The 57,079-nt window shown below is 38.1% G+C and overlaps 1 protein-coding gene across 1 annotated transcript; it reads right to left on the bottom strand.

The window, feature by feature from the left end:
- Nucleotides 1-24,993: 24,993 nt before the first annotated feature.
- On the bottom strand, nucleotides 24,994-41,347 carry fgf10a (fibroblast growth factor 10a). The gene is made up of 3 exons (XM_027139878.2): nucleotides 40,295-41,347; nucleotides 27,579-27,682; nucleotides 24,994-25,929 (listed from the first exon to the last, which is right to left on the bottom strand). The coding sequence occupies exons 1-3, from the start codon at nucleotides 40,608-40,610 to the stop codon at nucleotides 25,735-25,737; spliced, it is 615 nt and encodes a 204-aa protein (XP_026995679.1). The 5' UTR covers nucleotides 40,611-41,347; the 3' UTR covers nucleotides 24,994-25,734.
- Nucleotides 41,348-57,079: the final 15,732 nt, after the last annotated feature.

Below are 57,079 nucleotides of genomic sequence, written 5' to 3'. Positions count from 1 at the left end.
TTTAAAATTATGGATTAAATAAAATATGTTCATTTTCCGTTCATCTTCATAGCATGAAAAGGCTGTTTGTGTCTAAACCAAAAGGCTGTACACAGAATACAGATAGCTTGTAACATACGGTTCTCAAGGATGTTTCTGTTTTACAGTCAACAGCAGTGTGACGTAAGATATAAACAGTGTCTTAAATGGATCATTTTGGTTCTCTGAACCTTCACTGGGTTGTTTGCAGAACACATGCTTTTTCAATTAGGACTCAAATCAATAGTCTACCTCTGCTCTCATGCTTTATAGGTGTGTTTACTACTCATATTTCTTCTAAGGGAAAAAATATCACCTCATACTTTGAGTGATTTGTTGTTTATTATGACTGAAAGTGTAATGTAGAGTCATTCAACTGACAGACACAGGACTTCTGGGTAAATCGGATTAAACCCAGGAAGTTTTAGTGTGGACGGTAGAAACATTGTGGCAGTTCATTTGTCTGTCTCTCTGTCTGTCTGTCTGTCTGTCTGTATGTCTGTCTGTCTGTCTGTCTGTCTGTCTGTCAAATAAAACTCACAGCTGCTATCTCAAGGCTTGTCATGATTACATATCATTAAATATCTCCCTAAAGTTTGTCAACTGTTTGCTTATACCCGACCATCACACCCACGTGTGATTTTTTTAAACTTCTCATTCCAGCTTTAGTCCACTCTTTACTTTTTTAATAAGATTTTGAAGGGATTTCTGCTGATTCAGCCAACAGAGCATTAGTGAGGTCAGGTACAGTACTGACGTTGAATGAGGAGGTCTGAGATCCAGTCGGTGTTCCAGTTCATCTTAAAGATTTTCAGTGGGGCTGAGGTCAGAACTCTGTGTGGGACACTTGGGTTATTCTACTCCAAATCATGTCTTCACGGACCTTGCAGTGCACAGGGTTATTGTTATGCTGGTAAAGGTTTGTGACTCTTATTTCCAGTGAAGAAAAATCTTACAGTTACAGTAAACAGAGATTTTCTGTACATTTGTGTGCAATGTAGAGCATATGGATGAATGTGTAGTGTTCTGCGATGCCTTTATAGCATCCTTATTAACTGCCTGGTCTGGGCCTTGGTTAGATTAAGCTAGTTTTTTCTATATATTTTGGGAAATTGACTAAATCCAATGAAGGATGTAGGCAGGTACAAACAAAAGAGCCAGAATTTACACACCATGCTGATAGTGTTGGCATTTTTACATGTTTATTTTCAGTGCTTCTGGCAGCATAGACATAGAGTTCCTTTTTAAAATAAACAAAAAAGAAAGAAACAGAAACATTTAGAACATGGCCACTTTGGTTTAAAATACAGATTATGGATATTAAGAGCACTAAACAGATACAGATCCAGACAAAGATAGTGGAAGTGCATTTCAGCCATTTTATATATATAAATATATGTGTGTGTTTTGTGTGTGTTCTTGCACTGCCTGGACGATCTTGTCAAGGTATAGGCTAAGCGAGACATAAACTCGCAGCTGCCGACCAGATGATTGGGGCCACCTGTTTCCTTCATCATTTACATGCCGCACGAATGTACAAACAACAGCAAATTAAAGTCCAGCAGCCTTGATTCTCCCCGCCTGTGTGCTTCGGTCCGCTCCCCTTAGCGGGCATCAGGAATCAATGTCATGTGCTAACTTTGTTTGTGTCTCTGTGAGCGCTTGTAAAATGATGTGTGTATTGAAAGCCATATGCGCCATTTGCATATGCGTGTCAAATTGCGTCGACCGGTTCGGTGTGCGGTTAATCATTTTTGCATGTGTCATGTGGCAAAACTTAAAAGAGCGCACGTCAAATGCATGTGGTGTAGCAAGCGTAACTTTTTATAAAAACTAACATGGTAGCAAAATGATGTTTTGATTCTGTTATATGTAGCATTTAGAGTCCGTAGGTCTATGTAGCGGCAAATATGAGGCTGCTGTTAAAGCAGTGGTGACTAAATCATACATATTTGCTTCCAAATGAGCTGTTTTTAATATGCCAGAGTCGTTAGTGAGACTGGTTATGGCCCTGTTCTTGGTAGGAGGCACTGGCAAGAGAACGGCAGGGATAAATTAAGGCTAAGGGTTTTGGCTAATTTCTCCCTGCCTTATTGGAGACAGAAATCAAAGTAAATTAAGGGCATAATCTAAGGCCCCTGTTTTTTTTTTCTTTTGGTCCAGGTAATTGCCAAATAATCCACGGTGCTTCCATTACAAAGCGAGCAGCTCTCACTCCCTAGTCCCCGTCCCATTGCATTCCTGTTAAATTGCACCTCCCACGTGAGCAGGCAATCAACCGCCCTGAACCAGACGCTCAGGTTTGTAATAATATTCCAATTTACCAGTCACTCGCCAGTTTGGAGTGCGCCCTACTCCTACAAGGTCTCCGTAATTAAGTGTCCTGGATTAGAAGAAAATCCATCAAACCAAACCCCCCAAAAAGCACCTTTTACTTATTGCCTAAGCTTGTAAAACTCCAACTCTTGTTTTACTGGTGCCTGTACAGCTGCTGGATATCGTGTGTGAAACTACTCTGCAGCTCTGGCTGGTCCTGTCTAGTTTTGACTCCTCTGGTAGCCGCGCTTCTGAGGTTTCTGGACCCAAAGCAGCATTGTGAAAATTCCATTGTGGGTGGTTTACTTTGGACTAAACAGCACATCCAACAGGACAATGAGAGAGACCCCCACCTTATTCAAACAACTCGTATGAAATATGACATGAAGTGGGCTGGGAGAGAAAAGAAGCATCGCACCCATTTGTGTGTTTTATCATATACCCTGATTTGTTAGTGGAACCTTGTGGCTGATATTAGCGTTATGGTGGATTGCCGCCCTGTACGTTTTTAGTCATTTAGTTATTATTCATAATACCGTTTATAAGATAGATTTCATTATTTAATAGCTTCTTAAATGTTAAGAGCAGTGTTTGTGTGTCTGGACGGTTGTGGTCATTGTAGTGGAACTGTGCCGTTTACTTCTTGTACAATGTGTCTGATTTTTTTAAATAGTGGGAAAAAAATACCTTCTAGTCAAGCCAAGATTCTGCTGGATTGTTTTCGTTGCAGAATGTCAATTATTTTTCTCTGTGAGAACATTTTTGCTTATCGCCATCACAGAGGATATCTTGAACCTGCATGGCTGTCTTATTATTGCCGGTCATGCTGCTAATTTGTAGTGAAAAGAGCAAACTCATCCAAGTGGGAGACCATTTTTCTCATTCCATTCCCCATCAGCCAAATCCACCCTGACCATTCCCTGAAGTCTGTGCATGTGTTTATGAGCAATTCTAACTGCTATTATACAGTTTATCTTTAGTACACTCAATTCTCATGTGAAATGATTCATAGAAAATGATGTAATTTTCATTGTTGTGTAGAAAGTTGGAGTTGGGCAGGTTTTAAGGAGGGAATTTCAATATCTAAAGGTTTAGAAATGTCCCTCAGCATCTAAAGAGTAAGTGAACTAGTTTGCACCTTCTCCAGTGTTGCTGGTTGATTTGTTGTGTTATCTCTGAAAAGAATTGGTAACCAGCATAGGAAAACGGACCTGCCGGAGTGAACACTTTTATGGATTCCTTTATGTTGAAGGGAAACACTTCAGTGTGGTTTAGGCAGCTGGGGAGAGGTCTAAAGAGCTGAGGCCATTTTCACATTGTTAAAATAAAGAAACAAAGGAGTGATAAATGCTGACAGACATTATTCTGCACAATGCTTTAGCTTAAAGGATCATTTTAATGAAAACTAGCATTTAATATGTTAGTTAACATATTATGTGTTATGTCTCAGCCTCGAGTGTTGAAAATTATACATTTTATTATCCTACCTTCAACTAAACCTGTCTTATTATCTCCTTGATACAACTGAGCAGTTGAGGGATAAAGGGTATGCAGACTTGTGCTGGGATTCGAACTCATGACCTTCTGAGCTGTAATTGCTGATTTACAGCTGTCCACTGATACAACAACTGTAATTATACCTTACTTTTTTTTAATTGTCGTTTAATGCACCAGTGTCCGTGATCAATGATAGCGTTCCCAATAATTATAAAAACTAATGTCACTCATTAGATGGGAGGGGAAAAAACTCTTGCAAGCAAATGAAAGAAAGAAGAAATCAAAGATTTCGAAAACAAAAGAATGTGGACTAGAGACCTGTGAACTGTGACACAAAGGGAACTATACAAATGGGCAGGTAGAAAATAATGGGGAATAGGGAACCATGAAGCCAGGAAACTGGGACACAAAGGGGAATAGAAATTCATAAAAATATGAGGTAGGAAACAAGTGGAAACAAGAATCCTAAAATCAGAGAAGAGAGAAACAATAGTGATCAGAAAACAATACAATCAATAAAGTAGAAAAGAAGAAAAATCAGGGAATTGTGACCCAAATGGGACAAGAGAATAATTTAATCACAGCAGAAGGAAATAAGAGAGATTAGAGAAGAATAAAATTAGGGAAATAGGAAACAGGGCACTAGAGAACCATGAAATCAGGGAAGTGAGACTCGAACAGGACTAAAGACCCATAAAATCTAGGAAATAGGAAATTCAGTTTAATTCAATTTTTTATTTAATTTATTTGTACAGCGATTTTAACAATTCACATTGTCACAAAGCAGCTTTACAGACGTATAGAAACAGAAGAGAAAAAAATATATATACAATAATAAAAATAAAAAGATAAGAATAAAAATTAATGAATACATACAATTAATGTTTAAAATTTATTTAAAAATATTAACTTAATATTTAAAATACTATATCTCTCTAACATCTATCCTAATGAGCAAGCCGGAGGAGATGGTGGCAAGGAAAAACTCCCTGAGATGATATGAGGAAGAAACCTTGAGAGGAACCAGACTCAGTGAACCTCATCCTTAATTGGGTGACACCTGAAATAAGAGAATCCTCAAATTGGGGAAGTAGGAAACAAATGAGGCTTATTATCATAAGTAGATAAGAAAGGAGAGTAATCATACAATTAAGGAATGGCAGCACAAAAAAAAATTGAAAACCATAAAGTTAAGGATCTGGGACACATGAGACCCATAGAGAATGACCCAAAGTACGATAAGAAAGAAAGAAAATCAGAGAACAAAAAATTGCTGAAGTAGGAAACAAAAGGGACTAGATAACAATAAAATCAGGAATTGAAAAAGAAAGGGAACTAGAGACCAGTAAAATAAATAAAAAAGAAAGAAACAAAGGAGACTATGCAATGAAATCAATTCTTGTATATATCCGACATCAGTCAGATTATGAAATTAGGAAACTAAGGAAGCAAAAATCTAATCAGAATACAAGGACTCGGAGGAAGACGAGGACTAGAATACAACGAAGCAAACATCGGGGTAACAAAAATTCCCTGACATTTGTGTTGGTCTCACAATGGTGAGAACCTTGATCCATTGGATCATAAAATAATGCACACACTTCTGCTGCATTCACTTCACCTCATAAGTGGCATTTTGCAAATTGAATTGGTCATTTTCGACTTTGGTGTGTTAGACGAACGATGTGGAACAACATGGTTGCCTCCTGCAAGCTATCCAGCAAACTATTCTGAGTGATGTATATTTCCTTATCAAACAGCATCAAAGATATAGGTTTCCGAGTTTTGCCGTTTTGTGGGTGGAGGTTGGAAATTTTGAGTCATGACCTTGAATTGAACACAGCATTATTAAAATGTACATGCTTAGGATTTACAGGGTGCCACAGAAAATCCTTCATCCTATCATTAACAGATTGTTTGTCAAAACCTGAGGCTGCCAAAGCCATCCATGACCAGGTAACAAAGGAGCAAAAACTGGCCATGCTCTCTAGATGGGAAGTATGGCATTGTCCTTCCCCTGTCAATCACAGTGACTCTAGCCAATCACGGACATCTATGAGCTCCTGTATGAAGAAGAAAGAAGTAGGCTTCGCTTGGAACTCTCACTGATATTGACACAGACTGCTGTTAGATTCTATACAAAAGCTTTAAGAGTTGGAAATCTAGTTAAGATATAGTTATGAAATAGAGTTAGGAGGAGAAAATACCTAACATAGCGTCCTGGTATCTGGAAGTCCAGTGTCTATTATATTATGATCTTATTCCATAACTTTCAGGAAAAGAGTTCCTTATATCTTAGAAATATTATTTCACAATCAGTTCCTTTAACACGCCACAGTTTACAGGATCCATTTACTTATGAGACGTGTTGCAATGTTTCAGTCTAAGAAAATAACATTCATTCACCAGAAAATCAGAGGTGAGTATTTTCCATGGCTGTGTAGGAAAACTGTATGTTTTATGTGCAGAGCCAGTTGCAAAACATCTTACCATCTTTACTATCATCTGATTATTATTATTATTAATATTATTGTTGTTATTATTATTATTATTATTATTATTATTATTATTATTATTATTATTATTATTATTATTATTATTATTATTATTATTATTATTTTTGAAATAAAATAATAGCAGCACTGCCACAGTGCTGCTTGCTAATTTATTTTCCAATAAAGCACATGTGCCTCAATAATTGCTGCTTGCTGTTATGTTTAAGCCCCTTTTTTATTTGAAGATGTCTAGCATCTACAGGACTAAAGCATCTACAGGACTAACAGGTGTCTCACACGCTTTGGCATGATGATCCTACTATTAATCCTCACGTCCCTTTAGGCTCGTTGTAAAGCCAGCACGCTAACTGTCTGCCCATTGTTATATCAGCAACCTGTTACTAAGACAGCAAACAAGGCAATTATAACGACACCGCACACCCACATACTTTTCCTTGACTCAAATTGTGCCTGGTTGTGAAGAAATTATGTTTTTTTTAATTCACACATGCCGTCTGCCTTGTCAGAGTGGATGATTTCATTAACAATCGAAATCCACACATTCCACAGAAAAAAGCCTGTCTGTCATCACAATAATGGTGTTGTTTATGTGCCGCTGTGTGTGTGTCTCTGAGGCACCTGGCACAAGTGCGAATAACACACGTATAAAATCACTCATCATCACAGGCTGGCTCCTTAGCAGGATCTGGCCCTCATATCTCACGTCTTAAAAACTTGTCGACCCCCAGGTTTTGCTAAAAGTGATCCTGTTTAGTGCAGCGAAATCAGCGGTGTTTTGTTTCGCCTGTGTGATCCGAGTAAGGCTAAAGGGAGGGTCAGCGTGAACAGGACACGGACATTGTAGGAAGCCCCTGAGAGCCCATTTTCAAACAAAGATGTCCAGCTTCTACGGCTACCCCTCCCTCTGTAATGTGAAGCAGCTGCGACTTCACTTTGCGTGATACACCGAGACTCCAATTAATGGGGAGGAGGACATGTTGACCTACAAAACAGAGGAGCACAACAAACCCTGTAACTACAAACAGGTTTTGCTTTTACAAAAAAAAAAAAAAAAAAAAAGCTCTTCTCTAGGGATGGAGACATAGATGGAATGAAATAAGAGAAGAATTGCGACCTCTTCGCCTCTTGTCACTTCACACTGGCTCCTATAATCCACTTCCCTTTTTTAAGAGGTGTTGCTGTTGTCATCTCTTCATCCACAGAGACATGGCATACCAGCTCAAACAGTTGCTGTCTCCTTCCATATTTTTGCGTCTGTCCGATTGAACGTCTGAGCGTCGGATTACAACCTCACAGATTTTGTGTCAGGGAAGTATGCATGTATAAAAGATTTATTAAATAATATCTTTACACACAGAGCCAGAAAACAAACAAAACAAATTAAACAGACAGTTTGATTCTGTTTCCAAACCAGAGCCAACGGATTACGTATGAATATAACATCATGTTGAACGTACCGAAATATTTTATGTGCTCGCAAGACAACTTAACGAGCTTTAGCTGCTTTTAAAAAAATCCATGGCATTCCTAATCTTCACTTTAACAGATCAGTTAAATATCACATGACTGTAAAACCTGGATTTATTCAAGCGGTTCTTGTAAACGAATTATTATCTGATCAGCAAACATGTCAAGCATGGTTTTAGATTTATGCTCGTTACACTACGCAGGGTTTGGTCTGCATTAGGGTTGAACCATTAGTCATAACTGTGGTCATGATTTTCCGCCATTATTTAGTGGGTTTAGACAAGGTTATCCGTTTGGCTAACATCAAACTTTGCTGGTGCATTAAACGACACTTGAAAAAGTAGTAAGGTATGATTAGTTGTATCAGAGGACAGCTGTAACTCAGCAATTACTGCTCAGAAGGTCATGAGTTTGAATCCCTCACCACAAGTCTGCACTGCTGCGGTCTTGAGCACAGCCTTTAACCCTTAACTGCTCAGTTGTATCAATGAGATAAATGTAAGACACTGTAGAATGGCGTCTGCCGAAAGCCTTAAACGTAAATAACCATAATCCCTATTTGACAGGATTAGTTTCTCTGGGTGGTGTCTCCTTACATCTGGATGGAAATGAAATACATGCAGGCAGGATGAGTTTATGAACTTATCAGTGAACCCTGATGAAAAGTTGCAACATGGTTATAGTATGATGAGTACAGAAGTTACAGTGATGCTCACTCTTTTATTTTTAAAAAGCTTTACATTGCTTAATATTGTGGCTTTTCTTAATATATCTGTATATATCTTTTTTTTTTCATTTTAATCACCCTCTTTTGAATGTTTTTTTCCCTTTCTGTTGCTAATGGGCTCCCTGTGTAGACAATATATAGACCTGACATATGTTACTAACCAAGCTGTTGAAAGATTCCTACAAAGTTTTACAATTCAGGAAGTTCGTACTAGGAAAATAAATATGATGAGTAGCAGCAGTCAAAAAACATTTTTCCAACACATGACGCTGCTTGATCCGCCTGCAAAACCACCAACATGTCAATCTGAAAATGACTAAAATGTTCAAGTGACCAGTAAAAATAAGTACATAATTTGTTCTAATCTGGATGGAAATTAAATTTAAGATAACTCAAGGTAACTCATTATCCGAACTACCTCGGGTCACGGGGAGCCTGGGATCTCAGGCGTCATCGGGCATCAAGGCAGGATACACCCTGGACGGAGTGCCAACCTATCGCAGGGCACACACACTCTCTCATTCACTCACGCAATCACACACTATGGGCAATTTTCCAGAGATGCCAATCAACCTACCATGCATGTCTCTGGACCGGGGGAGGAAACCGGAGTACCCGGACGAAACCCTGGAGGCACGGGGAGAGCATGCAAACATCACACACACACACAAGGCGGAGGCGTGAATCGAACCCCCAACCCTGGAGGTGTGAGGCGAACGTGCTAACCACTAAGCCACCATGCTCCTACTCATCATTTACATCCAACTTCAAACATATATGTCTTTATTTTACATTTAAATGAATTCAGACTGGATAGAACAGAAAGATCTAATAAAGTCCACTAAAACTATTTTGTCCATAAATTCTACAAGTAATTTTGAGCAGTAATGATGGTTATACTTTCAGCTGTTTTCTATATAAAGCTTGATATGTAGCTGTCTGTAATTGACATGTTTGTCTGCTTATTAGCAAATAAACATCATTATTAGCAAACCCTCAGCAGAGGGCCTCCTTTGCTAACCCCTACACCCCATTCTTAAATGATTAACCCACACAAGCTTATTACTACATAGGTCAAAGTTAAACTCTTCCAGCCCTGAACACTGTTTCGGACACAACACTCGCCTCAGCTTGATCTCCTATCAGATTGCAGGACTGGAGGATGTATCAGGAGATAAAGCTGCAGGTGCTGATGAAACATCAGTTAAAGTTGTTTATGATAGGATTATGATCAGAGCAGATGTACAGCAGCAGTATGGAGGCTAGGGATTGTCTGTCTGTCTATCTATCTATCTATCTATCTATCTATCTATCTATCTATCTATCTATCTATCTATCTATCTATCTATCTATCTATCTATCTATCTATCTATCTATCTATCTTATCTTATCTTATCTTATCTTATCTTATCTTATCTTATCTATCTATTTATTTATTACAAGCTTGGAATTGTCTTGTTCTATCAGCAGTTTTGCTTATTCATTTAAAAAAAAAAAAAAAGATTTACATTTACAACATTTACATTTAGCCGACCCTCTTATCCGTAGAGACTCGAGGTCAGAATCACATCAACCTAAACCCCTGTTAGGAGAGGTTAGTACAGGATGAAAATTCAGAAGTCAAAGACTAAAACAATATTTATGGATTAACTAAGTGCTAATTGGTGTTTGCTTTTGCTTTTCACATGCAGGACAGAATTTTCTCTACGAAGCAGCCCTGTATATTATTGTTAACCAGCCTGGTTATTATCATCATCCTGCTTGTCCCAGTTGTAACTTTTTTAACACTCTCGAAGTGTGAGAGAAACGGCGCAGTGCTGATAGGTCTATGGGTGGACCGTGAGCATGTCTGTGGGGCATGCAGTAAATGGGGTTGACAGCCGGCTCAGTGGGCCGCAAACAGCCTCCCCCACCCCACAGGTTACAGCCAGGGCACATGGGAACACCAGTGGAAACTAACCCCATTAACCATATGCCACTCTTTATATAGCCTATAGGATCTAGGCTGCAGCATGATGCGTGCTTCTCAGCCATAGGTGTCATTGATGTTGGAGACCTTCATGATCCGTCACACCACAGATTATTAGCCGTTAATGTTTTACTGAGTCATGAGTTAGGAGGACTAGAATTATTTTTAGTTGCTCAAGGGCTCATAGGTCAAAGACTGCCTAAAACATGCAGAACTACCGATGCGTATATCTAGTCATTAGAAATGTATTTACTAAAACATTTTCACACACAGACGGCCAAATTGCAAATTGTTTCAATGACTCAACCTAACCACACTACAGAGCTGCAGACACTCTTGATAATTAGGCGGCATGGCGGCCGGCCTCTTTTCTTCCCCTCAATATTGAGAGCTTAAAGTCTGGTTAGATTTCTATGAAACCCCCCCCCCCCTCCCGGCCGGTTTCCTCTGTCTTTTGATGTCGGACCCTCCTCAGTTATTTAGCTCTCTCTCTCTCTTTTTTAAAAAAGGTTGAGGACATTGGCTTTTAAGCCTTGCTGGCCAAGGTAAACTTAATTTGTATTGTGTACATATGGTTAAAAGTGCCTTCCTTGTAAAAATGAAGGGGTGATGCCGTGGGCCAAGCAGAGTGTGTGGAAATGAGCAGGACGCGCTGAAGCATTGCGAGTTGAAGAGTCGCAGCCCCGCTGAGCCCCAGCTGGAGGGCTCTTATCAAGGCCTAAATGAGTGGAGGTGAGAAAAGACAGAGCCGCAGAGCAAGAGCAGGTCCACATTTCAGGAGTAGGGGGTGGGCAAAAGGCAAGTTAGGGCAATTCTACTGCTTTTAATAAGGTTGTAACGGAGAAGGAGCTCTTTGATGAGGGGGTTTGAGGTGGTGGGGAGAGGCTTCTTACTTTGTCCTTTAAGGGTGTCAACTAACCTGGGCCTTTGGCAGGCTGAATAGTTCATTGCTCTTTTAATGAATAAAGATTTAAAAATGGATTGACTAATCAGTCGTGAGCTTTTGTATATAAGGAATAAGAAATATGCAGTTAAATGCAATTAGAAGACTGAGGAGTGTAATTCTGGACTGCTTCTGTCCCCAATGGGTTTTCCAAGTTTATACTAGCTTTTAACTACACTTATGCTTGATGGCCGATATAACAGTTGTGTGCGGTCATAAAAATTCTTGCCCTTTTGTTTCCCACCATCTTTCTTGTTTACACAGTTTCAAGGAAACGGTCAAAAATCTTCTTTGTACCGAGAGCAATAACAAGAAGCAAAGGTCCACACTGCATAAATAAGATGTATAACACAATGCGCAATTTGTATTACAGCAATTTCTAATCTATATGTTATAGTTCTATTCTTCCATAAACTACTTTTTTTGCTGAATGCAGCATGTTATCTTTTGTTTTGCTGCTTCTTCTGTCTCTCATACTTCTGTAAAATGATTAACAATAGCCAATAGCATTAGCAGAAATGCCTCTGCCATGAACAAAATTCCATTAAAGAAAAATCTAATTTTAATACATTTGACTTTTCTGGGCTACTCTGTATGTTTGAATCGATTCTGTATCAGCTCCTAATCAATAAATCTGCATGTTAAAATAATAATTCCATATAAATCCAACAAACAAATAACCACTTGTTCTTGAGATATCATGCCAATAAAAGCTTCAGACAGATTCATGGGTGGATAGATAGAACGAAATGTACATGGGCCAAGAGTTCTGTTACTGATAGTCTGTGGGCAAACCTCAAGTATCCTCGTCATCTGCTGTGAGGCCAGTTGAGAATCACTCATCACTGCTGATTGGGTAGTATTGGAATGCAGGGTTTTTCCTCATAGTCCTCTACATTTTACAACGACATTATCCAGATGTTACAGGTTCCATTTCTAATTTTACAACCGATTCTACATGAAAAGTGTAAAAAATAATCTGAATCTACTCTGGACCTCAGTATCGTCATAGTTAAGGCCATGTTTGCACCCTCTGCTTTGTGTGTTCTCCTCCAGATTGTGTTTTTTCTCCTTCTTTGCAGTTGCATAAAATGTTGAGTCCCATATGGAATATTATGATTTTACAGGGAAATGAAGCCTTTTGTTTTGATTTTTTTTACTCACTGCTACACTTAGTTTTACTTATGAATTAATGTATATTGGAGTAGCTTGTGAAGAAAATAATGCAAAGAGTCTTTCAACATTTAGCAGATGCCCTTATACAACTGAGGGTTAAGGGCCTTGCTCAGGGGCCCAGCAGTGGGAACCTGGTGGACATAGGAATCAAACTCACAAGCTTCCGATTGGTAGCCCAACAACTTAAACACTAGGCTACCACATCCATATGTATAACATCTTAATTATGATTGGTCATTTAACTTTTCCAGCATGGTAGCCTAGTGGTTAATTTGTTACATCTTAATTATGATGGGTCATTTAACTTTTCCAGCATGATAGCCTAGTGGTTAAGGTGTTGGGCTACCAATCGGTTGGTTGTGAGTTCGATTCCTATGCCCACCAGGTTCCCACTGCTGAGCCCCTAAGCAAGTCCCTTAACCCTCAGTTGTGATAAAAATGTAAGTTAGGGTGTTTGCCAAATTCCCTAGATGTAAAAGGTGTCTGTACTGATTTTATGGCCACATCATATGATCATGTGAAACCTTCAATCATAATAATTGAATTGCAGTGTGGATCAGAGAGTTAAATTAAACAGGAGATAAAAAAAAGAGAAAATAAAACTGCCCAAAAGTAAGTGGACATCTGAAAATCAAACTTACATGTGGTTCTTCTCCAAACTGTTGCCACAAGGTTTGAAGCACAAAGTCTAGGATGTTTATGTATGCTGCAGAATTAAGAATTCCTCTCTACTGGAACTAAAGTGTCCCATGACAATGCTCCTTTGGACAACGTGAGGACCGTGAAGACACGGTTTGCCAAAATTGGAGTAGAAGAGCTCAAGTAATTGTGGTAAAACATGGTCACATGATCTGTCTGTGTAAGAATTGTAGAGTAACTGTGGTCTGTAAGTGCTGTAACCGACCGACACATCACTCTGCCCAATTTCATAGAAGAAAGACTGCACATTGTAGAAACATGTGGACTTTATTACTGGGGCAGATGCTGAAAATAAGTTTTCTACTTTCAACTGCAATGTTGCAATGAGTTGGAAAAAAACGAGAGAGAGAGAGAGAGAGAGAGAGAGAGAGAGAGAGAGAGAGAGAGAGAGAGAGAGAGAAATGGAATGAGGATATTGGGAAGAAAGCTGAGAAGATGAGAGATAAGGAAATTGAAGCCAATGAGAGAATCCCGAGTGAGCTTAGGAGTGCTTTCCTCTGTCTCATTCGCATCGTCTCTGGCCATGTTATGGCTCTGTCTTTATGAAATATGCCTCTTACTTATCCAAGACTTGACCCCCCTTTCTTTTCCACCTCCCGCTGACATACATGGTGCTTAGTTTACACCATATTTCATTTATGGCTACTATATTGGTTCCTTTTTTACAATGTCACTGCAATCCTATACCAAACCTGTCTCCACTGGTCTTGTCCTGCTGCCTCGTCTCAATCACGACACTAATCACTTACAGTTGGTCACAGAGTAAATGGATGCCACTTGAAACCCTCCATTTCTAGATGTGACCACACAAAAAGCATGCCACTGTTCAAGGAGAGGGAACAAAAAACAACTTGATCCAGCTTTTTTAACATTTAACTACAAAAGTAAAAAAAAGCAATTGGTACTTAATTTTAACTAATTGATAAAATCATGCACATGCACTGAGCTCTCTATTATTGTTAGTCTTTCTTTTTTTTGGGAAATGCAACCAGGCTAAATATTTCAATGCATTAAATGTGTTTTGTGTAGTGAGAATTATTACTATTATCTATGCTTGTGTCATGTTACAGCTAAAATTGGGGACATGAGGCCCAAACATGTTTATTGCTTACATATGTGCTAACCATGTGTTTTACATTTACATCTGAAAAGAGATTTTTTTTTAACCAGCAAAGTACTATGAACATATCTCCCTGGACATATGAGTAATGACAGTAAATAGCAATAATTATATAAATTCTTAGTTATATAACATCTAAAACTGCAGATCATTGTGCTAGTGATACAGAGAAAGAGAAAGGGAAAAAAACAAATAGAAGAGAATGTTTTTGAGGATGTATTTTAGTAGCTAGACTTAAAAATACATTACTTGGCAAAAACAGATAATGAATATAATGCAACATAGCCACATTCTGTGATTTGCAGGGTCCAAGCATGCCTCATAGCCCCCATGAAAGTGGCTGAAAGTGGCCTTGATTTTGAAGTAATTAAGTGCTGATTATCATTCCGGTTATAGATTAGCAGATAATTCTAACATAACTGCAACCTTAATGAATTTGATTGATTACTTGAATCCACTATGCCCCAATCTCATTGGCCAATGCTATACAGGTTTCTTGATAATAGCTAGATACAGGCTACCAAATTCCAGCTTGATAAGCTTTACAGTTCTGGAAAAGTAGCTATTTGACTATAAACCCAAGATTTATGGTAAATGAGACAGTTATTTGACCTCAGTTCCACCCCCATATTTATGGCCGGACTTTGCATACGATCTCGTATTGTTTACAAATGTTTTTAAATAATTATTGAGGTTGATACTCTGCTGAGTAGTTTCACACAAAATGGTTGAAGATTCTATAACTAAGTCGAAAAAAGTAAAAATTTCTAGGACAACTTCACAAAAGGACGTATTGCATATTATGCATATTAAAAATGGTGGTGCTGAATGGTTTCTGAAAGAAAGAAAGAAAGAAAGAAAGAAAGAAAGAAAGAAAGAAAGAAAGAAAGAAAGAAAGAAAGAAAGAAAGAAAGAAAGAAGCCAGGAAGGAAGAACGGAAGGAAGGAAGGAATTATGGAAGAAAGGAAGGAAAGAAGGAAGGAAAGAAGGAAGGAAAGAATGAAGGTCCTTACAATTACAGTATTGTTTTGGCACCTTCAGTGCTTGGACCCCTAAATGCCCTGCAGGTTCTGGCTAGTAAAGTTCACAGAGCACGAGGTTGAGCATGGACGTGTGTGTCAGTAATGGGATTATGTAGAATGCAATTAAAACAATAATGTGAGCAGGAGGTTGTTACATTCATGTGGGAATGAGGGAGTGGACAGCTATGATGGACAAAGAAGGAGCAAGTTCATTAATGTGATAAAGTGGTGCTGCATTTATAGCATCTTTATTTACTTAACTGGTCAGGGTCATAGTCAGCAGCTTGGAACCTAGAATTCTGGTGGGGTAGGACATTAATAAATAAATAAATAAATAAATAAATAAATAAATAAATAAATAAACGTTACTATATTATATAACTGCCAATTTAACTTTATTTTTTAACTTAGTGGTTAGCATGCTCGCCTCAGACCTCCAGGGTCGGGGTTCAATTCCCGCCTCCGCCTTGTGTGTGTGGAGTTTGCATGTTCTTCCCGTGCCTCGGGGGTTTCCTCTGGGTACTCCGGTTTCCTCCCCCGTTCCAAAAACATGCATGGTAGGTTGATTGGCATCTTTGGAAAATTGTCTGTAGTGTGTGAATGAGAGTGTGTTGGCACTCCGTCCAGGGTGTATCCTGCCTTGATGCCCAATGACGCCTGAGATAGGCACAGGCTCCCCGTGACCCGAGATAGTTTGGATAAAGCGGTAGAAAATGAGTGAGAGATTTCACTACATGTTTGATTGTGTATGCGACAAATAAAAACTGAATTTGAATTTAGTATATAAATGAAGAATTCGAATAGGGAAAGGTTGAGGGTATGCTGGGGTTGGGTACTTTTCTACTTTATATATACTATATATTTATAGGATCTGAATTTTTTTTGTTGCAATATTTAAATACTGGTGCAGATGTTGCACCAATTCATTTAATTTATTTATTACTCAGTATAAAAATGAATGTCTTACAAACAACGATTTAGTGACCATCAATGTTTCATGATGAGGTAATGATAGCTAGTAATGATACCAAAAACGGTTCACTTACATTTGCACGTTCTTTCCATCTGCTAATGCATGTAAAGTTGTTTATACATTTGTCACCCTACTTCAGATGTTCCCCCTTTTGTATTAAATGAGTCTAAACTCAGAAAAGTTTCAACACTCGTGCCTTGCATCCTCAAACCTGCTGTCTCTAATTTTAGAACCCTCTTGTCTCATACTAAGTAATTAGTGTAATGTAGCATATCATAGCATAGATGTCTTGACAATTTTGCAAGAAGATCTTGTTTTGAGAGGAACCAGACTTTTTAGGGTCTTCAGGATTTTGCTCGGCTGTGAGCAGGTGATAAAAAGGAAACATCATGATCATGTCAAGGCCAGATGTCCATGCTGGTGTTTGGTAATGACGCCATGTGGCCTTGAAGAGGAGCTTTTTCAGAAACAGCAGTGCTTCAAAGCCCGCTGGCTCACTCGCTATGTTTATCCATTACATACACGCAAACATGCACACGCACACAACCACACACACTGAACCATGTGCCAACTTTAACCTCAGACAATAAATTCAATTTGAATTATTCAGTCTTTAATTGCAATTGTTTGAATTTATTAATATGAATATCAGTGTTGTTTCTTGTTTTCAGCTGTTTTCTTCCATATAACTTGTTTTAAACTCCAGCTTTGGCAGTCAAGAAATATGTGGGTAATCATTTGGATGGTTTGGAGACATTTAAACTTGGATTATGATTCTGTAAAAAAAATGGTGGTGGAAAATAATAATAATAATAATAATAATAATAATAATAATAATAATAATAATAATAATAATAATCATCATCATCATCGTCATCATCATCATCATCATCATCATTATAACAACAACAACAACAACAATAATAATAATAATAATAATAATAATAATAATAATAATAATAATAATAATAATAATAATAATAATAATAATAATAGTATCATCATATCAATAATATGACATTAAACTCTTAATTCCCTTCATTTTAATAATGATTAAAAATCTTTAATTACTAGAAACTAGAAAATAGACTTTATGTTAAAATGTTCAGAAAATCTCCCTAATTCTGAAATGACTCTGATGCTCATACCCAAGTTCCTCTTAACACATTTAGCACATTTAAATGTACACAAACATTTATAGAATAAAAATAGTTTAGAATGACATTATCAATTTTCACCTAATAGTAGCTTTATCTCTCAAAGCGACACATTGTTCTAAACAAACAAATGAAAGGTTTTCCCAAAAGCAGAAAAAAAATGAATGATCTCATTAATGTTGTTGAGATTTAGAGTGATTTATGATCACAAATAATGATACAAGACAACAGCACACAAAACGATCAGAGTGCACTTGTATAACACTTCCTTCAAGGATTCTTAGGGTTCTTAGCATTTTTTAGGGGTTCTGAAGCCCTTGTTTTCAAGAGAAGCACTCTATTGTAGGATTCTACATAGAAAACCTTTTAGAAAAGGCTTTAGAAAAGGTTTTCCCCCAAAAAAGACAATGCAAAAAACTATTTAGGGTTCTACATTTAACCTGTCTATCCTGTCTAACATGCTTACAGCAAATACCTTCACACATGCTGTTGGCATGCATTATATATGTTCTATGTCCTGGAAACATAGAAACCTTTAAGGGTTCTTCACAAGGGTTCTTCTCATGGATTGCTTTTGAGATTTGTACAATATTTGTGGGGTGCATTCTTAGAAACTAATTAATAAAATCATTAATGATCATTAAGGATTCCCATATATCAACAATTCTTCTGCTTAAAACCCTTTCTGACCGTAAAAGGTCAGTTGTGATGTTCAAAGGAAAAAAAGCTTAAGTTTGCTAAATCTTTCTTTTTCTAAAGATGTGGGCTGCCTACAGTGTTGAGTGTTTAACTTTGGAGCATTAGTTCTTATTTTTCCTACAGCTGTGTTGCACTTGCTTCTGGTCAGCTGGTGGAAAATGTGGCTTGTCCCCTGCTGGTTCTTTTAACAGCTTTGTGCTTGGATTGGACTCAGTCTCAGTTGTAAGTCACTTTGGATTGAAATATCTACCGCATGGATGGATGTAAATGTCTTCTGGGGTCGTATTATTTTATGCTAAGTTTTTTTCCCCTCTTATATCAACGTCTCGTTTTCTTCCATACACAGCAGTCAGGTATGGTCTCGGAGGTTGTGGCGGCTCAGTAGTTACGGTTCTTCGCTAGTCATTGGAAAGTTTAAATTTTAGTTTCTGTGATAACACTCCCCGAGAGCTCTTGTTATTGCCTTTAGCAAGTTCTCAACTACTTGCTTGTACACTTGTATTGGAGAATATTATAGATGTTTTGATGTTTAGATGGCTTTGTATGATGGTGTCTGTTTGAAAGACTAAACACATGAACATTTGTAGCTTGGTGGTTAACGCGTTGAGCTACTTGCTCTGAAGGATGTGAGTTTAAATCCTGGCACCACCCTGACTGTTTCAATTGTAAGTATAAGAGCATTCAGCTAATTTTGTGGTAAATGTTATAAAAGTAAATGTTTCATACTCACACTGTTATTAAATCAGCTGAATGTAAAGTAATTCAGCTACCAGAGGGTTCCGTAGTGTTGTTTTTGGTTCAAGCGTACACCAAGATCTGCACCAACAGACTCTAGGGTAACACTGCTAATTGTTTACATTTCTCATAGCTTACTGGTTACAGAGAAAGAAAACATAAAAATACTGCAAAACAAAAACGTAGAATAATCTGGTATGTTGGTGTTGTGTGTTGATGAAATCTACATTGTGCTGTTTTTTTCTTTTCTGAAACGATTCAGTCCATCGGTTCTTAAAAATGATAAAAATGACTCAGCACAAACTGGGAGTACACCTTGGACCTTTGAAAAAGGAAATCTCCCTGTCTCTCTCATACAGTATACTGTGAATTTTATTGCAAACTTGCAAACCTTCATTAACTACATTATTTAATAAATCAGTGCATTATTGTATAAAGTCAGAGCTGTCCGTGGTTCTGAAGCAGACATCAAACTTCATGATAAGTCCACATTAGAGACATGTAGACATTAAGTAGTTTATTAAACAATTTACATCATATTACTGTATATTGACTTATTAAAAAACTCTATGAAACAGCATAGAAAAATAGAAGTGGCAAAAAACTCCAAAACTCCTAGTGTTCAAGAACTTGCTGTTTGGTTAAAGGTTCACAGATTCCTTTTGGACTGCTTTTTTGTAAGATTTGATATAGAAAGCTTAAGGTTTTCACTAAAAAGAACAATGTGAAAGATTTTTAGGGTTTTCTAGATTAAACCAGGGATTAGGAAATTAACATACTGTTTAAAATCTTATTACTTCCCTCCAAAAGCACAAACACTCAAATCCATTAGACTTCTAGATTTGTGTATAACACATACAAGACCATTAGGTAGATAAAGGTTTTCAACCTCTTTAAAGTCTTCTACTTGGAACCTTGGAAAATGTTAAGCTCTTTCTCACAGGGATAACCCAACGAAGCCTTGAAAACCCTTTTTGTTCTAAGATTGAACGCTACACAGGAACAGCAGAGCATAAACAGTCCATGAAATTACAGCTACAGATGACATTGTGTTTTGCACTTCTACTAAGTGGTGGAAGTGTAAAGTCTGTCAGGGCTAAAGTACACAAAACATGGATTGTAGCATTAGGGTTTGAAAAGTCTGAGGTGTTGCAGATTAAAAGGAAGATCCAAACTCACAGCATCTTCAGCTGCAATATTTACTCTTTGTGGGTGGTGACTAATTGAACTAGATAACATGATAAGATTATATATGAAGTCAACACGGTTGGATATTTAAGAATAATGTACTTACAACTGGTCTAATGTTAATGTACTAGTTCCTGGCTGCAGAAGATCTACTTATCAAGCCAACAGACTTTAAATCCCAGCTTTAAGTTTATGTTTTATATATGTTTCTGTAAACACAATTATGTAAAACAGCTACCAGAATTCACAGAGACCAATTTTAACTAGATTCCACAGATTTTTTGAGGTGTGAGTTATGAGGTGTTTTATTGGCATGATGACTTAAGAACAAGTGGTTGTGAGGATGTAAAGGTTATCAATGTAACCTGCAGATGAACTCATTAGATGCAATTGATGCAAACAGGGTCAAGATTGCAGTTGAGGCAAATGTCATAAATAGCTTTCAAATGTCTTTAAATAGTTTCCTTTCTGTTTGAAGTATATTAGTATATTTGAAGTATTAGCATGTTTGAAGGTATATATAGTTTAAGTATAATGTATATAGTATAAGTATAATTTAAGTATATTTGAGGCAAGCTATTGAAAAATGGCAAGTTGACTAGAGGCATTTAAATTTCTTTGGCATTGGTTTCTTTGGCACAAACTTCCTGTTTGCCATACAGAGGTGTTACAGTATAGTTACACTTCATCTTGAAGAATTCAAAATCCATTTTCTATTATTCTATCTATTTATGTCTTATCTTATCTTTATGTGCCAGTCGATGTCATTGGTTTCAGGTTCTTCTTGTTTACGTATTAAAGAGAAGCACATTGTGGCACTTTTTTGTTTATTTTATAGTTAGGTTCAAGATGGTGGAACATTTATAAATGTGCTTCTAAACTAAAAGTGCTTCTACATATTTTGGAATTCAAAGAGATTATTAAAATGCCAGTTATTAACCAGCCCATGTGTGTGTGTGTGTGTGTGTGTGTGTGTGTGTGTGTGTGTGTGTGTGTGTGTGTGTGTGTGTGTGTGTGTGTGTGTGTGTGTGTGTGTGTGTGTGTGTGTGTGTGTGTGTGTGTGTGTGTGTGGTGATTGTTGCACTCTGACTGAGTTTGCCCTTTTGCGTGTTAAAAACATGTTGGCCTAGATTCCCTAACTCTTCCCAGACACACATAACTTCAGAGGCATGACTTGAATCTGGACAGTCATACACCTACTTTCCCTGCCATTAAATGTTCAGCAAAACCCCAAGAGTGTGCCTGAATTGTTCCCCATCTCAGTTTACATTACCTCGAGAGAAGATAATTATCGGCACACCTTCAAGAATGTTATTATTATGTTATTATGTGTTATTAAGATGTGAAGCAGATCGAATTAAATTTATATAGTCTTTAATCAAGCTCATACATGGTTCTGTAAACAAGATTATTAGTGAAGTGTTACTTATGTGGTGTACAGACACAATAAACACTGACTTTATTAGTCGCCAAGGCTGCAGATGTTTGCCAAACTCCTGTATTAACTTCATACTTCAATCATTAAGTTAGGTCATTACAAACTGCCAGCAAATGAGCAGGAAGTGTGGTGCATGCAAGCTCCATGGAGCATGGGGATGCTTTAGACAAGGCCCAACTTGGCCTTCAGCTTTTTTTACGGTTTAACAAAATAACAGAGCTCGGATCACTTCTAATGGGAATGCATGTTTAATTTTTTGGATCAGGATTGATAAAAAAAAATCTATAATGTTTGACACTTGACCAATTTAGTCCAAAACATTTCCAAGCCCTGTGCATATTAAATTACTTTCGTACTCAAAGCACGGGTTCTTATTAGTAAATTCAGGGCTCTGTTCTCTGAAAGGTTGACATTGCTTGGTTCTGGCAAGCAGAGCGTCTCTCCGCTTCCCTCACTCACTCGAGCTGAATTGATAAACACATGCCTCATCTCGAGCAAAGCCAAGGCAAATGTTTGACACACCTGCTTGAACAGAAACTGGAAACCTCCAGAGGATCATCGCGAGATCCAAACCTCAGGCTGTAGCAGCCTCGGGTTCGACAGGATCGCACTATATTTAGACGTGTTGCTCTTTTGGATTTTTTGCTGACATGAGCTTTGATGCTCTGCAGAGACATGCGTGCTCCTCCAACACGATGCTGAGCGCTCCTCTGTTACTGGAAACTCCTTGGGCCTGGCTCAACGTCACCACGTCGGCGTCCAAAAATACTGGGCTATTAAAAAAAAAAACGGAGCCACCCTCCAATCCCTGTCCCACCAGCAACCTCTCTGGAATGAAATATTCACAGCTGCTCCTGTGGTTTTTGGTCAACAAGCCACAGATTTGCTCTAGGGATCTGGGGCAAGCTGTGAAGCTGCGAAGGCTGTAATATATATATTTCAACTTGGATAAACACACGGGAATTCCTTCGGGCCCCCAATTGCTGAATATGTATGATGTAGCTGAATGTGTTGCTCTTTTAGTTTTGTATACAAAAAAAGGTTAAAAAGTGAAAGTGAGGAGGAAAAAAAGAAGCTGAACTGACAGTCAGCACTTTAATACGAACTTCGCAATGATAAATGCTGATAATATACACTATCCATGTCCATGTGTGTTATATTAAATGCGAGAATGGATTTACAAAGAAAGCTTGAGCTTAAAATAGTGATGTGCGCGAGCTGTGAAGTGCTGGATTAATGAGTTCGGACGGACACGCAAATCTCGCGTTCACTAATCCAACATAAAAGTCAGTTTATGGAACGGAGACGAGGACATGTAAACAAACAGCGCTGTCTCAACTTGAAAGGGAGGAAAGCATAGAAAAGTCATGAGTCAAATCTGGAGCAGGCGTGTCAGACACAAAGACCATGCACACAAAAGTTGAAACATGTCTAGATGCTGCTTGTGATTAAAAATGTTGCTTTTCCAATGTAATTACGCTGTGCTGTGAGACAGGAAATGAGCCATGATTGACACTGTGTGATCTGATGAAAAACCAGGGAACCCCCACACACATTGCGGTTCTTACTCTCTCTCTGTTATCCTGTTAACTGCAGACTACGATCTGTGGAGCTAACGGGAAGGGAATGAGCATTACATCAGAGGTAATTAGAATCAGCTCACAAAACGGCTAACTAATATTTACATTATCCTACATGCCCTTTCCTTGTCCGTGCGCTCTTTGAAGAGCGAGGGTGGGATGCATGATTAGTAGAAAGAAACGACAGAGTAAACACGTGGTTATGATCAACCAGAGGTGTGCAGCAGAGACACAGTGCTGCTCAACAGCCTGGGGAAAGAAAACAAAAAACAACCAAAAGATAATATATAGCTTAACAACATAAAAAACAGACATTATGATGGACTACAACTTCAGTTGGAATATCTCGAAGGAACAGTTTAGGATAAAATCACACATGGATTTTCTTTTTCTTGTTCATGAAGTTTGAGGTTAATGTAGTAAACATGGATGTAATGCTTGTCTGTTTTACGTCAAAATATCTTCCATAATCCACATCCAGTGGTTCAGTGATGTCATACAGTGATTTTCTTGAGGTTGAGGACATTTTCTTTACATGTAAATGAACATGAACTCTGGAATGTTAGATGACCATATATATATATACACACATAATGTATACTGTGTGATCTATATAGTCTGCCTTTCATAGACTGTAATTATGGAGCTTAGCATTAGCATTGATGGGTCAGGTTTTTGGAATATCTCACATGAGATTGCCATTAGTTGTTATATACACAGCTCCAAGCTAAAGTGTCTAAACACCAAATATGTCTCATTATCTAGAAACATGTTCCACACTTCATCAAACCATGGACAGTTATGTTGGCATCCATCTTGAAAACCTGAAATCAGTTATGGTATCACTGAGCTCCATAGGTGATACTTTTCTGAAAATTGGAATTGTATTTGGTTTAAAAATAAAATTATGAAAACTTGAGTGTGTATTTACGAAAAGATTTTTGGATGAGATAGATTTGTTTAGCCTACTTTGTTAGCTACACAGATTTCATTAAACATGATTTATCTTATCTGTAAACATGACAAAACTCTGGAAACGTATCTACATGGACAACACTTTGGACACATTTTCCCACTCAGTACAGTCCGATATCTCGTCCTGTCTCTTCACTGTTCCTATTGAAGTATTAATGGATAAAAGTGATAATTCCATTTCAAGCTTAAATGTATGTTATTTAAAAAAAGATGTGATTACAGAGTTTAAATGTGGTTAGAAGAATCTTGACAATGTTTATTTTTTGTACCTAATTAATCATGTTCCATCATGTTTATCTACAGTTAATTAACTCCCAAGAAATGTCATCTAATGAAGCACACATCACACTGCATAACACTAAGAACAGATAAACTGTCCCTTATGATGTCCTCTTAGCTAAGTGTGTTTGCATTTATCTTTACTTAAGTTATATCATCACATAATGAGGAACGAAGGGATATAAGCTGGGGCTGTTTTTAGAGAGCAGTGTCTCATACTGCATATCAACAAAGCAGTTTGGGATGCTGAACATCCCCACAAAGATAATTAACACATGTGCATTTAATACACCATGCTAATCTGGTGGTTAGAGCTTGTTCCATTTCCTGTTAGCATCATTAAACTCCTCGCTCCAAAGTAATACTAAATAAGCAAACTTAACACACCATAATTGCTTTGGCTTTATTTCACAGAAAACTGCTCCTTTAATAAAAATAAAACAAATTATTTAAACACACCAAACACAATTTCTGCAATAAAGAGACATTTCCTTCTTTATAGCTTTCTTTATTTCTTTATTTATTTATTTGTTCATTCATGTTTTACCGATAGAATAGCTTTTAAAAGAAGAGGCATAAATGATAAAAAATGTCCATTTCATATTTTTTTTTGTCTTGGTATCCCTTTAAATATTACATAAAATAAATAATTTATTCTGAAGCAGTCAGGTAAAGAATGGAGCTATCAAATACAGTGGCTTTGCATGTTAATAAGGATTTTGTTAGAGTTGTTTTATGCTATGCTTGGCTAAATCCAGCGGTTCGAACGCCATCCCATCTCATAGTGTCTCATCTCCTGTTCTTTAAGTGTTTGCATTTGCAGACAGAGCACAGCGAGTCCATGAAGGAAAGTCAGGATAGCCTACTATACAAGTTAGTATAGCATAAATAAGCATGTCCGAAGGTCACACGCAAACACTCACACACAAATACACAATACATGTGATACGCTCTGTGAACGTCTCTGTAGGCCGCTCAGGAAGGAGGGAAGGGCCTTGCCTTGCCTTGCCTTGCCTTGCCTTGCCTTGTTGTTCTTTTATACCTTCTGGTCCATCATATTGTCAAAGAATTTCGGTGTCTTATATTATCTCAGGTGCCAATAATTTATATATGTATGTATCAGCAAAGAGTTCAGCTCAGTTACTATACATAGTGCTGTCCTTCCAAAGGCATCTCTTTATACTGTAGAAAAAGTTCCAAGTGTTTTCTCAGTGCAGTGAACGCTTGCCGTGTACAGGCCCTATGGGATGGGAATGGGCAGGAAGTGCGTGGCCGTGTTTTTTCTCCGTGTCTTCTTGGCCCTCATTGGCTTGCCGTTGGCGCTCAAACCCACGAACATGTGCTTCTTCTTGTTCTTCCACTCTGCTGAGGCGTACGTGTTGTACCGGTTCTCCTCGATCCTCTCTATCAGCTTGCAGTCAGTGCCAAACTCCTTCTGGAAAAACGAACAAGAAACAAAAGTTGAGGTCACTGTTTTTCCCTGAGAACACGGTGCACTGATTTAATAAAGGGTTAACATTTTGGAGGTTAAACTGTAAAAACATTACTAAATGTTAGGCATATTTAAGGCATATTCTTTATATATTTAGTTTTTACTTTAATTTCTGCCCACTGTTTGTGTTTTGAGTGTCTCAACACTGACAAGAACTGAAACATATCCCTGCACTGAGAAACATGTCTACTCAATACTCACTTATAATGGAATTCTAGTGGCAAATGCTGAAATCCATGAGTGACACTATCATTTATTTTGTAGAAAGTTTTAAATCTGTAAATATTTGTAGGTAAGAATATAATACAGACAAGAGATTGTGATTGTGATTGGTGAGGTGTGTGGACCTGATGGCATATGGACAAAACCTTGAGGAAAGACATTTTTAAGTAAGGTCTGGTCTCAGGTCTGTGTCATCTTAACACCTTTACTGATCCAGAGGTGCAGGTTTTTATGTGTGGTAATCAAACAGAAGCGGTGGACAGTTGGTTATGTTTAAGAAACACTGAAGTAGTCTTTTTGTAGATGTCAGTATTGGATATCACGTTTGCACAGTTTTGCAAAATAAGATAATTTCATCCATTAAGAGGACCTTTCATTAAATCTTTCTTATTTTGAATCCTCAGGAATATTTATATGCTAAAAAGTTTCAATAGCTGTTGAATATCTTCCAGGTATATAACATATATGTTAAGGAAGTATTTAGCATTATAAATTTTGAGATTTTGAATCATCGCTTTTATGTTTTTCATATTTCTTCTTTATTTGGCTTCACTTCTGTAAGACGTAATTGTTTTTTTTTTTTCTTGTTTCAGGTAACATTTGCAATTCATGAGAGCAGTTGAACAGGTTCTGGCGGAGCTGGAAGGGGCGAGGGACAAAGGCTGAGCTGTGGATAGTGTTGCGGGATGGTGAATGGAGCTGCGCTACGAGCACGGTGCAGTGTTTTGAGGTAAGAGATGGCTGTGTAAGGAAGAGGGGGCTTCTCAGCTTACTTTCCCAAAGATGACAGAACTCTTTTTTTTGCTAGGGGATTATTTACAGGCATTGGAGTGGAACTGTCCTTTAAAAGGACCCAAAGCTTTTTAAGGGTCTCAAGACACAAGAAATAGAGCGTGGGCTCAGGCAACATCAAAGAACCTTCGTCCTCGCTGATCTTTTACAGAGCTGCTAAATAAGAACTGGCGCTAAACACAGCTGTGCTGTAAAAACTGAATCCAGGGTCACTTTTATATGTGGTGATATGATTTTCTTTCTGTTTGGCAGGTCATTTTAAGGGATAGGTCTCATAGTTTACTCATAGATCAGTCGTCCTGATTTTCTTAACCTGGGGTAAATTTGTTCAGCTGATCACAAACTTTATCATATGAGAAGAAAACAAGTTAGGCTCCAGTATGTCAGTCAGTATATTAGAATGTGGTATCAGCTATAGAAAAGAAATGACTTTTAGTGATGATATGTGGGTTGTGATTGGATGAACAAATTTCACTTAAGCTCCACCCGTCTTAATGCCTGTCACAGTGAAATCTGTCACACAATATACTCACTAAGATACACAATATTCAAAGGCAATAAGGGGAAAGAGAACCTACCGCTCCGTACACCACCCCTTTCTTGTTGATTGCAAGGTAATAGTTGCTATTGAGGCCTTTAATTGCCACAATGCCAACATCCACAGACTTGATTTCGAGTATACCTGCAAAACAATAAACAAACAAACACAGACTTGTCAATAAGTGTGAAACAAACACCATTAAAGGTGCATATAATAAAAGCAAAGCTACTGGAACATTTGTTTACCCCATGAATCCACCTCCTATCCCACTCCATGTACATGAACCCCCCCTTTCAGAAGCTTCTGTGGCCAACAGAATTCATCCACATTATTTTGTTATTTTGTTCACCAGCTAATGAAGAGGTAGGCTATTCATGGCTAGTTATAGAAATGCCTTATGTAGTACACTAAACAAGAGGTGGAGCTTGCTTCAGCAACTGACATTAATTGGATGCTGATTGGTGGTCCATGTAGTCTGTTTTAGATACTTTAGATAATTTTAGAAAACTTAATTTTTTTTTTCAAAATCATTTCAAATTGCTGACCGCAACTTAAAGTATGAAAGACAAAAATTCTTGAGATGGAATAAAAACTGTTGGCATGATTAAGTGACATTGATCCCAAAGTCAGTCGTGTTGTTGTTTTTGAACACATAGAGAAGATAAATTCACTCTTGATGTTCATTTGTAATAATTGTGTAATCTGCATTCTTATCCCACTCTTGAAAATTGTTTCTCATCCAGCATCGTTGCTTGTAGCTCCGCCCCCTTCCTCTACGTTAGTTAAGCTGTCAGTGTCGAGTGCATGAAGTATCCAACATGCCACACTTCAGGTGAATAAGTGCATCATCCAGCTATCTGAAGTGTACGAGCTTTCAGTATGTACACCTTACTCAAACTATTTATACTACACATGGTGTAGAATAGTGCACACGTATGTGGTTTTTTTTAACTTTCCGTGCAATTCAGAATTAAATATGTGCACATTTACTACAACAGATATAATAAAATTAGAAATATTCATTTGTACTTCAAATTGTATGAACAATTGTTCCTTGACAAAAGACACACACACACACACACACACACACACACACACACACACACACACACACACACACACACACACACACACACACACACACTATTTTGGCATTTTTTCATCAACATAATCATTAATGTAGTAATGAAATAATCTCATGTGATGCTACGACCAAATCTAAAAGGCTAAAAGGAGGTTGGTTATTTTTATTTATTTATTTATTTATTTATTTATTTATTTATTTATTTATTTATTTATTTATTTAGTATGTAGTCACAACTGTCTGATATTTCTGTCATTGTGGGTAGGACAAAGATCCAAAACCACTATGATTACCCCACCCCCACCCCCACCAACTCCCCTCAAAGGAGAACGAAAATGCTGTGATCCAAATTGTGGTAATCCAGCTAGTCAGGACCATCATCAGAACAGTCATCAGACTGCAGGAAGGGTATAATATTACAAAAATCAAGCTTCTGCTTCATTCCCAGCATTCCCCAGCAAGAATGAACACCATGGAAAGGTTAGCCTTAATTCTCCGACAAATAAAATTTTGCAAGAATGTTTTCCAGAAGAAAAAAAAAATGACCAAGGCTTGAACAAAGGTTGGTCGAAACCTAAACCTGGTACCTGGGTAGAACAATCATCACCCAATCACCTCAAACCACATGCAGTTCTTCAGTGATGCCACACAGATGTGCCGCTGTGGTGCTGTGGTTTAGGACACAATTGGACTTCTTGTCATCTAAAAACATGACCTGAACTGCTCAGAATGCCAGAAACTTGAGTTGATGAGGATGATTAATAAAGTATTTATTTCTTTATTTACAGCAGCTCTGAATGTAATGGAGCTACAAATCATATGTATGTGTGAGTGCATTGTCATGGTAACAGCTCATTCACCAGGACTGGTATTGTAGGCACTCCACATATGTAAAACTCTTTGTTCATTTTTATTTAACATTTATGGAAGGAGTCTCCAGTGTCAGATCTTTGTCGGTGTTAGAGGTAAAGCTGTAACTTTTAGTTTTTAGGATAGAGGAGCTTTTGCTTTTAAGAGAGAGAGGAAACAGGCTAGTGAGGGCATGATGTTTGTAAAATCATGTTACTTTGAATGTTACTGTAAGTGGATAAAATTGTGATGTTCATTCATTCCTTCATTAGTTTTTTTGTTCGTTCATTAATCCATTAATCTTTCACTTTTATATTGGAGTTGTGGAAGGCTCAGAGACTATCCCAGAGACACAAGGTGGGAGAATTGTCTCCATATAGGATGTGTCTCCATATGCCCCCATATACACCTCTAGGTTTTCTTCTTTACTGGTTAAAATAATCGGATAGACATCTATTTTTCAGTGAAATCTGTCTGGGTTACATTTGATTTTTCACTCCTGACCATTCCTTTAAGCCACACCTGCATCAGCGAGTAGACAACAGAAGGATTAGGTGGGATCTGAGAGTTGTCCTTCCATACAGAGTCAGGTTACATGCATCTGAAGGGAGATGTAAAAGAATCTAGTGAGCTTCTCTTCTGTCCTCCCTTGCCTCAGGTTTGCCAGCAAGTGAGAGAAAGAGTGACAGAATGAAAGAGGAAGAACAGAGCCCAGATGACAGAGGTGCTGGGATTAGAGTAGAATAATCCTCTGATCAAAGAGTGACAGCATGGACTCTTAATGTGACGAGTTGTGCAGGAAGCTGGACAAAGCAACATCACCATCGTGTATGTAACAGAATCAGCGTAAAGGTGTACTGTATAAACACAAAAACACACACACACACACACACACACACACACACACACACACACACACACACACACACACACACACACACACACACACACACACACACACACACACACACACAGTGTCTATGAGTGGTGCTACACATCTAGCATAGTCATATTCTACTCCTTCACTCGTTGAATGTGCCAAAATAAAAGCTACCGGAAAAGTTTGAGTACAATCGCACCTGTACCATCCGTTCCCTCATCCAGTTGTTTGATGTGGTCCATTAGATCAAAAAGCACAATTTCTTTTACAGCCCATTCGCTAATCACCGCAAGCTTTTCATATGCCTGCACCCACAAGTTGAAAAGAAGAGCAACAACAAAAGGTGCAAGAATGTAAACAGAAAAAAAGTATTTGCCTCTTTAGATCTTCACCTGGACACTTCAAGGAAAACAATCAAACACCGTTTTTGTCGAAAATGTTTCCGGAATAATGGAAATCTACATAAAAACCTTTCTTGTAAATCTGCAGCTCGCGCGGGTTCATCAGTGAACTTCAACACGGACGTGCTGATGTGCTTTAGGACACAGTAGGGTCTTCTATCAACATAAACTCAATTGCATTGTAGCTTAACACTGGAACTATAGGGCCAGCCATCTTGGACATTAAAATCTCTTTATTTAATATGGTATAATTTCACCTCACGGCAATTATATTTGCTTTAATGATGAAATATAGAGTTTAAAAATGATGAGGATGATGATGAAGATAGATATACTTTGAGGAGATAGACTTTGGGTGAGATTTCCATTACTCCAAACATCTTGGATAAGTGACTATGTTTAGGGTTTGTTTAACTGTCCTGTTTCTGTCTGTCTGTCTGTCTGACAGTCTTTGTTTCTGCCTGCCAGTCTGTCACTGTGTTTGTTCCTGTGCCTGTTTCTCTGTCTACATCTCTCTGTCTCTCTGTCTGTCTGTTTGTATCTGTTTCTCTTTGTCTCTGCCTGCCTGCCTGTCTCTCTGTCTTTGTATCTGTTTTTCCCCGTCTGTCTCTTTGTCTCTCTGTGTTTGTATTTGTGCCCTGCTCTCTCTCTCTCTCTCTCTCTCTCTCTCTCTCTCTCTCTCTCTCTCTCTCTCTCTCTCTCTCTCTCTCTCTCTCTCTGATGCCAATTACTTACTGTAAAGCATAGTAAGAAAATGCAATCTGGAACCAGGCTACATTTATCTAATCAACATTTTTTGGACGTTAGCTAAAACACACCTGTGCATGTAACAAGATTTTATGTGGCAGATTTGAAAAAAAAAGAGTGGACCCCCTACGATGCAGCAGACACCAGGACGTGTTAATGCACACAAAACTGTTCTCTTGGCAAAGTGAAAGATTTATAATATTTATATCAGGTGCTGGTCCTGTATTCTAACAAGGCTTATAACGGTGGCGTCATTCACAGCATCTGCTGAAAAAAAAGTGTGAGAAGTTTCTTATGGTGCAACTTAATCCCTTTGCTATCCTTGGTTTAAACCCCTCGTAGAGCTCGGATTACAGCAGCTTAAAAGCATCTCGGCCTTTTAACAAGCTCACTGTGTAAAGTTCAGCTCTCTGGCCACGTGTCTTAAACACACGTGTGTGTGTGTGTATGTGTGTGTACATGCGTTGTTATAGTTTCGGTCCAGTTCTGATCCAGTTCCTGATCTGTTTTTGTGCATCAGGTTTTAGGCAGACATGGCTTCTGCCCTGCGCTCTGTAGGTGGCCACCCTCATGCTCGATGCCTGTCTACGCTCGCTTGGCAGAGTGACAAAACACACGTTATCGCATCTTGGGATGATTACAAAAAAAAATGCTTTGTGTTTTGTAGCCGAGTGCATGAGGCCCATAGGAAAGCGAAGAGGCCCACAGACTCACTTGTGTTTGTTCTAATGTGTTTGTCACTCAACTTTCTTTCTTTCTTTCTTTCTTTCTTTCTTTCTTTCTTTCTTTCTTTCTTTCTTTCTTTCTTTCTTTCTTTCTTTCTTTCTTTCTATTTCTTCTTGATTTGTGTTCCCATTTGCTCTTAACAAGCCAGGGCATATAACCATGCCAGAATGCTTAATTGTCCTGGGAAGCCTGAACTGCAGCTCCTATGACAGACATGTCTTATCAATTAGCCCCCTGGTTCCCAGACCATAAAGGAAACAGGGTCCCCATTAAAAGCGGTCGTTGCTGCTGACCCTGTGTTGGCTCCTGATGACACCGGCCTGCACCTTTGATCTGGCCACTACAGACCCCCACGGCTCCTGGAGCTGAGTGCTGGGCCGACTGCTCCGACTCCTCTCGTTATAACCTCCCTCCCGTGGCCATGTGGCCTCACACGCTGTTTAAACAGAGCTACACTCACAGCCAACCTCGGTTCTACCAATTGTACAATTCATTATCCATAACTGAGAATAATGAGAAAAACATTGACGGAGTTAGCAGCCAAAAGAAATTTTTCTCTGTGTTACAAATAACTCAAACTTTTGTTTGGTGCTATGTCTACCAACCTCCTTATGGGACTTCTGAGAACACAGAGTGTGTTATTAATTCAGTGTGTGGACTATGATTCATACAAATCCCAAAATTTCTCACTACAGTATAAACAAAATGACAATATTTAACAAATGTAACCTTCTAAAATTACACTGCACAGATTTGTTTCCTTAGATGTTTCTATTAACAAAAGGTTCCTTTAGGAAACAATAATGCCTAAAGAAGCTTTTTTTTCTACGAGTGCATAATAAAAGATATAAAATAGGTAGCTAAGATAAATGATTAAACAAGGCCAAAGATAACACTGACTAACACACTCTCAATAAAGGCTTTATCTTGCTCATGGCCACGGTGGATCCAGAGCGTATCCCTGGAATACACACATTCGCACCTAATAGAGTTTTTTCAAGGGATGGAAACCCACATAAGAACAAGGGAAGAACAAGTGAAACTTTATTAAGTTCAGGATAAAGCCCTACACTAACTGCAAACGTAAAGGATTTGTTACATGGTACATTTCAAAAATTCTGACTGAAGCAAATTTAGGATATTTCTTTTTTTTTTTTAAGTAGTTTGGTGTCATGTTACAATAAAGTAATCAACAAAGGGAAGGTGTGATAAAGCAGAGTTACTGTAACCCCCTTTCTGTAACAACACTTCTCCAAGTAGTTTACAGCTTTTACATTTTAATGTTGTGGACGTTAGTTCCTGTTATCTCATATGTTACAACTGCTATAAAACATTGTTCGCTTACCTTGTCTTCTTTCTCTCTCTCTCTCTCTCTCTCTCTCTCTCTCTCTCTCTCTCTCTCTCTCTCTCTCTCTCTCTCTCTCAGTTAAAATGAAAGACAAAAACACAGCTTTTCATGTTACTAAGTAAGAAGTATAAACTCCTCTATCCTAAAGACTTTCCCATGTCAGAAAATGTAAACACTTTACCTCTGACTGACACTGGAGACTGATTCTATAGATGATAAATAAACATCTTCCAGAAAACCTCCCCATAGCAACAATTATACCCGTTTCTCCTTTAATGAAAAAGGCTGGAATGATTTATAAAAATGCTTAATATAAACAAGGGCATTAATATAACCATGTGATATAGACGTACGCTCCTCGCAGCTGTATGTGGAAGTCTCTCTTGAAGGGGGCATTGGGAAGATTTGTCTTTCTGTTAAATTCGAACAACTCCATGATTCATCACTTTGCTCTTGAATTCACTATATGGATTTTCCTCCCATCCAACAATTTATCATCTGAAGAATGGAAATCTGCTGAAAGGTCTTAACATCAGCCTTCACGTGTCTTTCGTTATCACTTCGTACTCCACATATCTGCCTTTGCCAAGAACTTGTGATCTCGATGAAACACTTGAGAATTTCACAACGTGCTGGAAACCTCTGTCATTTAATGCAACACCATCTTTAGCTGTGTATGGCTTGAATGTGTCTTTTTTTGAACATAAAATAATATGTTTTTAAAGTTTTAACATATTGTATCAGGACAGAAAATTTGACTCTTGCACGGTTTAGGTATTTGTTATCCGGGGACCGTTTTGCGTTATGTTACATTAAGGCAGCAAAAACAAAATGTTTGGGAGCAGCCACAATGGGACTGATAAACAAAATGATAACAAGACATAATATATTGCATATATTACGTTTCTGGGGATTTCTACATTTACTTCCTAGTTTTAATTTAATATTAGGAAAAAGTTTATTTTTAATCATTGAAAGATTCTTGTATTTTGTGTACATCCATGTGCAGCGGCTAAATCAATGACCAGAATCCTGTAACACACCAGTACAGGAACCTCAGAGAACCAAGAGACATTTAAAGATGGATAGTAGTGAACAATAATTGGTGAATCCTCATAAGCAATAATATTAAATCTACTTTGTTGATTTCTCGATTCTCAGCGGACATATAGAACAGCACTGAGTGATGGAGTGATGGGTGGAAGCAGAATTACAATTCCACATAAAATTGAACAACATTACATTATTTTTTCTCTCAAATTAAAATTTAATACAATTAAAAAAATATATTAAAGAATGAAACCCCATGCTTTTAGTTACAGTTACTCTTGTGGAACATCTGTAAAACAAGTTACTTCCTGTCATTGCTTATGTTACAGCAGCTATAAAAAGCTGAATAAGACAAAAAATATGCTGTTTGACGTGTTAGCATGAAAAATCCTCTTCCATAAATAATAATTACACACATATATTTAATTCAGTTTATATGAAGTGTCCACTATACAAGTTCCTGTGAATGAGAAGCTACTATAGAAACGATAATGTATTAGGATGAGGACATTAACATGAATCAGTTATGGTAAATATTCAGCTACTGTTATAGAAAATTAGGCAGTATTACTCCCATTACCAATCAGAGTTCATAATTCCACAGTGCCTTCTTTATTCTTCTGTATTTGCTACTTCATTTATATGCCACTGGTGGTTTTCACACTAAAGCCTCTTTACCCACCTTTCAAAATGTGCATACATACACGTATTAACTCTCTCACACATATATGTATATGTGCTTCAGTGGAGGCAAACGGACCCCAGCCACGGACTGTTGAGTGTCAGAGCAGTCACCCGTGCAGACGCAGAGTGGAGAGATGAGAACATTAGTAGCCCCTCACTTTAAATATTTGGAGATGAGCATGAGCAGGATATAGGATCTGTGAAAGATAGAACCCAGGACTTCTGCTCAGGCTACCATTTGCCTTAGGATAAGGTCCCTCCCACTACTCAGACTCCATGCCTTTTGTTCACACAATGTATAATTAGCCAGCATTCCTGCTTGCTTCTTTAAAATCCGGGCCGGCCATCCCTGGTCACATCGCCGGTCTTACATCGCTACCTTTGATGCTTCCATTAGACCCCCTCTCCCTCCTAACACAACCACCACCACCACTGCTACCATCTGTCCAACCACACTCTGCACAGGAATTCACCCTGGTGATGATGTAAAGACGTGCCTGGGAAAAAGTTCACCCCATTCACAGATAGAATGGCGTGTGTTTGCAGTGCACCTAGCAAAAAAAAAAATGCTCCCTGAACCATGATATCCATACACATTCTTCTGATAAAAACATACAGATCTGAAATTGAATTGGATTTGGAGGGAATATGATTTGTCGTGATTAGAAGGTCAATCGAGGGATCACTTTATTGCTATTATATTTTCCTTCCATCTTATATAAATCTTGTTACGCATAACAGTGTACTACTTAGTTATTTTTTCTGTTATATAATCAATTGACTCTTACTGCATAGCAAGAAAAAAGTTCACTTTCCATTATGGAACCAGCAGTTATTAAGACACTTCCTTCTGACCATTGAACACGACATGGCTAATTGGATTTATGTCGGTCCAGTTCACTTTGTGCTGAACGATAGAAGAATAGGATGTTCAGTCATCCTGACAACAGCCGTGGTTCTATGATTGGCATTAATAAATAATTGGGAGAAGGAAATAGGGTGGGTGTAAAACCTGACTCCTCAATGTCTCGTGCAACTTCTAAATCATCATAAACCACACAATGAAACACATTCCACTTTCCCATCTTCAACTGAAAGGATATTTGACCGCAAAAAAGCGGCACATTATATAAATTGAAGTCGGAATAAGTAGTTTGGAAAATCTGGCAGTTCCACATCTGTCCGTGGGCTAATGGTCAGTTGTGTAAAGTAAACATTGCTGAGCGGGAGACAGAGCTGTTCCTCCCTAGCACAAAGCCATGCTACAAACAGCCGTTTTCTTTAAGTTATGGGGTCAAAGGTTAGGCATACATCTGGTCTCCCATACCTCTGCTGTGAACTTTCGATAGGGCAAAAACAAGGCATTAAATTAAGAGGAGATGGAAAGAGGTGGCACTGATTGAGTTGTGACTGTGTTTATGTGGTAGGGTTTCAAATATTTTGAGAAGCTACCAGCTGACATGTCTTTTAAAAAGCACATGAGGCAGTATACAACTTGCATTGGGTTTCACGTAGCTGCTGAATGATAAGTCGAAGGGTTGGGGTACAACTTGATGTTTGAAAGGTGGGTAAAATTGGTTTATGAAACATTACTGCTATTCTAAAACTCTTGTAAGTCTTACATTTTTGGGAATCAGGGGGCCTTGATGTGTTCTTAAACTGTCTAGTAAAAGTGAGCTCAGGTCAAACAGAAATTATCACGGTACAAACGTTGTTCTTTTTTGTTGTTGTTGTTTTTTGCACATCATTTGCAACCTGTGAGTCACTTTTATTAGTCATACTTCTCTGAAAGCCGTACATGTGCAGTATGATGTCTGTTTCCTCTTCATATGCCGTTGGCTGACCTGCACATATACTTGCAGCAGTTTGACAAACAAGCTCCCTGCTAAGAAACCTACAGATGATCCTCCCGTTCCAGTTCAGGTCAACACCGATACGATTTACAGCTCAATCTGCGAGCTAAATGGTAGTGTCTCTTGCACTTGATCTATTTCCAAAACTAGCAGTGCAGTGGCTTGTATCCTTTGCAAATGGATGTCCATTATGCTAACAACCCCATCCGCAAGGTTAGAAATGTGTGTAGAGTAAAAACATGAGCTGACAGATGAGGTGTTATGCCTCTTAACCGTCCAAGAATGCCACTAGCACTCAATTAATTTTGGCCTGGATTCGCTTTCGTGCAGCTGGCACCATCTTGATTCCTAATTGAGCACTATTAGATTCAACCAGCACTAAATGGACCAACAGGAGGGGGGGAGGAAAGGGGGAAATGACCACCACACTGACCTCTGTTTGATGTCCAGCCCACAAGTTGACATGATGATTGGATAGACCCCTGCACTCTAGACCTCACAACCAGTAGTTGAACCCTAAACTGCTAAATATGCTCAGTCAAACATGTCAAAGCTTAATGATGCTCATTAAGAGTTTCCTCCTGCCCGGATTTGGACTTAAAAAGTGACATATTTTCCCCAAAGAACTGCATGGTTAAAATCCTGGATCAGGTTCACTGCTAAAAGAACAAATCAAACAGAGAGGCATCTCTAAGAAGAAGAAGGAAAGAGAAATTTTGGCCAGTTTGTTCGGCCGGTTCTGCTTTCTCACGCCAAAAAAGCATCACAGTGAGACTGTTGTTTTCCGCCGGCCTCAATATGCCAAGGACAGCTCGGACTTCCAGTGGCACCAGCACCAGAATCAGGGGCCATGTTAAAAAAAATGTCTTGTGGGAGATTGCAAGTTTCAAAACAACAATGTGACAAAGTGATACTGAGCAAATGGATTCTGAAAGGGGGAAATCAAACAATATGGGCGGGATTGGATTACAAGCCGCACATAGTTCTTTTGTGGAGAGCGGGACTTTAGAACTAAAGTCGGCTGAAGACTGGCTCAGCGCTCCGTCCTGACAAAGAGACTCTCTCAGTCGAGGGACGCTTCATCACACTTAGGCTTTCTGTAAATGTTTCTCCAAATTGAAACACGATCATGGCATATATTACATGTCTCATGGCAAAATTAATCAATCTCTCTCTCTCTCTCTCTCTCTCTCTCTCTCTCTCTCTCTCTCTCTCTCTCTCTCCATATATATATAGATATATATATATAGATATCTATATATATATATATATATATATATATATATATAGTTTGAATAGGAGTTTTTATAGGAGTCTATTAAAAATTTTTTTTGTAAGAAATCAATTAAAATGATAAGATTTCATATTGATTTCTTACAAAAAATTCATGTCTCCTATTCAGCATCTCCACCTGTGATTTGGACTTTCACTCAAACCTAGCTCAAAAACTATGGATATTTGATGCCAAGGACATTTGATCCTTCCATCGACTTTAGAAGTGAGGCTGGTGTCCCTCTTAGCATTATATAATTTTAGGGTCATGCCAAATCAAACTAATAAGCCGCAATTACTTAATTAGCCAACTGCTGATGTTCAAACACTCAGGATGTTAACCTGGCCTGAGGTGATGAGGTGATCCCTAATGTGATGTCGCACCACTCAGATTTATTTAAACACACTCTGGTACTCACATATTAAGAAATATTAGCACCACATACTGGGGAAGTTTAAACATGTCCCCAGGTCTGAATGGGGTGAAGGAAAAAAACCTTTCTGTAAAGACACCGATTTTGCCATATCATTCCAGGCGAGACAGTTTTACAGGCTTGTTACAGACAGCAAGGATGGGTTCTGATTACAGAATAAACAAACCGCAAAAGCCGCATGCTCATGGTTCATAGAGCGCGCTGCTACTACCTCATCGTGTTCCACAGCATTCTAAGCTAAATGTCTGAATCTGTTTTGGAGAAACAAGTCTTTGTTTCCATACTTCTCCATACTTCTGCTGTGACGGCAACTGAGACAAGATGCGAATCCACACTGAAACCCCTCGTGCATCTGGCTGGAACATTTACCAGCATGGTTTGTGCCTTGAGCTCACTGTGGGAGCTAATCACAACCGCATTATATTCACATGTGGTAAGCAGTTGGCACGGAGCATCTAACGAAGAGAAGCCGTTTTCCCTCTATAGGTGATGTGAGGCTAAACTGGTTAATTTCTTTCATTTTATTGTCATTTTGCCAACAAAAATCACCTTAATGCAATAAACGCTTGATCGGGTTTCGACTTGCCTCACCTCTTCATTCAGATGCCCCTTACCACGACGCATTTAAGAGGTGGCTCAGCTAATTGAACTACCCGCAGTCATGTCTCACAGGGTTCCAGCGCTCTCCGTCTGTAATAAAAAACTTACGCACATGGGCCCCATATGGCAAAGCCTTTTTTATTAGGACCAATGTACACGCAGCACAGCACCAGAAAAGTGTACAGGGTAGGTTTGTGGTGTGCTCGCCAGGTGTCTGGCCTTAGTACGGGAGCCTGAGTTTAAGCCTAACAGTAATCTAAACATGGAGACTGATGAAGTAAATATAACTGTAACTCAGATATGACAGGAATGGGACTGAGCATCATTTCCATTCAGCAGGGGTTAAAACTAAAATAACATGACCTGATCATTAGATTAGCTCAGATTAGATTACTAAAATGCATGCTACTTCACTTCCAAGTGAAGTTTGGAGTTCTGCAAGGTTTAATGATAATATAAATATGCTGCCAGTTTTGTGACGAATTTAAATTGATGAGTTTTGCTACAAAAGGGGGGTCCCTTGTTATGTGTAATTGCTTCCAGAAATTCTGCTATGAATAAATCTACGCTGAGGAACAAAAAAAAAAAAAAAAACCTGAGGGAAAATTCTCTGTTTTAAAATCAAAGCTGAACCTCCAAACAGTGCGGTAACTACTGCCACTCCAAACTCAGGTAAGGTTCTTATTATCTGTGGGCAAATATCAAAGGCAGGGAATAATAAACTGTGCTATATCCTGGGAAAAGTTTTGCCTCTACAGTTCCCACATGGTAAGGGAAAATAGGAAAAAAGAGAAAGCATGAGAAAAAGTAAGAGAGTCTACTCACTAAACGGATCATCCTTGGACTTGGTGCCATTGACAGTGCCGTTCTTATCAATCCTGAGAAAAAACTTCTGGTAGGAGAAAAGCTTCCTGCGTCGCACATCTCCTGTGAGGTGGCTGTAGCTGCGGACATGCCTGCCCACCACCACCGCAGTCGAGGACGAATTGCTGGCCACCCTGGAGGTACGTGCGGCCCTGCGGGCATCGTGGCATGCCACGGGCAGAGCCGAGAACGCGAGCACAAGCAACAGCAGCAGCGAGGACAGGTAAGACACACGAACCCACGCTGCGGCACTCTTAGTCACTTCCCATGTGCACATTGTACTGGAGGGTGGAGGACTGGGAAGAGCCTCACAGAAAGGTACATGCTGGAGAGCTGCCTGGAAGAAGGGAAGAGGCCAGGGGGCAGAGCCCCGAGCGTTCACTGTAAATGTCAATTCCTACTCTGGACCTGGTTCCCTTCGTGTCCGAAAGGAAGGTGTCAACATCCATAACTTGGTACACTCACCCTCTTGCCCTTCGAGACGGACCCACGGTGCCCGTCAAAGAGCTCCAGTCAACTTTTGAAAAATCAGAGAGAAGAAAAATGTCCTTTGGAGAGTAAAAAAATGTCCAAGTAAAATTTAAATCAGGGATTGCAGGTCTGTTCCTGACAGAAGATGGGAGAATCCAAAACTTGCGTAATCCCTGGTCCTCCTGTAAGTCAGTGAGAGAGACGAGAAGTCAGTGAGAGAGACGAGAACGTTCCTCTTTCACTCCTTTTCTCTTCTCAGTGTGTAGAGTCCCTCCTGTGTGTCCTGTTCTTAACCGAAGTTGAAGCTGTGGATCCTGAGGTGAAGCGGGATGGATCTCTCCCTCTGAGTGACTGAGCTCTGCCACTCTTCTCACCTTATTTATTCAGAGCAGGGCCCCAGATGTAATCTTTTCAGCTAATAGGCAGTCTATGAAAAGCCCTCAGCTTTGAAGATTCGTGTGTGCGTGTGTGTGTGGGTGGGTGTGTGTCAGAACGATTTTTTTTTCCGCCCTTCTCCTATCTGTCTCGCTTTCTTTCTTCCAGTTGCTGTCTTGTACACACACTCTCTCTCTCCCTCTCTCTCCTGCTCTCTCTCTTTTTCTCATAACCCCTCCCACACGGCTCCCTCCCTTTTAAGTTGTGAACCCCAAGTTGCCCGGTGCAGATCAGCCAGGTTTCTCTCTCTCTCTCTCTCTCTCTCTCTCTCTCTCTCTCTCTCTCTCTCTCTCTCTCTCTCTCTCTCTCTCTCTCTCTCAAACTTTTTCTTCAGATCCCTCTGGCCATGTGAGCCTTATCAGAGACACCTGGAACTTTTCTCCTCATTTACTCACCACCCCTTCTTTCCCGGTCCTCACCAGCAATCCTGTTCCTCCCTTTTAAAAACCGATGACACACCTTCAGTCGAGCTGCATGTGAGTCGTGGCCTGTCTGAACTTCAAAGCACCTGGAACCTTGCTTTTATTGTCATGAGGACAATTAAAGTCACCTAAATGCCCCAAAGATGACTTGGGAAAGACAGAATTACAACACTCACACTGCATGAGAACGCAGGCTTGTCGTGTCACTGAGAATACACTACATCTGACTCATGTCTGCCTTCTTGTTGGTTGTTGTTATTTCATTTCCTTTTAATGTTGTTGGATGAAATTCATATCCCTGCTCTTTTCAGTCATTCTTGTCATATTTGCTCAAATGCTTCTGCAGGAACAGAGTGAAGCACAGAAGACAGACTAAAGAAGATTCACAATTGATGCAGCTTTCCAAGTTTAACCATGTCCAGACTCACATTCTTCAGCATTCTCTATCCTTTAGTTTAAAAATGAATAAACAGAATAATAAGATTTATAAGAGGAACAACTAAATAAACAGTTTACCCAAGAATCAGAAGTACAGAATGTTCAACGTTACACCAAAATGTAGTCAACCATCAAGCAAGATTAATGTAGCTATCAAGCAGAGGAGGCTACCAGTTTGGCACTGTGCAAATTACATACCTCATCATTTTGCTCAAAAGTCCCATTTGTACAATAAAGTAATGCAGTTCATTTATTATTCACTGCTAAAATAAAAACCCTGGCTTCAAACTTTAGGACTCCGCCTAGCTGAACTGTGGATTGAAAGTAAACACTAAACTATGTGCTGAAGAATGGTGATGGAGTTTTCTTGTTAATCTCAGTAGCATCTTTTTGTCCGCTGGGGTATGATTAAGATAAGATTTCCAGACATAAAGATAGATGGAATAAGATTAAATTACAGAGACTAGAGGATGTTCATGAGGTACACATGAAAAATTTCATACAAAATATTCCATCAGTGCTACAAGTCAGTTTAAAACAAACTGATTGCTTTGAGTTTTATTATAAGAGCTTGAGGAGAGTATGTCATTTGTAGAGCCCATGATCATAATATGGTCCCAGGTTTAGTCTTGAGCTAAGTTTTCTATCTGTGTGGCATTTCTGTGCATGTTCTCCTCTAGTCTGTGTGGGTTTTCTCCAGTTTCCTCTCAGCTCCCCCTAAAAACACAGTAGGTGGATTGACTAAAATAATGTTCCCTAGGTGTGAATGTGTATGAATGCGTCTGTGCTTGGGGCCATGCAGTAGATATATATATTCTAGATACACCATGACCATGACCAGGATTAAGTATTTACCAAAAGTAAGTGAATTTTATTTTTTTCTCACAGACTATTACACTCAATTTTGACACTTGAATTAACAATTTAAACAAACAAACAAACAAACAAACAAACAAACAAACAAACAACTTACTAAATAAATAAACAAAGAAAGAAAGAAAGAAAGAAAGAAAGAAAGAAAGAAAGAAAGAAAGAAAGAAAGAAAGAAAGAAAGAAAGAAAGAAAGAAAGAAAGAAAGAAAGAAAGAAAGAAATGATGGATTTGGAGAGGACTAAAATCTCAGATAACTTAATCATGTCCAAATAGGGCCATACACCACAAAGTCAGAGAAGTGTGTTTGAGATGATACAAAATGCCACATAGCTGAAATGAAAAAAGTCTCAACTGATTGACTAAAAATAAAAATAAAAACATTTTATTGAACAGTTTTAGTTGAACTTCTCTTTTAAATCAGGTGGTGTGTCATGCTGCAACCATATTGTTTTCTGTTTTTATTTTTTTGTTTGTTTGTTTTTGGATATTTTTTTGGAGCCGTTGTTGCGTGACAGTCGTACCGCCAGGCTGATTTCATGTACTGTCCGCTGCTAGATTGTGGGTTCGTCTTTACAAAACCACGGGAGAGAAACAAACTCTTCAAGCGGGCGGGAGAAGGGAGGGAGGAGCAGCAGGACCGGAGAAGAAACATCTGTTATCTACCAAACTGTCCATTGCTTTTGAGTGCAATGACAAAACAGTGTGGTTTTACTGTCGTTGAATGGTGCACATATCGATTTAATTTAGTCTGGCTTGCTTCTGTAGATGCCCCATTCTTGGCTCACTGGCTTTGCCTTCCTCCCACTGTTCTTTACAGGCTTTGTATACTGAAACACTGCACGCAGTTCCCCTGTGTATTTTATTTATTTATTTATTTATTTTTACACATTGGTGAAGCAGTAATTCCTGTCTTTACAATAAAAAAGCATCTACACCTATGAGCTCCAAGCTCTCCAGCTTTGATAAACCAAACGTGCAACTACACTAGTAAATTTAACAACATGAACAAAACCATGAAACTCAAACCTAATCCCTTCAAAAGCTCCTGCTCCAAGACGAATGGCTCTCGTCTCGTCGATCCAAAGTGTCTTTGGCCATTCCAGGGAAATCTCTCCAACTCCTTTGAGTCTATCTCTGGGCTCTATCTTGGGAATATCCCAGTGGACCTAGTACTGGCTCAGAGCTTCAGTTGATATCCTTGAAAACACTTTAAACTTATCACACACTTACTCTGTGGGACAATTGCTGCCAACACAAGGAATAACAGCCAACCAAAATGATGGACATGTTTAGAAATAAAGTACTGAATTTAATTTATTTAATTTATATGACTGTGTATAAACTTCGGGTAAATAGGGAACGAAATATTGATTCCATTTCACTGGTAAAAAAGTTACGCCTAAAAAAATCTGATGTCATTGCTATATGTAAAGCAATTGTAGCAGTTTAGAAATGCATTTTTGTATCACAAATAAGTCTGTATCTGATAATTCAGCATATACCACAGCACTGCTGATTTTTGGATTCTGATTGGTCAGAAGGTGTTGATTTATTTTCTATATCAATGGCCTTTGACAGTGATGCTGAAATAAAATAAATATATTACAAAAGTGTGTAATTGTTGAATTGAACTTTTCTGTATGGAGATATGTATTTAAAATTTATTCAAGGAGTGATAAGCTATGCTTATTTTTCTCTTTAACTTCAAGAGAGGGAAAAAAGTGATAATATTGACAGAATGACTCTATATCCTTTTCATATAAGCAATAAAATAAGCTACCATATTTTTTGGACATTTCACATCATTGCATGTAACTATAGATGGATAAAATGTAAGGAACTCTGTCATCTTTGACTAGACTTCACCTCATCTTACAAACTTTTCAGCACAAGGTTTTTTCCTTACTTTAACCTGAATTATCTAGTGTGATTAGTAAGATGGCTAGTACTGCATTTGAAGTGAGAGTGTGGTGATTTATGATTGTGTGTCCAGACTTTAAGCTCCCTTTATAGGTAATGGCTTTCAGGTAAAAGCAAATTGAAGGAATATTTTAAGGCAGTATTCTTAAGTCAAACTATACGTCACATGTCTTTAGTATAAACATTTGAGATCAAGACAATGAACATCGATGACATCATAATATTTAAAAAAAAAGATGCTTTGATAAAAAAAATTGCAAATTATGCACTATATGTAAGGAAGAGTTGTAGTGTGATAATTGTGGAAGATATCTGTCACCTCAGAATATACTTTAAGATCAGATTAATAAGTCCAACACTGACATTTACATCAAGAGAACTGATTTGGCATGGGAGGATCAGAGAAATATGATGCAGTCTATTTAAACATTTTCAATTTAATGAAAACTTAAATTTTCTTAGAGTTTTATATTCGAGTTCTAACCGCATTCTTACCCATTCACACATACGTTATTGTTTGTACTTGCCTATAATTTCTTAAAGAACTTGGTTGCCTCTTAAAATGAAATTATAAGCAAAGTAGTTGTCCACCATGATACTGACCATGATAGAGCATCGATAAAGAGTAAATGAAAGCAATAAATATGTCATGCAGCACTATGTGTGCATTATATATGCTCTCAATAATTAACCTTTATTCAATCTTTTAACTTTAAATCTGACTGAAACATTAAAAACCCCAGTCCTCATAAACACCTCTACAAACCATGCAACATTAGGAAGCTAGTAAAAGTCAGCCAGATAGCGAATGCTGATAAATTTGGTTTTGGCAAATGATCACTAATGTTGTTGTTCAGAGAGTTCCACCACATTTTTTTATTTTGTTTTAATACTGGTGATGGTTTAGAAGGGAGAGTAGCCAAGTGCAGGTGAGTACAGAGTGCCATTCACAGAGATAACCTGTCTGCAAAGGGATTTGTGAAAGGGGAGAATATGAGAAAGCTGAAGGATTTTTCCCAGCCAGACTCTGCCACTGAATGTCTCGCAGTGTTTTTCATTGTTTGCCGCCTCACAGGAGATGGCAGAGAGAGCCTGAGAAAAAGCACCAAACAGCACTATTTAACGGAATTCAATCTGTCCCAATAGATTCGAATCGCTAACTTACATGTCTGAGTGTAGATTCTATCTGGCTAATGAGGGGCCTGAATCCTTCTCTGTTACTTCAAAGAGGATGAAATTCTACCTTTCCTGCAGTGAGAACTGTCGTCTGGTCTCTCTCTCTCTCTCTCTCTCTCTCTCTCTCTCTCTCTCTCTCTCTCTCTCTCTCTCTCTCTCTCTCTCTCTCTCTCTCTCTCTCTGTTTTACCCAGCTAAAAGCTAAAAGAGAGAGTTTTCAGGCAATAAGGGCCTATTTGTTTCCTAAGTTCAATGTTGAAAGCTAAATATGAGTAAATATACAGCCTGCTTTCAAAGCCAAGCATTTATTTGACCACAACCAAGATCCAAGATTTCCTTAATGATTCATTTAAATGCCAACCACAATATTTAAGAGCAAACTATTACCATGCAGGCATGGTATCAGGACCCTATCTGCATTTCAGTATATAACTCAATAACACAATCAATCAATTAATTAAAGATAACCACTGAACTGAGGGCTGGGAAATATAGACAGTCCATGAATTAGGGCTTCTTAATGTGATACAGATTTGAATGATATACCAAATACCAATTTATCAGGTCCAGTTATCTAATTAGCATGTAATTAACTGGCTATCAGTATAAAGGGATAACTACAGGACAAAATGAACAATTAAAGATTAGAGAATTCGATGCACTGTGAATTCTAAAGAACATTCAGCATTTTTCCACATAATCGTTCTCTGTATCTGTAGCGCATGTGTGATTACCACAACTATGACTCATTTGCCTGCACTAGTATGTAACACAATACTAATATCTGTATATGGTTAGTGAACTAAATATGTGTATCTGTATTTGGATTTGCACTAGATGTCTGTGTCTGTGTGTGTTTACTGTACTTCTAACACTCTGCCCCATACATTTAGCATGTATTTCTAAACCAAAGAATATTATGTCATTATTGTGATATTGAGTTGTATACAACACTACAACATCAGTGTCAGTACTGCACTGAGAAACACCACCTAAGTTTTTACCACTAGGTGGTGGGCTTAAGATGGTCCCTTTTCCCTCTGATGGATGGGCTAGGAGTAATCCAATACATGGGTATGTGTGGAAGCTGGATCTGATGAACACAACGGCTAATTTTACACATTATGAATATTGAATATAAATCAATCTGCAAACAGTGACATTAGCATTGACCTTTTGACCACTTGAACCTACTGTCACCCTCCAGACCCATTCAACACAACTTGAGGAAATAAAAACACTGGCTGCCCAATGATGAAAAATTTATAATGTGAGTGTTCACAAATGATGAATGATGCATGTGCAGGCTTAGTTTTGGTTTCAGGGAAAGCAGGGCCTGGATGAATAAATGATCACTGTAGATATCTGCGTCTCAGTATCAGCAATGCAGCCAGCACACATTGTTGTACTGAATATATCAAACCTGAATATATATTCTGTCCATGTGGGGTCAGGTGTTGACTTGATTGACTTGATTAACTTAAATCAAGTCAATGGTCAAGTAAGATTTTATTGAACTACACCTGAATTCTATTTCAGAAATACCAGAACAGAAATATAATACTGTTTAGTAGAAATTAGAAATTAGCTTTCTTCTATACAGTGATGTTTGGATACTAGGGTACAGTACATGGGTCAAAGTTTACAATGATAACTGGAATATAAGCAGATATGCAGAAAAATAAATAAATATAGATAGATAGATAGATAGATAGATAGATAGATAGATAGATAGATAGATAGATAGATAGATAGATAGATAGATAGATAGATAGATAGATAGATAGATAGATAGATAGATAGATAGAATCAGTACAATGTGCTCTACATTCAGTGTTTACAGTGTTTAATACCCAGTGCTCTGTACTTAGTACTCAACATTCATTACTAATTTTTTATTCAGTAATTGGTGTTTATTTAGTGGACTTGCTAATTATTCAGTAATTAGCACTCAATTCTTTGTACGAACTACTCTGTGTTTTACTGAGTACTCAGTGAGAATTCAGTGCTCAGTATTCAGTCATCAGTGCTCATTTTTTTGTGCTCCGTATTGTTCAGAATTTAGTGGTCAGTATTCAGTGTTCATTCCTCAGTGCTCAGGACGTACTTAGCACTCAGGGTTCAGTGCTCAGTATGCAGTACTCAGTAGTCAGAGTTTAGTGGTCAGTATAAAGTTCTAATAGTTCAGTGTTCAGTATGCAGTGCTCAGAAGTGAGTGTTCAGTGCTTGGTGTTCAGTAGTAAGTGCTTAGTGCTCATTACTGAGAACTCAATGCTAAGTACTCAGTGTTCAGTAATGACCCTGTAGGGACACAAATCTCAGTCTCCTGTGAGTTTGAATAAGCCGTTAAGCTTTTTGTAGGCTGCATATGTTTGTACCTTCAGGTGGTCTGTGAGTTTTATCAGGTGTTTTCAGAGATATGCTGTGGAGGAGAGGAAGAGAGGAAATGAGGCCCAGGTGTCACTAAATGGGAAGAGACTACAGGCGATTAGGACAGAAGTTCTCCCAGACCTTTTAGCACAAGCCTGGCTTATTTCTGTCCATATCAACAAATTTACTGATACAGTGCTGGGGCAGAAAATGTACACAAGATTCATATTTAACCAATAAACATATAACATAACATAACATAACATAACATAACATAACATAACATAACATAACATAACATAACATAACATAACATAACATAACATAACATAACATAACATAACATAACATAACATAACATAACATAACATAACATAACATATCTGGTGAACGAACCTTTGACCCTCCTGGTTATGCAGATCCACTAGGCTTCTTGGCTTTTTAACACATTAAGGTCACTAGACCAGGCAAAGTTTTTCCAACCTGTCCTTTCTGTAGCCTCAGATCCCTGTTCATGGCTGATGTGTGTTCTGAGGTGCTTTTCTAATCACCATGGTTGTAAAGGCCAAAAATAAACCTCCAAAATAAATCTGTATTTCTATCATGTTTCTATACAAGAAAAAAGAAAAAAAGAATTATGCTTTCATATTCTGAGCTGCTGTATATAATAATATACAGTAATATAAACATAGACTTACTATGTTGTGTTAGCAATATTACATAGCTGGCTACCAGCATGGCTTAGATCTTCAGTCATGGTTGAATCACCCCTAAAGGTCTTCTCCATTTCACACATCCATAAAAGCCATTAGTAGCATAAGCTGTCACATCCATTCTTAACCCTTACATGCATTCTTTGCATCAATAATGACCCATGACCTTGTTTCTTCCCTTGACCTTGTCTTTTTCTCTCTCAAGTATTGCTCATATACGTATTTTACTTTGAGCAAGTTATTAATACTGGAAAATGGCAAACTAGTTAATAAAAGTGTTTCATAACAATTAGTTTAGTGACAAAAATAGTGGACAAGTGTTGTAAATGTGCTGATATTTAATATACCAGCACTGGTACATTTCACTGTTTTCATCCCTCCATTGCCTTGGTTAAAATTTTTCTACATGGTCTGTCAGTCAGTCTGAAATAATGGATGCACTAAAGATTTTGTTCTATTGTGTCTATAATGTAAATTCCTCAAATGATAGTTTCCTGTTTATAGATCTGTTGTATAAATCTCATATACCCATTATGCAGTCATGCTATTGTATGAATATCAGTATAGCTGTGATTACCCCTGTGATTAACTGAATTACAGCTGTGCTTATGTCAGCATTATTACTTAATTATTCTCTTTAATATTCATTGGGGTTGAACAAACTTCTAACTATTTAATGCATTTTGATTATTTTGTATATACAGTACTGTGCAAATTTGGTGCACATAAAGAAATAAACAAATAATAGAGCATTGGTTTAAATTTACTGTGCTTTTTTTTGTATCTTAAAGTTTAGTATATACACAGATTGCCTATAAAATAAAGAGAGGTGAAGTGAACTGTGATAATATCTTATAATGGCACATGACAAATGGTGGGATATATAAGGTGACAAGTAAACAGTCAGTTCATGATGATGATGTGTTGGAAGGAGGGAAAATGGATAAGATCTGAGTGACAAAAACTAAAATGTGATGGCTAGACAAATGGGTCATGGCATCTCCAAAATAGCAGGTCTTGTGGGGTGTTCCTTGTATGCAAGATTTAGTACCTACCAAATGTGGTCCCTGGAAGGACAATTGATGCGAGTGGGGAGCAAGGGCTGGCCTGCCTGTTCCAAAATCAGGAAAGAGCTACAGTCACAAAAACTGCTTAATACGTTTATGCTGGTTATACTTGTTGCGTATGGGGCTGGGTTACTGCAGACCGGTCAGAGTGGCCATACAAGCCCATGGTGGACGTCTGTCCACCACCAAAAGCACCTACAATGAGCATGAGTTTTACCAAGTTGTCTATGGTAAAAGGGAAGAAATTCTGGTTAATCAAGTCTTCTTTTATATCATGTGGATAGTTGGGTACATATGTGTTTGTTACCTAGGGGAAGAAATGGGAACAGGATGTACTATGGGAAAAAGGCAAGCTGTCAGAGACAGTGCGAAGCTTGGGGCAATGTTGAATATTACCACCCTTGGATCCTGGCATTCAAGTGGATATTACTTTGACATTTACCACCTACTTAATCATTGACGCAGACAAAGTACACCCCTTAATAACAATGATATTCCTTAACATCACTGGCTCTATTGGCAGGATAATGCTCCCAGCCTCTTTACAAAAAATGTTCAGGAATGGTTTGAGGAACATGACACAATGTGCAGGGTGTTGAATTGGCCTCCAGATTCCTCAGATATCCATTCGAGTAAGCATCTCTGAGCAGGAAAAACAAGTCCAATACATGGAGACCTCACTATACTACAAAGGATCTGCTTCTACTCCTTGGTGCTGGATATCACAGCACACTTTTAGAGGTCTTCTGAAGTCCATGACTCAAACAGTCAGGTCTGTTTTGGCAACACAAGGGGACCTAGACAATATTAGGCAGGTGGATTTAATGGTATGGCTGATCGGTGTATAAAATATTATTACAGTCTCACACATTGACCTGTGCTTGGCATGAAGTCATTTACTTAGAAAGCCCTGACTAATAGGATCCCGATCAGAGGTGCACACAACGTGAACCACTTGACTCTTGGTGTAATAGGAAGCTGTAATAGCCCCGGGTCTGGTGTATGCCGTCACCTTCATTGCTGTGGCTAACGTCTGCTTAGGTGCATACCAGCCTGCACTAGGTGAGGTGTCGGGTTCCCATTCATGAACATCAAATACTCAACAAACAAGACTGAGGGTCAGGAAAGGTCTTTGTACTCTGGCTCTCAGAGATGTATCCGGTTTCGTATCTATATTATCCTTGTAAAACACATCGTTCGCCACTTATAAATTTTCTTTCCATGACCGTGTTTTATCGCTAACAGAATTTGGATTTAAAGACGAAACATGGACTTTTTTGTCATCACACTAACCAGTTGATCTTATGACAGCTCATACCTACAGTACATGAGATAGGGCAGAGTTCAAAGGGTTGCACAGAGATCCGAGCGTGCAAAGGCTAACAAAAGCTGTTCAAGGCTCTGATGTGGTAAAAACATCTCCAGAGCCAGACAATGAGTCCTCCATTCATAACCAAGCCCTAGTCTGTCTCTCTCTCTCTGTCTGTCTGTCTGTCTTTTGTCCAGTGAAGATATGAATGAGTATGTGATATTTTTTTGCCTGCAGGAACCGAAAATCCAGAAACATTCTGAATGGTTCTTTGCACCATCTCATGAGCTCACGTTTGCTTTACAGTAGATTGAACAAAAACAGGCCAAAGTGGACTTCTCTCAACCACCACACCACCCATGCGACACAATGACCTTTCCCTGACCTTGTTATCAAAAATATTTCATGTCATGAAACTAAGAGTTTGCACCAAAGAATAAAAATAAAAAATAAAGAATATAAAATGCATTTAAAGACTAAAAATATCTCAGTTAGACAGGTGAACAGTACTGCATAATTTAATAGATTTCACATGAATAAAATCATATAACAGTTGTTTATGATTAATGAGAATAGCTAAGAAAGTTTTCACACTAGTTTTTCTATCTTTCCTCTAACATAAAATAGAATCTCCCAAAGTCACACTATTTTAAATAACTTTTATCACAATTAACAACTTGGTTAAACAAATATTGTTAAACTTGGCTGAAGGTCTCAATACAATGCTGAACTATGATAACAATAATAGGACACTAAACACTAAGCTTTACCACATCAAAGTATTGATTTGGATGCTACATTACATACTTTCACAAGGCATTATATAAGCTCAGAGTTTCATAAAATCCTTTACATAAAGCCAGTATTGACTGCACATCATATTTATCTGCATTAGCACAGTGAACTAATTAAGTACAGTTTTATATTTAATATGATATATGCCTCATATATCAAATCTCTACTGTCATTTCCTAGAATATGACAGCAAATACTCCATATGGCTAGAAATAGTCTTTGATGGTCATACGTATGCCACATGTCACATATCAGCATTACGAGCAAACAGAAGGGAGCTGGATTTGCTGGGAATTACACATCTTCCTGGATATGAATTAAGCCTAGATAAAGCACAAAAAAGCTCAATTCATATATTTATGAATTTGATAAACTACATATAGTTTTGCTGTTATCAGGAGTCATTGCCATTTTATTTATTTATTTATTTATTTATTTATTTATTTATTTATTTATTTGTTTGTTTGTTTGTTTGTTTGTTTGTTTGTTTGTTTGTTTGTTTCATGCTGTGTTTGAAATTTCTTACATTTGTACAATGATCCCTTCACGATCAATCTATATAAAGCACCATTATGGGTTTGTATATAGGAAGCATGGGATAAAGTCATTTTAGATTCTATACTAAACTGTTTCTTTTAAGAGTGCAGGAATAATTTCCACTAGATATTGTATCTAGGATTGTGGCTGTGTGGATTTGCTCATTCGGCCACAAGCGCATTAGTGAAGTCAGGAACTGATGCTGGGTGAGAAAACCTGATGTGCACTCAGTGCTCCAGTTCACAAAGATGTTCATTTAGGGGTTGATGGTTGAGGTCAAAGCTCTTATTGTTGTCTATCAAACCCAGCAGTGGTTTAGGGAAAATCCAAATATGGAGGTGATGCGTCCATATACTTTTGGCCATACTGTGTTTAATTGATGTTAATGACAATATGATGTATATTTTAGTATTACTTAAACAATTATATACATATAATAGATAACAAAACGTTGTATGTGTAGTTTGTATTGGTACAGTATATGTTGCTATTGGATAATAATAATAATTTTCAATTTTATTGGGGTAGTGGAGCTCTGTTTTGTTTCTCTAATACTAAAGCAATTTGCCAATGATTACAAATCCTGTTAATGATTAAATAAAGATGCTTTGTACTTTTTATCTTCCAGCCACACTTTTTTAATAATACAGAACTGCTGTTTGTTATGCTGTTGTTAAAGGAGTTAACAAATCTACCCAATCAGAACTGAGAACACAATGTGGAATAAGTGCATGCTAACCTTTAGGCCAGCTGTTTTGGCTGGTGTCGACAAAAAGAGTTTTAGCTACAATTGCTTACAACAAAACCTTGAAGAAGAAAAAGCCTGAAGTTTTCCCCAGCTCAGTTTACATTACAGAATTTAACAGTGTTCTGGTATTAATTAATTCATTTCCATGTTTTTTAAAAGACAGTGTATAGGCATATACATTACAGCACTGTGAAATTCTTTCTTCGCATATCCCAACTTTGGGGGTTGGGGTCAGAGGATAGGGTCATCCATGATACAGTGACCCTGGAGCAGTGAGAGTTAAGGGCCTTACTCAAGGGCCCAACAGTTGCAGCTTGGCAGTGCTGGGGCTTGAACCCTGATCCTCAACTAAGAGCCTTAACCACTTGATCCTATAAGCATCCTTGTTTAAACAAACATTGTGGCCGATTCTTATTCTTTATGGAAGTCAAACTAGAGCTGTCTAATGTTTACACTCCTTGTCTGGGTCCAGGGGTTTTCAGATTCTTTCATCTTCATTCATGGTGTTACATGAACAAAAGTTTCTCTAAAGATACACACGTTGATCTTCACCAAGTATTCACCTACAGTATTTTTCAACTTTTTTCAAATTGGACAGAGGTCTGTAAAAAATTAAATGTATGAAAACATCTTTCACGTTATAATTTATGCCACCATTGCTGTTCCTTTTATTGGTCTTTTTTTTTACTAGGACTCATCTGTAATCCTGTGTTCCTGTGTATCTGAAGGTAAGATAAGTACTTAGGAATTGTTATTCTGGTTCTGAAATGCTAAACTATAAAGCTGTTTTTAAAACTGTTAAGTGAGAGGATCTGATGAATATCGAGAGGTAGTGTGTTCCAGATTTTCAGAGCATGAAAACAAAAGACTGCTTCACCAATTTTTCATGTGTTTTAGCCTTAGGATGTTGAGAAAGACAAGCACTTGATCTTCAAATCTGGAACATGGGTCTGTAAGACCACATGAATGCAGGACTTTGGTTACAGTAATAGTTCCTCTGATCTGCCATTACAGATATATGAAGGGATCAGGGCTACAGCCAGGACCAGAAATTTTAGTGAAGTCCACAATGCAGAAATGTGTCACAGTTAATATATAACCATGACAAATGTATAATACATTAAAATGAAATTTAATTTCAATAAAATGAATTTTATTGTAGATAGAAGATTTTATTATTATTTTTTTTTACTGATGTTTGCTTTTAGATTTCATCTAAAATGAGCGAGTGATTTGACATATTAACGGAGTACATTTTGTCTGCCTCAGTCACTCAACTTTCCTCATATTTCCTTTCCTATTTTTCAAAATTGTCACACTAAACTGACTTCATCATAATCATCATAACTTTAAAAAATTTATATCTTACAATTATATTCCATATTTGTCTAGTTACTGTAAAATAGGTCATTTAGATGCTTATTTTGAATACATAGTATACAATATAGCCAGTTATGTACAATTTACTTATAGACTCACTTAAAAATGGATCATTTTATTTAGCAGACCTTTGTAAAATGAACAGTCTGTTTTATGAAAGATATGGTGCAGTATTTAATAAGAATTTAATAAGAAAAATTATTTGTAATCTAAAGAAATCCAGAAATAAACTCAGCTAAGTATATATAAAAAAAAATCACATTTTTTAGTATAAAACAAGTGGATGTCAACATATTTTCCTGTCGTAGCCATATCCACTCGCCAGTGCATTTTGTGTTAGAGTGATTGCCTTTTCTGTGAAGTGCTCTCTATTCTTGGAGGGAAAAACAACATTCTGAGTGGTGATAGCTGGTGATAGGGGGTGCTGCGTTGTCTCAGATCAACAGGGCTGTACCTCATCCTGACAGGTCTTACACTCCTCAAGCGCCCTCCCTCGGTCTCATCACTCCCCCACACCGATCCGCTCTGCCTGGTACAGTCCTGGAGGCCCCTTTCCCCCTTGAAACAAACCATGGCCATATCCATGCCTTATTCATGACACTGTTACCTGTTCGGACAGCTGTGAACAGCACTGGCAGGCTGACAGGTTCCTCAGAGCGGCAAAGGGAAACCGGCGCTCTCCGGCTGTCCATCCCTTACACACACTTCAATCTCTCTCACACCCGTATACACTTCTTCTCCATATGTAACTTTAGCCATTTTAAAATGCATTGGCTTCATGAGCTTTCTGACCTGTGGCCACTGCGCATATAAATCCAGCAGATCCTCTGGTGTAGTCGTGACCACACATGGACATGGCTCCAGCCACCCCTGTCTTTTAATTCCATTACATTAAAAGACGCACAAAAAGGCTAAGATGAGACTCCTCATGATTTTGCTCAACATTGATCTATTTACCAAATTTTGGAGTAAAATTATATTTATTTTATTAATATTACTTTATTAATATATCACTTTAATAGGATTTCTCATTTCCAGAAGTAGGACACTTAAATAATCTTTAAAAAAGACAGGAATCAGCCACATTGGAGAAAGTGCTCATCTACACTAACAGCACATTGGAGCTTCATGGAATAAATGTCAGGCTTGTAGAGCAGCTATTAGAGCAAGCGGTTTAAAGCACTTTGCTTTCACAGCTGATGAATGGCATTTGTCTTTGGAAATTTGTACACAGTACATAGACAATGTCACAAAGCAGTTTAACATAAATATAGAGATTTAGATTTAGATTTTGCATCAACGGTAAACCAAGAGCAACAATGTGAGGGAAAAACCTGAGATCAACCAAACTCCAAAAGAAACCCATCCTCTTCTGGGTGACACATGATATCAGGATTATAAATCATTACAGCATATTGTCATAAAGCAAGCATGATAAACCCTCCCTAAGTAGTCCTATCTGATAGACATTCTTTATCCAAACACTATGTCCAGGCCAGATGTTCCTCTGTGGCACTACACCACGGTAAGTTGAGGGTCTAGAGTGGGCTGTTCCATTATAAACAGAGAACATCTCACGTATCTCACTTTATTCGGAGGTGATGTTAAATTTAATAGCTATTTTAAATCTCGATTCGAAATGTGTGTGCTTTTGCTGTGTATATTATTGGCGTATTGTATTGCCAATATATGTGGGGGATACATTTAGCATGTTAAGTCTGGCTTCTCTCAAAGATTGAAGATTCTGTCATTCTTTTCCACAGTAAAATGCCTAAAAGTCTCTATACACAGGGGAAATGAACACTTTTTAACAAAATGTAGCTTTATTTACAAATCTTCGTCTAATGATTGCTATTTCTTTGGAAACACAGCGTCATCTCTCCTAACTTTGGCTCCCAGTTTGGCAACAGTTTGTCGTGTGTGATGTGATTGCTGAGATTCCTTTAAAAGTCCATCACAACTTTGCGAAAATTGTGTATTTTTTTGAAGAATATAATCCATCTATTCAGCCATCCATCAATCCATTTTCTCTCAAGATTTCTTTCTCATTTCTTCTTGTAATCTATATCTGGAATTCTGTAAAGCTGCTTTGT

The sequence above is a fragment of the Tachysurus fulvidraco genome, chromosome 21 (genome assembly GCF_022655615.1).
Source record: "Tachysurus fulvidraco isolate hzauxx_2018 chromosome 21, HZAU_PFXX_2.0, whole genome shotgun sequence".
NCBI classification, from domain to species: Eukaryota; Metazoa; Chordata; class Actinopteri; order Siluriformes; family Bagridae; genus Tachysurus; species Tachysurus fulvidraco.
The sequence above is the reverse complement of the archived record's forward strand: the minus strand, read 5'-3'. Positions and strand labels throughout refer to the sequence as shown.

Coding starts and splice junctions, on each gene's coding strand:
- fgf10a (XM_027139878.2), bottom strand. CDS start 40,610: ATGTGCACATGGGAAGTGACTAAGAGTGCCGCAGCGTGGGTTCGTGTG. Junction 27,683..40,294: donor GTCCAAGGATGATCCGTTTA/GTGAGTAGACTC, acceptor ATTGTTTTGCAG/GTATACTCGAAATCAAGTCT. Junction 25,930..27,578: donor AAGGGGTGGTGTACGGAGCG/GTAGGTTCTCTT, acceptor TCGTTTTTCCAG/AAGGAGTTTGGCACTGACTG.